This window comes from Chiloscyllium punctatum, chromosome 8 (assembly GCF_047496795.1).
Source record: "Chiloscyllium punctatum isolate Juve2018m chromosome 8, sChiPun1.3, whole genome shotgun sequence".
NCBI classification, from domain to species: Eukaryota; Metazoa; Chordata; class Chondrichthyes; order Orectolobiformes; family Hemiscylliidae; genus Chiloscyllium; species Chiloscyllium punctatum.
In genome coordinates, this window is record NC_092746.1 from 22,153,860 (window position 1) to 22,225,948 (window position 72,089).

The 72,089-nt window shown below is 41.3% G+C and overlaps 1 pseudogene; it reads right to left on the minus strand.

The window, feature by feature from the left end:
- Window positions 1-21,602: 21,602 nt before the first annotated feature.
- On the minus strand, window positions 21,603-22,165 carry LOC140480222 (NF-kappa-B inhibitor-interacting Ras-like protein 2 pseudogene; annotated as a pseudogene).
- Window positions 22,166-72,089: the final 49,924 nt, after the last annotated feature.

A 72,089-nucleotide genomic window follows, 5' to 3' on the forward strand; every position in this document is an offset into this window, starting at 1 on the left:
ATCTCAGTGTTATGTAATATCTCATGGACAATGTCTCAGCTTCCATTACAGCATGAGTAAAAGCCACCGAATGCTAAATCAGACTGATGCCATTCTGGTCATGAAATATTGTGTTCAAAGGATTATGCAGTCTCCCACAGCAGTCCAGCAATTTGCCCAACTGATGGAAGGTCACCATCATGTTAGAGTATCTAATACTAGGGGCATTAGCATGGTACTTGCGTTTATCTCTTCACAGAAACCGTATTACTTGCTAAGTATTGCTAGCATTGTTTGTTTTTATTTCATATTTCCAGTGGCCACTGGGTTTTGCTGTTTTTCTGATCCAACCAATCAGATTCCTACCCTGCTAAATTATCAAAATGGCTTTTACCATACGATGTCACATAGGGTATCATTTGTGACTGTGACATATTCACAGGCCATCTACAAACACAGTGTTATGTTTCACTTCTACATTGATGACACCAGGTCTACCTCACCATCACCTCTCTTAACTACTCCACAGTGGGTAACTTACAGATAGTTTATCCAACAACCAGTAGTAGATGAGTAGAAATTCCCTGCAAATAATTGTTTTCAATTTCACTCCAGAGCTTGTTCCTTAGGTTCATCTCCAGCCCTTCTGATAGTAAACTGAGACTAACCAAGACTATTCATAATCTGAGTTTTGCGTCTGACCCCGAGAAGATCTTCTGATCACACATCCACACCATCATTAAGACGATCACTTTATACCTCTGTAATGTCTCCTGACTCATCCATGTCTCAGCTCATTTGCTGATGAAATCCTCATTCGTGCCTTTGTTACCTCAAGGCAGCAATATAACATAGAACATAGAACTGTACAGCACAGGAAAGGGCCCTTCAACCCATGATATTGTGTCGAATATGACACCAAATTAAACTAATCCTTTCTACCTTCCCAGGGTCCATATCCCTCTATTCTTTACGTAGTCATGTACTTAGCTAAAAGTCCTTTAAAGGCCCCTATCGTATCTGCCTCGACCACCACCCCTGGTAAAGCATTCCAGACTCCTACCACTCCCTGTGTAAAAAACTTGTTCCTCACAACTCCTTTGAGCTTTCCCTGTCTCACCTTAAATGCATGCCCCTAGTATTAGATACTCTAACACTCATCTGTTTTCCTCTCTCATTCTACCCTTGAGGACATTGATCCTCATTTGCTCCCATTCAAGCATTACCTTGAACTTTGGAATGTTTATCCTTGTTTTCAAATCCCTTCCATGCCCTTGGTCTTCCCAAACTCCTCAATCACTTCCAGACCCTCCATAATCTTTTGGGTATCTGTGCTCCTCTATACAGTATCCCTAAGTTTAACTGCACTGGTGGAACAGCTGCCTAGACTTCAAACACATAGTCATAGAGATGTACAGTACGGAAACAGACCCTTTGGTCCAACATTTCCATGCTGACCAGATATTCCATCCCAAGCTAGTCCCACCTGCCAGCAACTGGCCCATATCCCATCTTTGGTAACTAACTTGTAAAGGCAAATTCTTAACATTATTTCAGTTGTATTTCCTCCTTAATTCACTCAGACTTGCTACCTCTGTTACTCCCTTTCAGGTCCTTCTTAAACCCTAATTCTTCAACCAAGCTTTTAGCCACTTTCCCCTAGTATTGCCTTGCATTCCTCAGTGTTCCATGTTGTTTTATCTTGCTCCTGGGATGTGTCAAGGGATGTTAAAGGTACCACTGCTGTTGCTGGAAAATTTCCCAACTTCTTTTCCAAAATTGGTGCAAGTATTTATTTTCTTGACACCCTCAGATGATTGCATGGCCACATTGGTGGGGCAGGAAACATTGTGGACTTGACACCATGCCATGTCAAGCATGGAGAGCACACTTAGGGCATGTGGGGAGATAATTCAGACACTAGAATAAGGTGCAGGGTTCATGGTAACTGCATTCACAGGAACTGCTTTCTGACATTCCTGCCTGTCTGATGCAAGGTAAATAGGCCATGCTTCATCACTAACTTTCTTAGTTTCCTGATAAGACAGCAATTGAAAAGCTTTATTTACAAGATACTGCTGACATTTTGCAAGGTACGTTTGGAGAGGAAATTGCTGAAAAGCCTCCCACACCTTCATTGTAATTCCAGCACCAACAGTGTCTAGACAATGGAAATAACAATTAAACACTCCACAGGCCTTCTCAGTTACATATCTGATGGCGTGTTTGACGAAGAAAATACCCTGAACTTTGCATCGATTCCAGCTGGAAAGAAGATGGCAAGGTCATGAAGGGGGATTAAGTCCAAAATTAATTTGTTATTCCCAACCACAGTAGGCACGAGAGAATCAAGCTTTTGCAGACTGAGGCATATGATGAACAATTCAAAGTTAATCTCCTCGAATCTCTTTTTTTCTTTCTTTGCCAAATGATCTCCCTTTTTGTTTTGAAGACATTGGTCATTTGCTGTGCTAAGGTTTCACAAAATGTAATCACCCTTTGATCCCTTCCCAAATTACTTTGCTCAGTAAATGTTAAAGTCTTGTATCAGTAGCAGCACAACACGGCATTATTCTTTTACATGTGAGTAGAACCAACAGACACCAGCGGTAACAGCATCAATTATATAGGAAATCTGACTGAGTGACCCTCACCCACACTTGCTCAGAGGTAAAGAGGTCAATTTTTGCACATTTATTTTTACTCAAGTGGAGAGTATTTACCACAAACCATAGACTGAAGCTAAGATGTTGAGTGCAAAAACTCACTGAGTATTTGCTTCACCCTGGTATCTGATTATGTTGGATCAACTTGTGGGTGGCACAGTGGCACAGTGGTTAGCACTGCTGCCTCACAGCGCCAGAGACCCAGGTTCAGTTCCCGTCTCAGGCGACTGACTGTGTGGAGTTTGCACGTTCTCTCCGTGTCTGCGTGGGTTTCCTCCAGATGCTCCGGTTTCCTCCCACAGTCCAAAGATGTGCAGGTCAGGCCATGCTAGATTGCCCGTAGTGTTAGGTAAGGGGTAAATGTAGGGGTATGGGTGGGTTGCACTTTGGCGGGTCAGTGTGGACTTGTTGGGCTGAAGGGCCTGTTTCCACACTGTAATGTAATCTAATCTAAATTTGCAGCACTGCTGTCACACTGTGCCATGGACCCAGGCTTGATTCCAGCTTCAGGTGACTATGTGGAATTTGCACATGCTCTCCATGTCTGCTTGGGTTTTCTGCAGGTGCTCCAGTTTCTTCCCACAGTCCAAAGATGTGCAGGTTGGGTGGATTAACCATGGGAAATGCAGAGTTACATGATTAAGATAGGGGGATAGGTCTGGCTGGGACACTTTGGAGGGTTAGTGTGGAGTCAATGTGCTGAATTGCGTGTGTCCACGTTGTAGGGATTCTATGAGCTGAGTGTAGAAATCATAACTTGATTTTGTTAACTTAGAAAAGCTATCAATAAGCCATGTCGACTGAAAGATCATACATTCAAAGAAGGAGTAAAGGCAGTACAAATGGTATCAGTGAACTGAACCTGATGTGCTAATAAGCTCAACCAGTGTTTCTTCAAAACTTGTCTGAGCATCACTCCACACTATACCTTCACTCTGTATCCCATCCCAATGCCAATATAGTATCAATCAACACCAACATTACTGGCCACTGCACCCTACCTAAAGGGATGTTGGCCTGTCCAGGTCCAACGTTCCCCAGAAATGGATCCAGTGATCTGAGAATTTAAAGCCCTTCTTCCTGCACCATATATTTCAGTCAAACATTCAGCAGCATTGGCTCTGGGAATTATTCAGAGATTACACTCTTTGAGGTCCTACTTTTTAATCTGCCAGCTATCTCCCATAACTCCTGTTACCAGACTTCACCCATCTTTGCATCTACATCATTGACACCTTTGTGATCACAGACTCTGGTTGTTCACTGTCCCCATTCAGAATGTCTGTAGACATACAGTGATGTCTCTGACTCTGGCCCAGGGAGGTCATTGCACCGCCTTAGAATCAAGTCTGTAGCTGCAGAAATATCTATCTGCACCCCTCAATGTCGAGTCTCCTACCATGGTTGCTCTTCTGTTTTATTCTCCTTCTCCCTTGTGCAGCTAGGGTCTGGCACTCCCCAAATAAACCATCACTTCTACCACTTTCCAACAAAGATAACTGTTCTTCAGTGAGGTGCCCTTTGGGGAGTTCCTGACTCTGTCCCTACTTCTGACTGATTGTCACCCATTCCGTCTCTGACTGCACTTCCTTAAGGTGACCGCATCTAAAACCATGCTATCCATGTAACTCTCAGACTGGGAAATGCATTGTTGTGTCTCCAGCTGTCATTCTCGATCTGAAACTTGTCATTCAAGCTGATGGTGGCAGAGCAGTAAACGATGTTTATTGGGATTTTAGTAAAGCCACCGACAAGATTCAGTATGGTAGACTAATTAGTAAAGTTAGGTCACATGGGATTCAGGGTGAGCTCACCAATTAGATACAGAATTAGCTTAATGGCTGGAGAGTAATGTGCAGGGTTGCTTTCCAGACTGGAAGCCTGTGATCACCGGTGTTCCACATGGATCAGTTGTGGGTCCTCCTTCGTTTGGCATTTATATAAAAGATTTGGATGAGAATATAGAAGGCATGGTTAGTAAGTTTGAGGATGACACCAAAATTGGAGGCATAGTAGACAGTGAAGAATGTTTTCTAATATTACAAAGGAATCACTGAGCTGAAAAATGGCAGATGGAGTTCAATCTGGATTATTGCGAGGTATTGCATTTTGGTGCAACAAACAAGGGTAAAGCTTATATAAGTAATGGTAGGGTCTTGGGTAGCATTGTCAAACAGAGGGTCCATGGGCTGCAGGTGCATAATTTTTTGACAGTTGTATTACATATAGACAGAGTGCTTAAAAAGGCATTTGGCACGCTTGCCTTCATTGCTTAGTTCTTTGAATAGAGGAGTTGGGCAATCATGTTGAGGATTCTGGGTAATCCAAAATAGAGGACGGGAAAAATTTCTGGCTGTAACAGCTGCTCCTTTTTTGAGGTATTTTAGGTGCTAGAGGTGATTTCCTCCAATTCCAGGAGCAGCAATTCTTGTTTCATATGCTGTTGCATTGTTTTGGAACTTTGGAAAAAAATTAAAACAACAGCAGTTTTAAAAGTGAGAAGAACATACCAGAAACTTAGCTGTTCGTGCTACATTCCCCTGAGAATCCATCACCCCCTACATTTTCCAAAACAGCATACCTGTTTGAAATGGGTATATCCATAAAAGACTCCTGCGCTAGCTGCCTAACTCTCTTACCCTTCCTGAAGTTAACCCAATAATGTGACTGCATCTGAGACTTACCCCCCCTCCCCCCTTCCTATAACTTCCATCCATCACATACTGTTGCTGTTGCAAATTCCTCTCTCCAACCAATCCATTCAATCTGATAAGCCAACAGCATTTATTGCAGATATAATCCGCAGTAACCCTTAAACTTTCTTTAAACTCCCACATCTGACAAGAAGTACATATCACTGTTAAAGGTCATTTTTTCCTCCTTCACAATCTACAGACCTAGAAATTAACACCGTCTTATTCCTCTACAAACACTGCCCCAGGTTAAATTAATAGTTATGGCTTATATTTTAAGTTTAATCAAGAGACATATTCCAAAAACATATAAGCAAGAAAGAACCCACTCTACTCACTATTACAGATTATCTGTAGACAACACTTTAAATAACGATTAATTTATAGGATTCTGTGCTGTGAGCTTCGCCCAACAGTTCCTCCAAGATCAGTTGTAAATTTCACTGTTTGTTAATTTTCCCAGATGCTCACCCTAAACCTATGCCCTCTAGTTCTGGATTCCCCAACCTCTTCAAGTTTCACAACATCTTTCCAATAGGAAGGAGACCAGAATTGCAAGCAATAATCCAACAGTGGCCTAACCAATGTCCTGTACAGCCTCAACATGACCTCCCAACTCCTGTACTCAATACTCTGACCAATAAAGGAAAGCATACCAAACGCCTTCTTCAGCTTAGATTGCTTACAGTGTGGAAACAGGCCCTTCAGCCCAACAAGTCCACACCACCCCGCCGAAGCGCAACCCACCCATACCCCTACATTTACCCCTTACCTAACACTACGGGCAATTTAATATGGCCAATTCACCTAACCTGCACATCTTTGGACTGTGGGAGGAAACCGGAGCACCCGGAGGAAACCCATGCAGACACGGAGAGAACGTGCAAACTCCACACAGTCAGTCACCTGAGGTGGGAATTGAACCCAGGTCTCTGGCGCTGTGAGGCAGCAGTGCTAACCACTGTGCCACCATGCCGCCCTATCTACCTGCCACTCCACTTTCAAGGAGCTATGAACCTGCACTCCAAGTTCTCTTTGTTCAGCAACACTCCCGAGGACCTTCCCCTTAAGTGTATAAGTCGTGTTAAGATTTGCTTTCCCAAAATGCAGCACCTCACATTTATCTGAATTAAATTCCATCTGCCACTTCTCAGCCCATTAGCCCATCTCGTCAAGATCCTGTTGTAATCTGAGGTAACCCTCTTCGTTGTCCACCAATTTTGGTATTATCAGCAAACTTACTAACTGTACCTCTTATGCTTGCATCCAAATCATTTATGTAAATGACAAAAAGTCAAGGACCCAGCACCAATCCTTGTGGCACTCCACTGGTCACAGGCCTCCAGTCTGAAAAACAACCCTCCACTACCACCCTCTGTCTTCTACCTTTGAGCCAGTTCTTTATCCAAATGGCTAGATCTCCCAGTATTCCATGAGACCTAACCTTGCTAATCAGTCTCCCATGGGGAACCTTGTTGAATGCCTTACTGAAGGCCATGTAGATTACATCTACTGCTCTGCCCTCATCAATCTTCTTTATTTAGCTTAGAGGGGAGCTTGCAGGCAGTGGTGTTCTCAATAATCCACTGTCCCTATTCTTCTAGAGGGTAGAATTCATGAGTTTGGAAGTATTGTCAAAGAAGCCTTGGAGAATTTCTGCAGTGCTTCTTATAAATTGTACTTACTGCTGTTCTTGTGCATTAGTGGTTCTGGGAGTCAATGTTGAATGTTTGTGAATGAGGTGCCAGGCAAACAAGATGCTTAGTCTTGGATGATTTTGAGCTTGTTGAGTGTTATAGGATATGTGTTCATCCAGGCAGATGGAAATTGTTCCATCACACTCCCGACATGTTCATTTTAGATGATGGACAGAGTTTGGGGAGTCAATAGGTGCATTAATGCATCAGAATTCTGAGCCTCTGAACTGTTCTTGTAGCCATAGCATTAAGCTCAGCCTTAAGCAATGGCACCCCAAGGATATTGATAGCGTGATATTTAAAGATGATAATGTCATTAATATCAAGGGGCAATAGAAGGATTCTCTCTTGTTGGCATTTGTGTGTTGCAAAAGTTACTATAGCTCATCAATCCAAGCCTGAATATTACTTTGATCAGCTGCATTTGGGCAGACTGTTTTATTATCAGAGGAATCACAAATGATACAGAGCATTGTGCAATTATCACCAAACATTCCCAACTCTGACCTTATGATGGCTGGACAGTCATTTAAACAACTGTAGGTGAGGTGAGAGTGACAGCCCTTGAAGGCTGTATTTGACCAAACATGGCATTATGGAGCCCTAGCAAAACTGGAATCTGTGGGTACCGGGGACAACTCTCTGATGGTTGGAGTCATACTTGTACAAATAGGAAGATGGTCATGGTTGTTGGAGGTCAGCCATCTCAACTCTAGGACATCTCTGCAGGAGTTCCTCAGGGTAATGTCCTTGCCCCAACCATCTTCAGCTGCTTCATCAATGGCCGTCCGTCCATCATAAGGTCAGAAGTGGGAATGTTCACTGACTTTGCTAAATGTACAGCAGCATTCACGACTCCTCAGACACTGAAGCAGTCCATAACCAAATGCAACAAGATCTGGACAATATTTTGGCTTGGGTTGAGAAGTGGCAAGTAACATTTGCACCACACAAGTACCAGGTTATGACCATCATCAATAACAGATAACCCAACCACTACCCCTTGACATTCAATGGTGTTACCATTACTGAATCCCCCATTGTCAACATCTTTGGAGTTATCATTTACCAGAAACTCAACTTGACTCACCACATAAATGCAATGGCTGCATGAGCAGGTCAAGACTAGGAAAACTGTGCTGAGTAACTCACCTCCTGACCCCCCAAAGCTTGTCCACCATCTGCAAGACCCAAGTCAGACGTGTGATAGAATACTGCCCACTCGCCTGAATAAGTACAGCCCCAATGACCCTCAAGAAGTTTGACACCATCCAGGACACAACAGCCCACTTGATTGACACTATATCCACAAACATCCACTCCCTCCACCACCAACGCTCAGTAGCAGCAGAGTGCACAATTTACAAGATGCACTGCAGAAATTCACCAAGGATCCTCAGAGAGCACCTTCCAAACCCACAACCATTTCCATCTGGAAGGACAAGGGCAGCAAATATATGGGAACACAAGTTCCCCTCCAAGCAACTCATCATCCTGACTTGGAAATGTATCGATGTTCCTTCACTGTTGCTGGGTGAAAATCCTGGAATTTCCTCCCTAATGGCATTGTGGGTCAATCCACATGAGGTGGACTGCAGCAGTTCAAGAGGCAGCTCACCACTTCCTTCTCAAGGGCAACTAGGGATGGGCAATAAATGCTGGCTAGCCAATGATGTCCATGCCCCACAAAATGAATAAATAAAAAAACAAAGTTGATCCAAGGACACTACCTAGAGGAACATCTGGAATGATGTCTTGGAGCTGAGATGATTGACATCCAACCACCATAACCATCTTCCTTTGTGCTAGTCATGAATTCAACCAGGAGTCAGTTTTCCCCTGATTCACACTGGCTCTACTCCTGCCATGATTCCTTGATTCCATCCTCAATGCATCCAACATGAGGGAGGACTGATCAGCAGATTTTTACTTGTTGGCCTGATTCCATGAGACTTCCATGGGGTCTGGAATAAACGTTGAGGACTCCCAGAGAATCATGAATGCATGACACCTTAGTGCTGGGGTGATGGTGTCTATGATTCCAAGATAATAATTGTTTCAGGCTGTTGCCTGAGAAGTCTGGGAGATGGCACTCCCAATTTTGACACAATTCCCAGACATTGGTAAGGAAGGGTCTACAGGATTGAGTGCATCCTTTTTGTTACTGGGGCTTTGGTCAATGGAGGATGGTCCATCTGATTTCATTCCTTTTCTCACACATTGTCATGGTTAGATACAACTGCATTGTTAGTTCAGCCATTTTAGAGAGGAACTGGGAGTCAACCAGGTGGATTTCTCTGACAGTCAACACTTGGTCATGCTCACTGGTTTAAATTTTCTTTTAATTCTAGATATTTCTCATTAATTAATTCAAATTTCACCATCTGCCAGGGCGGGTTTCAAACCCACATCCCCAGAGCTTTAACCTAAGTGTCTGGATTACTGGTCCAGCGACAAGACTGTGATACTACTGCTTCTGCTCCTGCCAACACGTATTTTCATGTAAAATGTAATTGTAAATCAAATGAAACAGCAGAAAGGTCACCATGGGTCCTGGTAAATAAAAGTAACCGGGCAAAAACAGTTCAATTTGTTTAATTTTGTGCTGCTTATACACTGGGCCAACTTCAGGCTGTAGCAGTAGCCTAACACTAAAAGTGCAATGTGAGACCATCACTGTGTGCTATCGTATTCATCGCATGAGGTTATCTGGAGTATGTGGTGTCACACAAATAATAACATATGTATTGGCTTGTCTTGCCAGAAAGTTCATAGCTAAAGAAAGACCTTGCTACAGTAAAACAAACTATCATAATTCAGACTGCGGCATTTGCACGCATTAATAATAATCAAGTGTTTAATTAACAAAAGCAGTATGTATCTGTGCTACACAAATTAGAAGGTTTACACACTGCAATGGTCACAGTCAGGGTAGCAACTAAAGTGCTGCCATTTGCCACACAACCCTGACAATTCAGCCTGGGCTACTCTATGTAGCCAGTGAACCAAGAACATTTGACAGGTCAGATTACATCGATGCAAAAGAACAAAAACTTAGTTAACGCTCCAAGTTTGGACAAAAACATAGTTGTGCAGACATCAGATAAGCATATTGCTGTGATCTTTTCTATAGCCAAATAGCCTCCTACTTCAACTAACTCAGCTCAGAGACAAAAGGCAATTAACAGAAAATTACCCAAGTAACAACATTTTACAGAACTCAGTCCGAATCAGAAAAGGAAAAGGTTTGAAAACATCAATACTAAAATACAGTAAGTGCTGAAAATCTGAAACTAAAACGGAAAATTTTGGTCAGAGCCAATTGGTCTGACAGCCTCTGAGGAGACAGTCATAGAGTCATACAATGTACAGCACAGAAACAGACCCCTTAGTCCAACTCATCCATCCTGAAAAGATATCCTAGATAAATCTAGTCCCATTTGCAGCATTTGGCCCAAATCCCTTTAAACCCTTCTTATTCATACACCCATTCAGATGCCTTTTAAATGTTGTAATTGTACCAGCCTCCACCACTTCCTCTGGCAGCTCATTCCATACGCACATCACCCTTGGTGTGAAAATGTTGCCCCTATGGTCCCTATTAAATCTTTCTCCTCTCACCTCAAATGTATGCCATCTAATCTCACCCACACAGGAGAAAAGACCTTGTCCATTTACCCTATCCACGCCCCTCATGATCTTATAGACCTCTATGAGGCCACCGCTCAGCCTCCAATACTCCAGGGTAAGTAGCTCCAGCCTGTTCAGCCTCTCCATATAGCTCAAACCCTCCAATGCTAGCAACATCCTTATTAATCTTTTCTGAACCCTTTCTGGTTTCACAACATCCTTCCTATAGCAGGAAGACCAGAACTGCATACAGTATTCCAAAACTAGCCTAACCAATATTCAGTACAGCTGCAACATGACCTCCCAAATCCATACTTAATGCACTGACCAATAAAGGCAAGCATACCAAACACCTTCTTCACTATCCTATCAACCTGTGACGCCACTTTCAAGGAACTATGAACCTGCACTCCAAGGTCTTTTTGTTCAGCAACACTCCCCAGAACCTTACCAATAAGTGTATAAGTTTTGCTCTGATTGCTTTTCCAAAATGCAGCATCTCACACTTATCTAATTTAAGAGGAAATGGTTTGTTTCATGTGTTCTCAGTCTTCCTGTCTCCAGATAATCAGAGGTAGAATGTAAATTGGATGATCAGGGTCAGAACTCTGCAAAAGTACTGTGGTACAGACATTCAAAGGAAATGTTCACAAAGATAAAACCTCCAAAAGGCTGATACTCTACACCCTGCCTCCCTCCATGAATGCCTCCGATCCAGACATTAGCAAGGTGTCTTTCTTAATTCAGATAAACAAGACTGATCCAGGAAAAGTGATTCAGTTTAATAGCTGGCCTAATTCAATGCTTACAAGTACAAAACCAATCAGCTCCAAAAACCTGATTATCCTCCCAATCACACAAGTTTCTCAAGTTCTGACCTCCCTAACAACCCTCTGATCTCTCCCTCGAGAATGAGGTTGGGAAATAATAATAGGGAACCAGAAAATCGTATAGGAATTGGATAAATACTTTGCATCAGTCTTTGCATTAAAAAAATTAACAGCATCACAAAATTATTAAATATTCAATCAGCAAAGGAAGAGAGGAAATAGATGTAATAGCTATGACTAAATGAAAAAGTGCAAGGTAAATTGGTAGGGATAAAGATCAAAATCTCCCCAGATCCTATTGTAGGATATTAAAGGCAGTAGCTGTAGAGATAGTGAGTGCCCTGGTAATAATCTGATAAGAATCATTAGATAGTGGAAACATTGCAGAAAATTGTAAAACTGCCAATGTAACATCTTTAGTTAAAAGAGGAAAAGGAAAGGAGGCAAAAAAAATAGGTAGCTATTGGCCAGTTAGCTCAATGTCTATTATTGAAAAATGTTAGAGTCCATTATAAAGGATGTCATACCACAGCATTTAGAAATGTGTAATATGATCAAGCAGAGTCAGCATGGCTTCATGAAGGGGAAATCATGCCTGACAAATTTTCTACAAGTTTTCGAAGAGTTAATATGAAGGATAGATAAAGGGGAAGCAGTAGATATATATGGTAGTAGATTTGGACCTGAGAAGGTGTTTGACAAGGTACTAAACATTACACTACTTAATATAAGAGCCCACGGCGTTGGAGGTAGTATGTTAGCATGGAGACAGGATTGGCTAACTGACACAAGACAGAGAGTTGGGACAAATGAGCAACTTCAGGATGGCGATCTGTAATTAGTGGAGTACCACAGGGATCAGTGCTGGTGACACAATATGTATTAATGACTTAGATGAGGAAAGTAAATGTATTTCACCAAGTTTGTGGATGACACAGAAACGGGTGGAAAGGCAGGTAGTGAAGATGACACAAAAAGCTTGCAGAGAGTTTTAGACAGATTATGCTTCTTGGTCAAAACTTGACAGATGTGAGGTTTTGTACATCGGCAGCAAGAATCGAAAAGCTGCCGCAAATGGCTCCACGTAGTTGGCCTGTGTGATGCTACCTATTCCTTGTGGAGAAGTTTAAGCAGAAAAACGTGCCTTTGACTATAAATCCTTCAAGCAGTGGTCACTATATAATGTCCTCAAGGCCCTCTAAGTTTGCAGATGACATCAAAATTCATAGTGTAGTAGTCAGTGAGGAAGGTTATCTAAGATTACAAAGGGATCTTGATCAATTGGGCCAATGGACCAAGGAGTGGCAAATCGAGTTACATTTAGATAAATGCGAGGTGTTGCATTTTAGTAAGATAAACAAGGGTCAGGACTTATACGGTAAATGGTATGATCCTGGGAAGTGTTGTAGAACAGAGAGAAAGGTACATAGTTCCTTTAAAGTTGCATCACAGGCAGACAGAGTAGCAAAGAAGGCATTTGGAATGCTTGCCTTCATTGTTCAGCCCATTGAGTTCAGGATTTGGGATGTCATGTTGCAGTTGTACAGGATGTTGATGAGGCCACTTTTAGAGTATTGTATTAAGTTCTGGTCACCCTGCTATAGGAAGGATATTATTAAATTGAAGAGGGTGCAGAAAAGTTTTACAGGGATGTACTGGGACTATAGGGTTTGAGTTATAAAGGAGAGGCTGGATAAGCTCCAACTCTTTTTCACTGGCGCATAGGAAGTTAGCACTGCTGCCTCACAGCGCCGGAGACCCGGGTTCAATTCCCGCCTCAGGCGACTGACTGTGTGGAGTTTGCACGTTCTCCCCGTGTCTGCGTGGGTTTCCTCCGGGTGCTCTGGTTTCCTCCCACAGTCCAAAGATGTGCAGGTCAGGTGAATTGGCCATGCTAAATTGCCCGTAGTGTTAGGTAAGGGGTAGATGTAGATGTAGGGGTATGGGTGGGTTACACTTCGGCGGGGCGGTGTGGACTTGTTGGGCTGAAGGGCCTGTTTCCACACTGTAAGTAATCTAATCTAAAGTTAAGGGATGACCTTATACTGGTTTATAAAATCATGAAGGGCATAGACAAGGTGAATAGCAAAGATTTCCTTTCCCCGTGGGGGGGTGGAAGGAGAGTTCAAAACTAGAGGGCATAATTTTAAGGTCAGAGGAGAAAGATTTAAAAGGGATCTGTGGGGTAACTTTTTCACACAGAGGGTGGTTCATGTACGGGAAAGAACTGCCAGAGGAAAAGATAAATGCGGATACAGTTACAACATTTAAGAGACATTTGGAAAAGTACATGAATAAGAAAGGTTTGGAAGGATAAGTGCAGGCAAATGGGACTAGCTTAGTTGGGGAAACTTGGTCAGTGTGGATAGGTTGGATCGAAATCTCTGTGCTGTATGACTCTATGACTCCTTGACTGTATGACTCTGTAACAGAAAGGAGGTGGTAGATCATGTCACATTGTTTCCCAGACAGACAGTCAAAGTAATTTGTCAAAGTCAGAATTAACAAACAAGCATTCAAGATGAAGCTTGGCTGTGGTGAGAAAGGCCCTTCCTGTCAGATGCTTCACGCAAATCCTACTCCCTCCATACATTGCCCTTGACATGGACGTGGTGGGGAAGAGATAATTGTCCAGTTCCTCGTGGAATGTATTTCTGAAAGGAAGTTCTGGTGAGAGGGGCAACAATTTTTGTCAAGCTTCATCCACAGCAGCTCCATGATGCAGTGCTCTCTGCTCCACAGAATGTTCCCAGAGACACATATCGAGGCAAACATTAACTCTACTCAGAAGACCATCGATTTGGTGAAAGGTGATCATCCATCTGCCGAAAACATGATGCAAAAACATGCAGAGCAAGGATTTATTGGTAACTGAGTGTTGCAGACTGCAATACTGCAAGGTCTAGGACAACATAATACAAGGTCAAAAGTCGCACTGGCACCTGATGAAGGAGCAGTGCTCTGAAAGCTAGTGTTTTCGAATAAATCTGTTGGTCTATAATCTGGTGTTGTGTGAGCTTCTGACCTTCTCCAACCCAGTCCAACACGGGCACCTCCACATCATACATGTTACAAGATCCACTGAAGCCTGAGGCAACTACCGTAGAGGTACAATGGGGCAAGATCACTGTCTCAGACCTTTTCGCCATGGTATAGCAAGGGGCTGGAATGTGTAGAATGTCTCAGGTTGTGCACCTTACAAAGAATGAACATTATGAATCAAGAATATTGAAAATGTATTGAGTATCTCAAATGGTACATGACGCATCAAGAAAATTTTTATACCTATTGCACTTATCTTAATTTTGAATTTGAATTGATTTTGACCTTGGGTTACGTACCTAATATGGAGTATAATTTGTAAGTATTAAGACTAATGTAATCATGTTGTATGGAACATGCTGCATAGGAACAAGTTGAATTTTATTGTAAATCCTATAACGGTCAAATTGGCTTGTAATTTCTATTTTAAAAATTTTATGATTCATATATATTTTGAGGGAAGAGTCTTTTAAAATTTCCAGCTAGTCTGGGGGTGGGGGAATTGGGGGAGGTGTGTTGTCAGGGTCGGGCTGTGGTGAGGAAAGTCAAAGAACAAGTGTGGCCATTGTTGAAGTGGAGTATATCTGATGGTTACAGGCCGAACAAATAATTTAGCTTGCTCAACCAATTACTCCAAATTCTTTATATCTGGATTTAGAACCCTAAAGTTGAACTTCTACGAAAGCAGCTGGAAGTTTTCAATTTGTCAATTGAAAGTTATTGTTGTGTAAATCTACTCCAAACGGTTTTAAAATTGCACAATCATTTGGCCGTTTCGATCGAAGTGATAATGCAAGCAGAAAGCATTGTTTATCTCGCAAAACATGCTAATATTGCTGAAATAACTGAAGCTTCACATAAATCTATCTAGCGCTGTGATGTGGCAAATTCTGATTCTTTGCGTTTTGTAATCGGTCCAAAAAAAAACTGGATCAAAAGAGAAGGAAAGCACACTGCTCATTCAATCACAGCGAACAGACCCCCACAAAGACACACTGAGTTCAGGTACTTGTGTTGTAATTATCACATCTACTGCCTGAGGCCTATTAGTATATTCAGTAATAATGAGAGGCCAATTTCAATACACAACACATTAGGAGCAGCAGCCTGCAAAGTCTTCTCACCTCTGATGGAGGGGAAATAACACAGGCAGCTGGTATTAAACATCTGCTTCAGAGGGGACTTGCAGACTGCAGTCTGTTGTCTGAGGGAAGTCAAGAGTGGATTAAGATCACCTTGATCCAAATTCACTGCTGTAGTCCCAGTACTCGGCTCTGTGTCCAGTATTAAGGATTATGTACTGCACTGTGTTTCCTATTTCAAGGGGTTGGAATCAAGACTGGGTTTTGAAACTCTAGTTCCTTGTTCCTACAGAAATCTTGATTAATAGTCCAAGCTCTCAAATCTGACTGATGGTTACAGTGATATTGCTGAATGAACTCAAACAATACTCAAGAAGAAAATGATAGAGAGTGACTAGTTAGAGATGTAAGCAAAATACTGTGTAAAGGATACAGAAACAGAATGTTTTTTCAAAGTTTAGTCAGCATCCTATTTCTGGGGGTTTTACGTCTGCGGGATTGCTATGACCAAGATAAGGTTTGCTGTGGATCATTACAGCCTTGTTATTTTCCCTTCCAAAATTAAGCTGATGAGTCACTTATCTCAATGTTTGATGCACAGGAGATTTATTTTTACGTTATTTTGGTTTGATCTTCTGGTGCCATCACAGGCTGAGAGAACAAGGCGTTGTTCAACTCCCAGGCTCATGCCTCGTTTCAATCAGATGTTTATGATTATTTGATCGTTAATACCCTGCAGTCCTGCTCACGTGCAATTGGCATCCAAAAGACAATAAGACCATGAGAAATAAGACTGTGTAAAGGATACAGAAATAAGACCAAGTGTCCCCTCAAACCTGCTCTGCCATGCAATACGATCATGGCTTGACAGCTTTGTTGCAACAGGGGCAAAAAGATTAATTTTCCCCACAATTTAAACCAAGCGTGCTCTAACACAGGGCTTCACAAAGTTAAATGCTGCGATCCCTGAGAGGGTGGACAAGCTGAAAATTTAGGGTTGCTGTAGAGGTCTGAGTTATAACAGGAGCTCCTTCTGGAACAGAAGCACTTCTTCAACTCTTTCATCCACATTAGAACACCTAAGGCCTGTGGAAAAGTATAGATTAGATTCCCCATAGTGTGGAAACAGACCCTTCGGCCCAACCAGTCCACACTGACGCTCCAAAGAGAAACCCACCCTCCTACATTTACCCCTGACTAATCCACCTAACACTACAGGCAATTTAGCATGGCCAATTCACCTGACCTGCACATCTTTGGACTGTGGGAGGAAACTAGAGCACCCAGAGGAAACCCACGCAGACACGGGGAGAATGTACAAACTCCACACAGTCAGTCGCCCGAGGCGGGAATTGAACCCAGGTCTCTGGCGCTGTGAGGCAGCAGTGCTAACCACTGTGCCACCATGCCGCCCCCTGAGGGTACAAATGACAGCGGATAAAAGTGAAGGAGAGCCCAAGGAGTGGCTACTAGGAGTTAGATGACAGCAGTTAAAGTGCCTATTTTTTTTAAAGATGGTGTCAAGCAGAGGTTCATGGATTTATGTTTTGCCTTTCTGTCCTGTGGCTTGATTCCAGCAGCCTGTAATGGGCCTACAGAATGTGCTCACAATTTGGATGAATATAAAAAGGATACATGGAGATTTAAAAAGTACAGGTTCAGTACTTGAATCTAAATATTAGTAAATTGCTCACAGTACATGACGAACAAAAGCATCCAGTTGTTATCTTCTGTTCATTACCATTTAACTGGAGACTCAAAACCCTGACTGAATCTTTGAGTTGTAAAGGTGTCAGCCTGAGTTTAGTGATAGAATTCTCACCTCTGAGTCAGAAGGTTGTGGGTTGAAGCCACATTTCAAGTATTTGAGCACATCACCCTTGCTAACACTTCAGTTCATGCCTGAGGGTGCAGATGAGATGTTAAACCATCGCTCAACCTCATTGGATTTTTAAAAGATTCCATATCTCTATGCAAAACAGGGTGATTCACTTGGGTCCTGGCCAACATTTATTTCATAATCTATGTCACTAAACTATTATTTGGGTATCCATCTCATTGTGAGACTGTGTTGTTGACAGCATAAGCTGCATTTTCACAGTTGCGCTTGTACTTTAACGGCAATGGAGCATTTTTGAATGGAATGAGAAATGTCAAGAAACACCATAAAATTCAACGTTGATGCCATTTGAAAAACAGAAACTAAGGACTGAATTTGATGGAAAATTGGTGAAGTGTTATTTAAGGTGAGTTTCATTGAGGGTTTCTCTCCGTGAGACCTATCAAGTTTTTTTCACACTGTCTTCCTGAACTCAACTCATTCCCAAGCACCAAGTCTCTGTGGTGCCCCAGTTTTCATATTGCTGTCATGTATAAGATGAAAATACTTGTCACTAGTGGGGCATCATGGGATTCTTGGCATCAGCACTATCTTTAAAACATAGTTGTGCAACAGCTTTGAATGCTGGTAGTCTGGAGCTACTCTGCACATTTTGCAAAATTTAACATAAAAGAGAATTGGTTCCCAGCTTTGGACACAGAAACCTTGAGGTCCTGATGGATGGGGTAACACAAAGAAAGGCCATCCTGTTTCCCCAGGACCAACAGAGGAGGCCTGAACACCAGACACTCACAGCCTGACCTGAGATTGCCATTCAGGTCAGTACTGTTACCACAGTCTGGAGGAATGCCCAGCAATGCCATAAAAAAGCCAATGACCTTGGCCAATCAACCAGTGTGTAGGCAGTGCACACTACCTACAAGATGCACTGTAGAATTTCACCAAAGATCCTTAGACAGCACCTTTCAAACCCAAAGCCACTACCATCTAGAAAACAAGGGCAGCAGATAAGTGTGAACATCACCACTTGCAAGTGTCCCTCTAAACCACCCACCATACTGACATGGAAATATATCACCGTTGCTCACTCTCATTGGGTCAAAGTTCAAGCAGGTACAAAGTAATAAGGGAGTAAAAATAGAGCGAGCAAGGAACTTTGAGAAACACCCTGGTTGAATCCAAATGGGTGCCAATGCCCAAATACAAAGTGTCCTGGCAGCAGTATTCCAATTAGAGGGTGCTGGTGTGCTGCAAAATGTAGCATTGAAGTGTAAAAGCATCTTGCAAATGAATCAGAGATGTACCACGATGGTTTAGTGAGGTTGGTATGTGTCCGATGCTAGTGCCCGTGGGTGTCTCCATGTCTCCAGGTAGTCACTGCGTATGAGGCATGCCCTGAGATATTGGTGATCAGTGTTCAAGATGGAGGTACTGTAGAGCAAGCAGCAAGTTGGAGCCATTAGGTAACTGCTTTGATTTATTGGCATCTAGTTTCTATCTGGTGGGTGGTGGAATGGGAAATTGCATATATGTGGGGAGAGATCAACTAATATGTGTGGGGAGAGTCATACAGCATGGAAACAGACCATTCGGTCCAACCAGTCCAAACTAAACTAGTCCCACCTCCCTGCTCCTAGCCCATATCCCTCCAAACCTTTTCTATTCATATACTTATTCAAATGTCTTTTAAACATGGTAATTGTACCCACGTCCACCACTTTCTCAGGAAGGTCATTGCACACACGAACCAACCTTTGTGTAAAAGAATTGTCTTTTATGTTTTTTTTAAATGCCTCTCCTCTCACCTTAAAAATGTATCCCCCAGTCTTGAAACCCCCCCATCCTTGGGAAAATACAACTACTATTAACTCTATCTATACTTATTATTTTACAAATTTCTCTAAGGTTGCCTCTCAACCTTCTATGCTCCAATGTAAAAGGTCCCAGCCTCTCCAGCCTTTCTTTATAACTCAAACCTTCACACCTGGCAACATCCTGGTAAATCTGTCCTGAACTGTCTCCAGCTTAATAATTGTCATTGATAACTGCCAATTTCACAAAACTTTCCCAACTTTCTTGACAATGTCCACATTCAGCGTTTGAGAATTTGCACCCTAAACTTTTTCTACTTGTGTTGCCATGTTTTCAGCTAAGACAGTTGACAAAACAATACAACAAAGGCATATAGTAGTTGCTGAGTTAGGTCATCTCACTTGTAATTATAGTTTCAGTGCTGCATTACTTTTAGTCTCCAAGATAACAGAGTGGATTAATTAGGCAAAAGTCTTGTACCAGATTTTGACTCAATGACCACAACTAGAAAATAAATGCATGCTCATTTTGAGAACTGTTTTTTTTTGGCTGTGTTTCATAAGCTCGTGTAGGTTGCCAACATTTAATGCCAGATTTTGCCATGGAGGCAGATAGTTGGGTTACTGGATTCAGCAGATCTGTTTTTTATTGGGAACGACCATCATATTTGTGATGTTTACTCCAATGCAAAGGGAGACATTGAGTCATACAAACATGTCGCATTACAACATGGAAAGAGGCCCTTCAGCCCATCATGTTCATGCCAGACATCAAGCTCCTATCTACACTAATTGTATTTCCCAGCACTTTGCCAGAGCCTTGTAATGTTATAGCATTTCAAAAGTTCATCCAAATGCTTCTTAAGTGCTGTAATGCTTCCTGCTTCTACCACCATTTCAAGCAGGGAAAATACACATTACCCTCTAGGTGAAAACAAATTCTCCTTAAATAGCCTCCAAATCTCCTGCCCTGACCTCAGATCTATGCCTCCAGGAAACTGACCCCTCTCCAAAGGGGAAAAGTCTATCCCCATCTTACTTATACCCATCATAATTTTGTAGACATCAATAAGGTTCCTCAGCAGTCTTTCTGCTCCAAGAAAAGCTACCCTGGCCTACGTTGTTTCTCTTCAGTACTGAAACTCTTCAAACCATGCTGCATCCTGATCAGTCTCCTTTGCATCCTTTCCAGTGCAGTCCCACTCTTCCTATTCTGTGGCAACCAGTACTGCACACATATAATCCAGCTGTGGTCTAAATAACATCCTATACAGTTTCATCATAATCTCCCGACTCTTCTATTCTATACCTTGACTAATAAAGGCAAGCATCCCAATGGCCTTCTTAATCAATATATCCACCTGTCCTGTGGCTTTCAAGGACCCATGAACATGCACACCAAAGTCTCTCTGATCATCAAAAATACACAAGATCCTATCATTATGGACTTACTTGCTTTGTTAGTCCTCCCAAAATACATTATGTTATACTTTTAATGATTAAATGACATTTGCCATTGTTCAGCTCATCTGATCAACCTGTCTGTATCATTCCATGCTCTAGACTTACCTCCTGACTATTTACTACACCCCATTAGCCAATAGAAAATAGGACCTGTTCCGCTTGGTCCGCTATCCAATGGAATCATTTCTGATCATTCAAACCAATAACTTTTTCCTGCATTTCCTCCATATTCTTTGATCCCTTTATCCCCAAAAGCTGTATCCAATTACTTCTTGAAGTCATACAATATTTCGGTCTCGACTATTTTCGATGGTGACAAATTCTACAGGCTCACCACTCTCTGGGTGAAGAAATTTCTTCTCACCTCAGTCCTAAATTGTTTACCTTGTACCTTTAGACTTTGACTCCTGGTTCTGCACTTCTCTGCCGTTGGGAACATCATTCCTGCATCTAACCTATCTAGTCCTTATGAAATTTTATAGGTTTCTGTGAGAACCCCCTCATTCTTTTGAACTCTGCTATAATAATCTTAATTGGTTTGACTTCTCATATATCAGTCCGAACTTCCCAGGAATCAGTCCTTCCTGATGAACAACTATTCCTTGATCGTCGATTCTCCTACGCCTTGGATGCTGCCTGATCTGCAGTGCTTTTCCAGCACTACTCTCTCGGCATCCCAGGAATCAGTCTGGTAAAACCTTCACTGCACTCATACTGTAGCAAGAATATCCTTTTGAATCGAAGTTCTGTCATAAGGATGAATAAAAACAACATAAGCATCATAAATAAGGTCAGGAGTTATTCATGAGATATAGGAATGGAATAAGCTTTTGTACTTAAATAGATTCTTTGAATTCCAGCTATTGCATTAGCTGTTGATTGAGCTGTTCCCCTTTTCCTGGCTGAGTGAGACTGTGGATTTGATTCAAGGTTGGCTCATTTTACTGGCCAGGTAAACAAATGGATATTGCATTCTGCCACAAGCACACCTTTACAATTTAACCTCCTCCAACTGCGAGGTGTTGAATTCCATCGAGGTCTACCCATCACCCCTCCTGCAGGTCACACTTGTTCAACAGAGTTACAACCGTCACCTCCTTCTTATCATGGGACTTGCAAAGTTCTTTCTTGAGGGCTTTGACCCACTTGAAAGATTCCCAGCCGCCTATGCTGTACACCAACACAAACCCATCAGCAAAGGAATCGCAATTGCTTGGCAAGTTCAATGTCTTTCCTCAGACCTTTTGAATCATGAAAGTGTACCTGCTCCTGGGCACCATTGTCTGTCTCTATGGAAATGACAGAAATATCTTCCAAAGTTTCTTTTGTCTTGGAATAAACAGCCTGGTTTCCATAGAGAAGCTGTTCCAAAACAACAGTTTCTCCAAATGATATCAAGCCACAAAAGACTACTTTACATCTCTTTCTCATCTCACTCTTCTGGAATTACTAGCACTACCCAGAAGAGGTGGGCTCTGCAAATAATAAATGAGAGATTTGAAGCATGCAACATTAGGATCACCTCTCTCTGAATAGACATCATTTCCACCAGGTACAGGTTAATAGTTAATATTGGCTTGAACCAATTTGTCTCTTAGGCCAGAACTAGAGTACTTTGTGCAGTTCTGAAATCCACATTTCAGAAGCAACATTATAGCAGTGGAAAAGGGCAGAGGAAATTTACCTGGATGTTGCCTGGACTGGAGAGTTTTAGCAATGAAGCGAGATTGGCCAGACTAGGATTACTTTCCTTGGAGCAGGGAGATTGAAAGGGGACATAACTGAGCTGTATGAAACTATGAGGGGCATAGCCAAAGTAGACAGGAAGGGACCTTTCCCCTTGGTGGAGCAATCAATGGCCAGAGGGTGTAGGTTTAAGGTATGGGCAGGAAGTTTAGAGTGGATATGAGGGCAATGTTTTTTCACCCAGAGGATGGTGGGATTCTGGAAATCACTGCTTGTAAGGGCGGTAGGGGAAGAAAGCCTTGTAATTTTTAACATTCTAAGGCCTACAAGATTATGGGCCAAGTAATGGAAAATCAGATTATAATAATTAGATGGTTGTTTATGACCAACACAGACTTGATGGGCCAAAGGTCTTTTTCCTATGCTGTAGGCTTCAAGGAGTCCATGACTTTATGGACTATCCTTCCTTAGGTAAGGACACCAAAATTGCACACAATATTCCATGTGTAGTATCACCAATGCCCTATACAATTGTAGCAAGCTATCCCTGCTTCTGTCCTCAAATCCTCTCACTATGAAGGTCAGCACACCATTTGCCTTCTTTATTGTCTGCTGCATCTGCATACTTACCTTCAACAACTGGTGTATGAGGCCACTCAGGTTGCACATTCTCTACTCTTAATTTAATACCTTTCAGATACTAATCTACCTTCCCATTTTTGCCATCAAAGTGGTTAATCTCACATTTATCCACATTATATTGCATCTGCCATGCATTTGCCCACTCATCCAACTTGTCCAAATCACATGAAAGCCTCTCTGCATCCTCCCATCCAGTTTTGTGTCATCTGCAAACTTAAAGGTACAGCATTTAGTTCCCTCATCCAAAGCATTAATAAATATTGTGAATAGCTGTGGACCTAGCACAGATCACTGCTGTACCCCACTACTTACAGTCTGCCATTTGGAAAAAGGCCCATGTATTCCTGTTCATTTGTTTCCTGTTTGCTAACCAATTTTCTACCCATCTCAATACACTACCTCAATCCCATGTGCTTTAAATAATCTCAAATTTCTTATGTGAGACTTTGTTGAAAGCCCTCCAAAAATCCAAAAAAAATCACATCCACTGACTACTTTAATTAATTCTACTCGTTACATTCTCAAAGAATTCTCGTAGATTTGTCACGCATGATTTTCCCTTTTGTAAATCCATGCTGACTCTGTCCAACCCTAATACTGTTTTCTCAATTTTTTATTAGAAACCTCTTTTACAACAGAATCTAATATTTTTCCCACTACTGATGTCAGGCTGACTGGTATATAATTCCTGGTTTTCTCTCTGCCTCCCTTCTTAAATAGAGGGTAACATTAGTTACCCTCTGAACTGTAGGAACTATTCTAGAGGCACTTGAATGATGACCACCAATGCATCCACAAATTCTAGGGACACTTCCTTAAGCAGTCTGGGTTGTAGATTGGCAGGGTGTGGGGATCTATTGTATTTTAAGCCCATCAATTTCCCCTACATCATTTCTCTATAAGCACCGATTGCCTTCCTCCCTCTTACTATACCACATACTCCCCAAAGTTTCTGGTATGTTATTTGTGTCTTCCTTTGTGAACATGGACAGGGTGTGATTCTGTACTGTATGGCTGTATGACTCTATAACACAGAACCAATGTATATATTCAGTTGGTCAGCCATTTCTTTGTTCCCCATTATAAATTTCCTTGTTTTTGACTGTAAGAAACCTACATTACCATTTTTTTCTTCACATAACTTTAGAAACTTTAACAGTCAGATTTATGCTCCCCACAAGCTTACTCTTGTATTCTGCTTCTCTTTCTTACTCATCCCTTTGTCCTCCTTTGCTGAATTCGAAATTGCTTCTGCTCCTCACGTCTGTTGTTTTCTTTTTCTGGCCAATTTGTATGCCTCCTCCTTGAATCCTATACTCTCTCTAAGGTCCTTTGTAAGCCATGGTTCAGCCATCTTTCCTGTTTTACTTTTCCACCAGACAGGAATGAATAATTATAGAGTCAAAGAGTCATAGAAATGTACAGCATGGAAACAGACCCTTTGCTGATCAGACATCCCATTTGTCAGCACTTGGCCCATGTCCTTCTAAAGCCTTCCTATTCAGATACCCATATAGATGCCTTTTAAATGTTGTAATTGTATCAGCTTCCACCACTTCCTCTGGCAGCTCTTTACATACATGCACCACTTTTTGCGTGAAAACGTTACTCCTGAGGTCTCTTTTATATCTTTTCCCTCTCACCCTAAACCTATGCCCTCTAGTTCTGGACTCCCCCAACCTGGGGAAAAGACTTTGTCTATTTATCCTATCCATGCCCCTCGTGATTTTATAAGCCTCTATAAGGTCACTCCTCAGCCTCTGACGCTCTGGGGAAAACAGCCCCAGTCTATTCAGCATGTCCCAATAGCTCAAACCTTCCAACCCTGGCAACATCTTTGTAAATCTTTTCTGAACCCTTTCAAGTTTCACAACATCCTTCCTATTAGAGAAAGATCAAAATTGCACACTAAATTCCAAAAGTGGCCTAACCAGTGTTCTGTACAGCCGCAACATAACCTCCTCAATACTCTGACCAATAAAAGAAAGCATTCCAAATACTATCTTATCTACCTGCAACTTTACTTTCAAGGAACTATGAACCTGCACTCCAAGGTCTCTTTGTTCAGCAACACTCCCTGTTGCAGTTCACCAAGTGCTGCTTGAATCTTTTGCCTTTGCACCATCCCTTTAAACAATGATCCCGATGTATCATAGTAAGCCTGTGCCACATACTGTCTTAGTTCCCTCAATTTAGATTCAAGACTATAGACATGGGACCACCTATGTCATTCTATCATATAATGACTGTTCATCCCTAAGAGCCCTCGCATAACGAGGTTGCCAACTATTCCTTTCTCATTACACAAACACAGGTTAGGATGGCCTGTTCTCCATTTGATTCCACAATGTATTGGTCCAGAAAACCATCCAGTGTAAAATCCAGGAATTCCTTCTCTATAGTACTTGTACTAATTTCATTTTAACTAATATGTATGCAGATTAAAGTCACCCATAATTATAAACATTCCTTTGTTGCATATGTCTCTAATTTTTGCATCTTCATAGAATCCTACAGTGTGGAAACAGGCTCTTTGGCCCAACAAATCCACTCCAATTAGTAACCCACCCAGACTCACTCCCCTATATTTACCCCTGACTAATGCACCTAACCTGCACATGTCTGAACACCATGGGACAATTTAGCATGGCATATTCACCTAACCTACATACCTTTGGACTGTTGTAGGAAACTGGACCACCGGGGAAAACCCATGCACACATGGAGAGAATGTACTAATTCCACACAGACAGTCACCCAAGGCTGGAATCGAACCCAATTCCCTGGCACTGTGAGGCAGCAGTGCTAACCATTGAGCCATCATGCTGAAAACTTACTGATGTTAGTTCCTACATTATGATCTAACTCATTACTGTACACTACAAATAGCAAGGGATCCAATACCAAATCTTGCAGAATCCACATGACACAGGCTTCCAGTCACAAAAACAATCTTCAACCAGTCCCCTCTGCCTCCTGCAATTAAGCCACATTTGGATCCTATTTGCCAAATAGCCCTAGATCCCATGGGATTTCACCTTCTTGACCAGTCTCCCATGAAACACCTTTCCAAAGGAGAGGATAATGGAATAATTACATTATGCCTACTCCCTCTGAAAGCAGTTCATCAACATCCACAGAGGTGAGGATGTGCCAAGGAGAGCTGGTTAAAAGACCAGAATTGGTTCTCTGAGACTTAAGCCCAGTTTTATAAATGACTGTTTGTCTCTTTGCCTTTCATCACATCTGTCTATTGTTCCTAATACCTCTCCATGCCATTTACATTGCCATCTTATACCTTCATGCCACATTCATGGCAACTTATAATTCCTATGCTATTTCAAGCCTATATTAACCTCATTCTTTCTCCATGACTCTTATATTCCCCATACCACTTTCATAACTGTCTGCCTATATCAATAATGGTCAGACCTCAGGAGCCATGAGGAAAAGGAAAAACAAAATTATACATCTAACAATCTAAGTTCTCACCCATAGATGCTTGATATTGTGATAAACGTTCAGTTATGAGATTCATTCAAAGATTTTAATTCTTTAAATAATTTTACGAGAGAATATAATCTTGATTTCAAGTAGAGCTTTGAAAAATAAGTACGCCAATGCTCAAATCAATCAGTGATTTTAAAATTGTTTGGAGGGCTGCTTTATCAGATTGCAATTATGAGATAGCTCATTGATACATTATATTTATGTGTGCTTCTTTCGTCAGTACACAAGCTTTTGAGGTTTGAAAGGTTGGTTACCCTTGCCTTCGGAAAATCAGCTTTAAAAAGATGGAGGGATTCTGGATAACTGAGGGAAGAGTTGAATGGAAAAGCAGGACTGACCTTGGTGATAATTGAACACCTGGGAAAGGTCATAGGTGAATGAGAACAGCAAATATTCAGTTTCCAGGAAATTGCATTTAACAATAATAATTTGAAGATGTTCTCCTTGAATTTAAAGCGTATCAATAACTCATTGCAAACTGCACTTTTGTGATGTGACTGCAGTGAAGTTTTACTTTTCAATAAAATCTGTCTGAGTCAACCAATATTCTTACCAAATACTATGTTACATAGAGCTGTCATAAGTCACAGTTTGTCTTACTAAAATCAGCAGAAAAGGTGTTTGCAGCTAATCAGCTTCCTGAGTCCCAAGCTTGATCAACATATTTGATTTGTCTGAAGAAAAGATTGCACATTTCCTTAGATGTTATTGCTGAACGTCACCTGTGAAACAATGGATAGAAACTGGTGGCTGTACATCACAGAGACATAGAATCATAGAATTCTTTCAATACTGAAAGACGCCATTCAATTCAACATGTCTGCACTGGCTCTCCAAAGGAAAGATTTTTCTAGTATCCCCACAGTCCTGTTCAATTTTCCTTTTCAGGTAATAATCCTATTTCCTCTTAAATGCTTTTACAACACCTGCCTCTTCCAAACTCTCAGTCCTTTCCAGATCCTAATGACTCACTGAGTGAAAACATTCCTTTCATGTCTCTATTGCTACTTTAGACAATTATTTTAAATCTGTACGCCTTTGTTCTCAATTTTTCACCCATTCTTCCATAGCCAATCTTTTTTCGCAATCTCTCTTCTCCAAGGGAAATAGTCCCCACTTCTCTAATCCATCGACATAACTGAAGCCCTTCATCCCCAGAGCTATTCTCGTGAATCTTTTCTGGGTCCTCTCCATTGGTTTCATGCCCTTGACAGTAGTATTACAGCAAATGTCACAGGAAGAGCAGGATATCAATGCTTTCTGTGAATGAGAGGATATGAAGTTAGAAGTTCACTTTGAGAATTGGTGGATGGCAGGATTGCAGATCATCCACTTAAATCAAGATGGATGCAGAGGTGAGAAAATGGAGCCTGTGAAAAGGATCATAAACAATTGCTTCAATCTGATTGGATGAACAGAAATTTCCCTAAATTAAATATCAGGAAGACCAAACAGTGTAAGCCTTTCTGTTGTACCCATTTTCTGCCATAATCTATCTGATCTGAGACCTTCATCCATGACTTTCTATTAGTTCACCGGATTAATTATGGAGATAAAAGGCTTGTTTTATGATGAGAGATTACGTAGCTTAGGCCCATACGTTTTAGAGTTTGGAAGGATAGGAGGAGATGTAATTGAAGTATATAAGATGTTAAAGGGATTGACAAATTAGACAAAGAATGGATATTAATCTTGTGGGACAACCCAGAATGAGAGGTCACAATTTTCAGCTAAGGAATGGCAAAGGGTCATGGCTCTATGGAATCCACTACTCCAAAATGTGGTGGATGCTGGGGTACTGAATAAATTTAAGGAGGAGAGAGACAGATTTTTAATGAGCAATAGGTTGACGGTTTATGGCGAGCAGGCCGGAAAGTGGAGTTGAGGCTGAGATGAGATCAATCATGATCATATCAAATGGCAGAGCAGGCTGGAAGGGCTGAATTGCCTTCTCCTGTTCCTATCTCTTATACTCTTTTGTCTTGTGAACCCCCCTCCCCCCCCACCCCCCAACCCACCTACCAGTGCTACTCGATCCACATTCTTCTGTTCGACCTCTGAAATACCAATATCCGTAAATTTAAACTGCTTCAAAATTGTGCTACCTATATTCTAGCTTACATAGCTCAACTCACCTATTGCACAATGCTCATTGACTTACGTTAGTTAGATTAGATTCCCTACAGTGTGGAAACAGGCCCTTCGGCCCAACCAGTCCACACTGACCCTCCGAAGAGTAACCCACCCAGACCCATTTCCCTCTGACTAATGCACCTAACACTATGGGCAATTTAGCATGGCCAATTCACCTGACCTGCACATCTTTGGCCTGTGGGAGGAAACTGGAGCACCCGGAGGAAGCCCACGCAACACCTGGGAGAATGTGCAAACTCCATACAGACAGTTGCCTGAGTCTGGAATTGAACCTGGGGCCCTGGTGCTGTGAGGCAGCAGTGCTAACCACTGAGCCATTGTGCCACCCAGTTCTTAGACTAAATGCCTCAATTTTAAAATTTACATAATTGCATTCAAATTCCTCTATGGCCTTGCCTCTCTCTATCTCTACAACCTCTTCCAGCCACATAAATATCTGTGTGCTCTTTCAATTCTGGACTCATGCATTTCCTGATTTTATTTGCTCTACCTTTAGGAACCAAGCCTTCAGTTGGCTGGGTTCTGAAATCCTTTCCCTTAGCTGTTCCTCTTCATTCCCTGTCTTAAAGTTGCTCCTTATAACCTATCTCTTTGACAAATCTTTTGATACCTGTTCCAGCATATCTGTACATACTCAGTATTAAAATTGAGCTGATGAAATTCCTGTGAAGAGTTTAAAATTCTATAACTAAGCAAAAAGGTGCTATATAAATGCAAGTTATCAATATTGCAGCTGATCAAGTAATGGATTCCAGACAAATATTGTGACATCTCGGAAGAAACAGAGGAATTAAAGGACATGCTGGTGATAGACAGATGGTTATTACTCTTTCTTTTGTACAATCAAGCTGATACTAAAGTCTGCTTGATTATACAATTAAAGACTTAACAACAATCTAGGTTTGTTAAATATATCATTTTATTTGCATGACACTGTAATCTTTTGCTATACATTCTGTGTCTTATGGCCCTGCTTCACAACCACCTGATGAAGGAGCAGTGCTCCGAAAGCTAGTGCTTCGAAATAAACCTGTTGGACTATAACCTGGTGTTGTGTGATTTCTAACATCTTCCTATGAGCCAGTTCTGTATCCAAATGTGTAACTGCAGAACTGTTTTTATTGAAGGAGGTCCTGGAATCAGAAGTGACCAAAATCTCACAATGCCAACTTCCATTCAAAGTCAAATGAAATTTGACTTGTAGATTTGTCTAGTGGTGGTGTAATGCCAGAATCTACAATATAGAATATATAACATTGACCGCTGGAAGTAGGTGAAACATTATTGACATTTGCTCAATAACCATTAGTGTAATTTCTATTTTGTATGCTAAGTTCAGCTTTTAGATCTTGAGAAATCTGTGGAAGAGAATAAAATTCCACAATGAAATTGATGTTGGAAAAGCCTGATGTGACACAAGATCTTATCGACAAGAATATTCCCTACTTGAAGACAGTCTCTGTTCAAACAGTGAATTGAATAAAATAGTCAATGGGAAGCTGCAATTGGCTTCAATGCTCATGGACTAGGATGTGAATGTTGGCTGGTGAACAGACCCTCAGCCATCTCTGCTGGAAATTGTGCATAGGTATGGACATCAGATAAGGACAGAATCCAACTCTGCCCTGCAGATCCCTGTGGTAAAATAGCATGCCACCACTCACTGTTTAATCTTATGAAGTGAAGGCGCCGGTGTTGGACTGGGGAGGACAAAATTAAACATCTGACTGAGATGATTTTTATAAAATCTTAAGTTATCTTGAGAATGTGACTTGGAAAGAAGTTCTGGCATTTGCATATTAATGAACTGAAATCTGCCACCCATTCGAAAAGGTGAAAGACTTAACAGCAATCTATGTTTGTTCAATATATTGCTTCAGTTGCATGACACTGAGATCTTTTGCTATAAATTCTCTGTCTTATGATCCTGCTTCACAGCTCCAAAAGCTAGGGCTTCCAAATAAACCTGTTGGACTATAACCTGATGTTGTGTGATTTTTAACTTAATGTCCTGAATGTAGAGTAATCACTGGATCGAATAGGGCACAGGAGGAGGCCATTTGGCCCATCATGCTTGCACTAGTTTCTTAGGTGCCTAGCATCAACCTTCTCTTTTATTTCCATACCTTTGCACTTTTTTTTATCCAAATAATCATCCAATGTCCTTTTGAATACCTTACCTTGCCTCCATCTCATTTCCATGCCCTAACTAGTTGCTAAGTGAAAAATATTTTCCTCACTTCACCCTTGTTTCTTTTGCAGATCACTTCAAATAGTCATAGAGTCATAGAGATGTACAGCACAAAAACAGACCCTTCAGTACATCTCCTCCATCCTGTGCCCTCTTGAGCTTGTTCCTTTTGATGAGCAGAAGCTGTTTCTCCCTATCTATTCTACAGAGCCTGTTCATCATTTTGAAAACCTCTAACAAATCTCCTTAGTATTCTTCTCTCTAACAATCTCAAGCTCTTTCATTTGTCCCCAAAAACCAAGTTCCTCATCTCTGGAATCATTCTTGTAAATCACTTCGGCACTTTCTCTAATGAACTACCGAAGATCTATTGGTATCCATGGAATCATGCTCCAACAAGGGCTGCCTACTGGCAGGAGAAATTGGGATCGGACAAATTATTCTGCTTTCTGTGAAATAAAATGAAATATAGCTTTGTGAGTTTTTTTTTAAAATAGTAATTTTAATGCTCTTAACTCAGAAATAATACAGCTCAGACACAAAACATCCCTAGAAACCATCAAAGACAATATAATCACAACACTACTTGGGGGTAGGGAAATGTGAAAATCCTCTGGAAGTGACGCCTGTACAAAGAAAATTTTAATTTCCCAGCAATTCTCCCTCTCTAGGGTGCTTTGGGTGCTGGAAGTTACTAATGAGACAATGCTATTAATCTTAGCCAAAGGAGATAGTAATTCCCCTGAAGCGAGAGCTTTCCAAAGCCTGTCTGGCTCATAAAACCCGGGGCAGTTCACTTTCATGTGCTTTGGTGCTTATCTACATTGACAACAATATGGTGACACTTCCCTTCCCCTGATGTGCTAGCCCCAGCTAAGGGCCATGTGAGGTCAATGTTAACACACTGAGAATTTTACGAGTGGTCAAGAGACATGCTGAAAGGGTCAGATTACATTAGCAAAAGCACTGTTCACCTTCCATTACCAATCTGCATTTCAGTCGGAAGAGTGAGCAAAATATTGCCGCCAAGATTTTGACAGTCACATTGACTTACAAGAAACTAAAGCACAAGTGCTGTTGTCCCCCACTGTATTTTGGTGGGTCTCAGATAAATCCGGCACAGAGGAGTTGAAGACCCCAATCTGTCAACTCAGCTGTTGTCATTCGCTTACCTAGTCATGAACAGCAAGGGGTCAAGAGCAGGGGCAAACTCTCCGGAAGCTGCTCTCTTTTAGACGTTATGTCCACGCAGAACAAAGCTACTGACTTGAGGTGAGCTAGAGACCAACTGCCTCCTGTTTCCCAACAGGGATCTCCCCTGAAGCAGGTGGAATCATTTTTGTACGATTTTCAATCCAATTTAATTATTTAAGTTACATATTTGTGTTCCATGTATATTACCATTTATTTTGGATCTTGTAATTAGTATTTCTGAAAAGACTTTGTGGATTTTCCTCTGCCTCTCCCATTATAACTGCTGTATCCATATAAATGCCTTGTTGACATTTTGTTCACTTACTGAATGTCCTGATAACTCTGAGTAATTTTTCTAACCATTTCACTGTCAAGATTGAATTGATTTAGATCCATAATCTATCCATTTACTATACTCATTGTCTACTCTGATGGGTGGTGCGATGGCTCAGTGGTTAGCACTGCTGCCTCACAGCAGCAGGGACCCAGGTTCAATCCCAGCCTCAGGCGACTGTCTGTGTGGAGTTTGCACATTCTCCCCCTGTCTGTGTGGGTTTCCTCCCACAGTCCAAAGATGTTCTGGTTAGGTGAATTGGCCATGCTAATTTATCCATAATGTTGGATGTGTTATTCAGAGGGAAATGGGTCTGGGTGGGTTACCCTTTGGAGGGTTGGTGTGGACTTGTTGGGCTGAAAGGCCTGTTTCCACACTGTAGGAAATCTAATCAGTATAAACTCTGAAGCAATCTTTCCCTTTTCTACAAATCACAAATGAAGCGTCTGCCAAGTGCTGTGATATAATCTATAAAACACTGCTTTACATTTTCTTAGAGGGGAAAGTGATTCCCCTAAAGCGAGAGTTCACCATTCCTGAAGAAGGGCTGATGCCCGAAACGTCGATTCTCCTGCTCCTTGGATGCTGCCTGACCTGCTGCACTTTTCCAGCAACACATTTTCAGCTTTACATTTTCTTAGACTCCTACTGTCCTCTCCGTTACAGTTTTTAATATAAATGTTGTATTTCCTTTTCTTTCATATCAAGTCTACTAATTACTAGTTCTGCTCCTTGCAATTATAATTCTTAGAATGATTTTGATTTTGTGATTCGTGAAGGTGGTCATTGCAACAGTTCACATTCTGTCGCACCTGATTGTTTAAGCACAGTAGTTCTATAACCTGAGATAAACAGATGACACAGTCGTGATGGCGAATACAAAGGAAAACCTACAGATTCCCATGAAGACCATGGTTATAAACAGCCACGTATGTGGATTATCATTTTAACCTGCAGCAAACCATTGTGCATGGGTAATGTCAAAGAAGGGAATTCAACCTGGATGCAGAATAACGGTGAGGTGCAGATTAACAGTGGAATGGTTAAAACATAAATAGGTAGATTCATTTTCTTCTTTGTTAGTTTAGCAGAATAATTTCTGCAAGCAAAAGTGATGAAGATATTAGGAAATGCTTAAAACTTGCAAAAAGACTTCATAAAAATGCCAGCTCTCTTTAGAAGTAACAACGTTGCAATTGAAATGAGATTACAAAAACGTTACACTCCATCGATGTTACCTACAGATGTGAAAGCTGGAATATGAGCAAGACAATGTAGGATAAATTAAACAAAACAGGCCTGTGGGTTCTGAGATGCATGATGAGAATTAGTTAAACATCACACACAACTAATGAGGAAGTTTTGAGGAAAGCAAGCATGCAGCAGGTTTTCTGGATGATCACCAAAAGATAACTACAATTTTTTTACGTATGTTCTTAAGAGAGAAAAACCTGATGGCTGACTCCGACAAGACTCTAGGATATGGTGAGAAATCTGGGAGAATTACATGAAAAGTCTGGTGAGGCATTTCTCAACATGGAGAGCAACTCATTGCATTTTTAAACAAAGTTCAAAGAATTGATACAGAGTGGAAGCAACCTACCAAATCCACACTGACCCTCTGAAGAACATCCCACCCAATCCCTGTGTTTCCCATAGCCAATCTACCTGGCCTGTGAGAGGAAACCAGAGCATCCAGAAGAAACCCACACAGACATGGGGAGAATATGCAAACTCCTTACAGGCAGTCACCCAAGGGTGAGATTGAACACAGGTCCTGAGCGCTGTGAGGCAGCAGTGCTAACCACTGAGCCACCACGCCACCTGGCATCAAGTACTGGGCATCAAGCAGTGATTCTCATTAGGAAGCAGTGAAATGCCTACTGATGGAGGTTATTGCTTGTTAATGGCACCATTAACTGCAAATCTTACCAGCAACCATCATTGCAATGCTGCTGCTACAAAACTTTATGTGTCATAGACACATTTAAACACCCAACTCAGGGACTGTAGCAGGCTGCATCTCAGGGCTGCTCACTTGCTCTCTTAGCACTTAGTCACTTTGAGTTACCTACCTTGTCCAGTTTTGGCCTGCACTTTCATGCAAAGTCCCCTCGGCAGAGACAACAGACTCACAGTAATTCTCTTACTGCCTTTCCGTTTAGTGCAGTCACCAAGTCAACAAGCTTGTCATTGTTTCCAGAAGTCCTCCGACAGGTCAAGGGAGACAGCCTTCAGTCAAGGTGTCCTGGCACAGTATGGAATTTTACCATATGAAATAAGGCCATTCAGTCCATCAAGTCCATACTGACGGGAAGACTATGCAAACTCCAAACAGACAGTTGCCCGAGGGTGGAGTCAAACTCGCATCACTGCCACTGTGAGTCAGCTGTGTAACCACTGAGCCACCATTCCACCCAATAACTCAAGGCCAACATCTGATGCTAGTCCAGGATCAGTTACCCATTCCGAGTTTTCAGGTTCGGGATCTTCTAGACAGTCCACCATACGCCTTGACCCTTTCTGCCCTATTGTGGGCTGTGTTCTCCTCAAATGAAAGAAAGGCAGATATTATTGAAAGTGAAAGTTGCTGACACAGCTGTGAGTGCTGGTGCAGGTGGGAGAAAGGTGGTGAGGTTATCCATGTGAGTGAGCAGGCAACACAGTGTTAGTAGCCCTGAGGGGTATTGGGTGAGTGAGATTGAGGGAGGGAAGATGCAACATTCAACAGTGTGAGTGATAGTGCATCAGCCTTGGTGGAAGGTGAGTGCAGTAGCAGAGACAGACTAAGTGAGAGGTAGCAAAAAGAAAGTGGTGGCGCTAATGCTGGAGGAATGGGGGAGTGAAGTTTAGTGACCTTCCTTTATCACTGGGTGTGGTATCCTCTGAGAACATCCCTGATCTGCCCTATCCCATGCAACAGGACCCCCAACTGCCTTTTGCAAAGCTGGTGCCCCAAACAGATCAGAAGGAGGGTAATTAGCAATCTGGAAGTCCTGCTAGTCAGGGATGCATGTGGTCAAAGCCTATGGAGCATGTCCTGAGTTTTTGGTGACTGAAGGAGGCTAAAGGAGCAAGCAGTCAGCTCGAGTCACCAAGGACTGCTCTAACTTTTATGTGGGCATTTAAAATCACCTCTATCTGGCAGGTGGGTGAATGAGAAACTGCATATTAATAAGATGAGGTGACGTAGCAATGAGATGTTAATGCATGCATAAAGGAATCTTGCTACTCACTAGTGAGAATTTTGTCTCCTCATTCAACACATGGGCCTGAATCTTACAACTTTTCGGCTAAGGACAAGTTGTTTCAGGTTTTTTGGATGGTGTTTGCTGTGAAGCCTCACAAATTTTCTCACTAACCTGTTAAAATTGCTGGACTAGCTACATTCCCCACTCCCATTGTGTTTCTCACATCTGAATCCAGCCCCATCTTACCATGCTCCATTCCTGAAACAACTCATCACTGCTGGGATATGTATCACAGAATTAACCAGCATTCCCGGTGCCAATGTTTCCTGGAAAATCTTGTTGCTTACCCAGATAAGCACTGTCAGTCTGCAGCTGCCCTCCTTATTCCTAATGTTTGCCTCAGACATGGGTAATCACAGGAGATGGACGGCCTACATTGTGGGTAGGGACCTGGAGTAGTGCTGGATGGGAGTTACCCTTCCCCCAGGACTAGAGTGGAGGCCATGACATCACACCATGCCTGGCCCAAGGTTGTCATCCAGGTCAGTACAGCCTCAGCTATCTAGAGGAACACAGAGCACTGTAGTAAGAAGGTCAAAGTTCAGCGTAAATACCACCAAAGTCTCTCTCCTGTTTCACACTCACCCTATCTCTGTTACTGCACCCACTAATCACCAAGGTTTCTGCTCTATTGCTTCTATTATTACCTGCAACATCATCCTTCAGCTCCACATTTTGTCAACAGACAATGTCAAATACTGCGCTCAGTTGTGCACTCAGTTATCTACAATACTTCTGATTAAACAATTCCTGTTGCTTTCAAATTCCTGTTGGACTCATGCCTTTCCATCTCTGTAAGTGCCTTTGGCCCCAAAACCCTCTGAGATAACTCTAATTCTGGCTTTTTGTGCAACCCCCATGAAACAGTGATGGTCATGCTTTCAACTGCCAAGGCATTAAGCTCTGTAATTCTCTTCCCAAACCTTGCCAACTCTCTACTTCTCTTTTCTATTCAAAGAAGCTCCTTCAAACTCTGCCTCTCTGATAGCTTGCAGGTTGCCAGCCTGAATATTGTCTCACGTGGTTCAATGTCAGATTTTGCATTGTGGTGCAGCACATTAGGACATTTTATTTCTTGAATGATGTGATATAAATAGAAGTTTTGCTATTTTACTTATTTTCTGGGATCCATTCAGATACATAATGGGTCTAAATGCTCTTATATTTTAATATCTTCTGCAGATATTTATGCACAAAACAGGGCGAAGTTGTAACCAACCATTTCCAGTACCCACTTTTATTAAATTGGATCCTGAAAAATCGAATAAGCAACTCTGTGCGCTGCCTTTTTCACAACAGTTCTTTCTCTTTGTTAGTTCTATGGTGTGACAGAAGGTATGAATAATCAGAATGGTGCCAGTGGAGAGTTCATTAACAATCAGTTCATCTTTCCCAGAATTTGTGGCTTTTTCCCTCACTGCAGACAATAAATGCACAAAGAAAGTCAATTAATAAAAGATTTCAGAGAAGTTCATAAATAATATTACATTTTTCTCACCAAGGAAGAATATTTCACTTACACTTGACATCCAGACACTTCTAAATAAAAATTATTTTTGGGTATGAATAATGTGGTAAGGCAAAGTTTATTACCCATTTGTACTTGTAGTTGCTACAAATCTGCATGTGGGGTGAGATTAGAGTCCCATGTGGACTGAGTAGGTAGGACTAGCAGGCACATGCCCTGAAGGAGATTGGTGAACTGCTTTAGCTTCTTATAGATATCTGGCAGCTTTCACAGTCATATTATAGTATTAGGTACACATTTAATTAATTAAATGTCATAACTTGCTTGCATTTGAACTGACAACCTCTGCACTAATAGCTGAAATACCATAATCAGTGGGTAACCATATACATACAAATGAACCAGTTTGATTGTTTATCTATCTAGTCATCCTTATTTATATTGGCTCTGACATCGTGCTGCGTGATACTGACAACTGAAAACTTAAGGACGAATTTTCAAACGCATGATTCTGAATGAAACAATCACAGATCACAGCAATTAATATGAATGTGTGACCTCCACATTAGGAGCACACATTCACGAAATTTGGCTGCTGAACTCAGTTGTCTGAAATTCTTCTCTCTGCTTTTTTAGCAAAGGTGATAGCTCATTTAAACAAATTGGTTCAACACTTCCATCAAAATAGTAGAGAATGAAAATGCAAGAAAATATTTTATATGTTTATGCATTAGCAACTCACAGTGTAATTTCAAGCCTATGTTGAAAATAATGGCACTTAACAAATGCTTTTACAATTTTGTTTTCTGTTAATTTTTCCAAACTAGATTAACAAGTGTCACAAGTATCTGATTAAGGTATGACTGCATTATTTCTGTCTGCACAATGCAACATGCAGACCACACTGACAGCCAAATTAGCTTTTTTGTCATGCTTGTTATTAATGCAACATTTTTGCAAAGGATAGGAAATGCTGCAATACAACCTCTGCTTTAGTGAATAGACAATGGAATACAGACTCTTATTGCTGTACACCATCACAGACTCCCTACAGTGTGGAAGCAGACTATTCAGCCCATCCAGTCTGCACCTACTCTCCGAAGAGCATCCATCCCAGACCTATCCACCTACCCAATCCCTGCATTTCGCAAAACTAATTCACCTAATTGCATCTGTTTGGACTGTGGGAGGAAATCAAAGCATCCGGAGGAAACCCACAGCAGGGTAATGGGCAAACTCCACATAGAGGCTGGAATAATAGCCAGCTCCCTGATGCTGTGAGGCACTAGTGTTAAGCACTAAGCCACCATTCCACTTTATCGCTGGCAACCTTCTATCGTAGTTTGTGTCTTGATGGTCAAATCTGGTCAATCGGGTTGAATTCCACTCTTAGCATGGCAGTGTCTGCTGCACTTGCTGCTAATTATGACGGTGAGATAAGATTCACTGTTTTCTCTGGTCTGCTTCACTGTCAGCTGGACGTTCCATTTCTCCTCACCTCTTGCCATACCTTTCCAAACAGTTAGCCTCCTGAGGTCCCAGCCATCAGCAGCTCACAGTTTTTTGGGTCAATCTCCACCATCTCCATATCCTACTCACAACTCAATTTTCATGTCTTGCTTGTGAAAGTCCTTGTAGTGCAAGCTTGAATAACCAGCAGGTTATGACCAGTGGCCAGTTTACCATACAGAAAGTTTTTATATGAACAGCTACCAACTAATGAACATGGCTAAGCCAATGCAGATCTTGTTCAATTAACATTGAGTCGATACTGATGGAAATAGAATGGTTCAGGGGGATGGGTTAGCATTGTCCCACCAAGTAATACTGAGCAGACATTTAATACAGTTAATATGGGTACAATTTGGCCTTTTCTCCTGCGAAACGTATTTTGCCCAGTTATCACTGCTGTTAAGGTGTACACTAATGGCACAGGTTTGGCAGACTTTCATTTTTGTATGTGCTTTTATATGAGCTGGATAGAAAAGAGAGAGGCTGTGAGTCCACCGATGTGAGCTTGCACTTTTTAATTCAGGCAAGATGTCAGGAAGGCACCACACTAATAATATTAGTAGTTGGGTTTGACAGTGCATCACTGCTGAACCTCAGACCTTTTCACCTAATGTTACAAGCCAGTCAGCTCCAATGATCATATACCCACTTTTGTATGGTTTATGCCTTGGAAAGCTATGTAGTGATAATTAAGCTGCATTAAAATAAATTGATAATGACATCTTGTGACATAAACAACCATGATTTGTTTAATTAAGCAACATTCTCTCTTAGTCTGTGGACTTAGGTCTTCCAAGTTATTGAGGAGCATGTTTATGCAAATAAAAGTGTGGCCAAATGCCATAGATTATTTTTTATGGGTTTATAAAAGTAAGGTTATCTTTGGCTTGTAATCTACTTTTCATTTCCTGTGAATTCTATCAGAACATTCAGTTGCTATGCAATATTCAGGTGGAAGTACTTGTTGATAACCTGCATGAAAAACTGCACTGATGCATCATCAATATTATCTAGTGACTTACAGATCATGAAACTCTGAAACTCAATCTTTACCAAGCTAATTGAGGTTTACCCAAGTTACATCAACAAATACATCAACCAGAGGATGAAATCAACGTGACTTTCTGATGAGCATCGAGAAACTGTGAGAATGGAACAATGTATGATGTAGGAGAGGACAGGATCTTGTTTAGTTACGTTACTGTTGGTCTATGGAAGATCTTAGAAAGATTTGAATGAGTACAAATAAATAACAACTTCACCTTGAGGAGCATTTGCAGCCTTGAACAGTGAGGAGGGAAGAAGTAAAAGGGAAAGTGTTACATCTCCTGCAGTTGAATGGGAAGGTGCTATGGATAGAAGGGGTTGAGGTGTTGCAGATGATACAAGAATGTACCAGGATGATAAACAGGGAATAGCCCCTATTCAATATTGATAGGATACAGTAGAGGAAGATGTGTTCAGTGGTGGTGTCATAGTGGAGGTAACAGAAATGACAGAGGGCAATCCCTTGAATACAGTAGCTCAGTGGTTAGTACTGCTGCCACACAGTGCCGGGAACCCGGGTTTGATTCCAGCCTTGGGCAAATGTCTGTGTAGAGTTTGCACATTCTCCCCGTGTCTGTGTGGGTTTCCTCTGGGTGCTCCGATTTCCTTACATAGTTAAAAGATGTGTAGGTTAGGTGGATTAGTCATGCTAAATTGCCCATAGTGTCCAGAGATATGCAAATTAAGTGGATTAACCATGGGAAATGCAGGATTACAGGGATAGGGTAGGGGGGTGAGTCTGGGTCAGATGCTCTTTGGAGAGTCAGTGTGGACTTGTTGGGCCGAATGATCTGTTTCCACACTATGGGGATTCTGATAGTGTAGAAAAACAAGGTGAATAGTATCTGGGAGAGAGTAAAGTGGTGAGGGCAGAAGTATGGAAAATGGGTGAAACACCATTGAAGCCTCTGTCAACTATAGTGGAAGGGAATTCATGTCTAACAGTAGTCAGAAGTACCATTGTGCAAGGTAACATCATCAGAACAGCTGCCCCAGATAGACAGAAACTGTAAGAATGGAATGGCAGCTTTGCAGGAAGCTCTATATCAGGAAAGGTAGTTGAGGTAGCTGTGGTGGATTTGTAATAATTATTAGAATTCAACTCAGCCCCAGAAATGGAGGCAGGGAAGTCAGGGAAGGGAAGATAAGATGAGCTAAGTAAAAGGAAGGGAAACTAGACATAAAATTCATGAACTTGTCCAGTTCCAGATTAGAGCAGCAAGCAACACTGATGCAGACATTAGGTACCAGAGAAAGAGTTGTATGAGAGAGGGCTCTAATTTTTTTTAATTTCAAAAATATTCTTTATCCATAAAAATCATCAATAAGTACAAACATAGGTTCTAAAGCGTACATGCACATCTTTGCAGAGAAAAACAAACATTGGAACTTTGACATTTATCAGAGCTTCTCTACTGTTGCAAAAGGCAAAGGCATTTCCTAATTATGCAGGGAACTATTTATAATGTCATAGATTCATACAGCATGGAAACAGAGCCTGTGGTCTGAATATTCTGCAACGACCATGTTCCCAAACTAAACTAGTCCCACTTGCCTGTGTTTGGCTCTTATCCCTCCAAATCTTTCGTATTCGTGTACTTATCCAAATGTCTTTGAAATGTTGTAACTGTATCTGTGTCCGCCATTTACTTTGGTAGTCCACTCCACACAAGAACCACTCCATGTAAAAACATTGCCCTCGTGTCCTTTTTAAAACTTTCTCCCCTCACCTTAAAAACATGCCCTCTGGTTTTGAACTCTCCCACCCTAGGGAAAAGATCCTTGCTATTCACCTTATCTATGCCCCTCATGATTTTATAAACCTCCATAATGTCACCCCTCAACTCCCAATGCTTCAATGAAAAAGGTCCTAGCCTTTCCAGCCTATTTTTATAACTCAAACCCTCCATTCCCAGCCACATCCTGGTAAATTTTTTTCTGAACTCTCTCTAAATTAATAATACCTGTGCATAGTGACCAGAGCTGCACACAGTACTCCAGGAGAGGCCTCATCAAAATCCTGTACAACTTCAACATGACCTCCCAACTCCTACACTCAAAGGTCTGATTAATGAAGGCAAACATGCCAAATGCCTTCTAATCACCCTGTCTACCTGTAACTATGTTCATTTTGAGGCACTGAAAGGGTCTGACAACTGAACGGACCCTCGTCATACTTTGGCAAAAAAGCTTTAGATGCCAATCTTTCCCCACTTCGCCTTAGCAGCAGCTGTCTCAAACTTTAATGTGTCCCTCAGAATCCTGCATCACAAGTTGCCTGCGATAAGCCTCAACAAAAACTACTGTATCTTTCTCTAGAACTGACTGCAAAGGCACATGCCAGTAGGAGATCTGTGACTCTCCTCCTCTTCCCGAAGCCACTTCAAAGGCCCACCCTTTCCGCTTGTAGATGAGAGGTGATGATACCACTCCTCATGGATGTGCATGTACCTACCCCCAAAAGGATATGTTTTGTACACCTCCAGTTGGTCCTGGCCAATCAAGTCCTGTGGTACTGAATACAAATTGACCGGTAAGCCGTCACTTCTGGGAGATTTACACTTTCTATGTTCACATCCAAATCATTTATATAAATGACAAAAAGCAGTGGACCCAGCACTTATCCTTGTGGCACACCGCTAGTCCCAGACCTCCACTCTGAAGGACTCAAAGGGTCTAACTTATCAAGGCCTCTCCTGCATGCTGTCATCAAATACCTCCATGATAGAGACAGGAATGACTGGGAAGGCTTGCTGTCTGCAGGCTTCGATTAATACGGTCTGGCATAAAAGGATTTTCTGATCCTCAGGCTGTCAGACTGAGATGATGTTGCCAAGCCATCTTCTTCCTTCAGGCTGCTGACCACAGAGCTCTCCAGGTGCATCTTCTGGAAGAAGAAACATGAGCATGTCTCATCCTGCTCTACAGAGTGAACCTTGGACCGGGAAATTATCTTGGACGTCTCTGAGGCAAGGACCGAGGCCCTCTGGCTCTTCATCTCCTTGACATCGACCCCCATTGTCTGCAACAGGAGAAGGATCTGCATGTTTTTCTGGAATTTTGACAATTTTCCCCAACTCTCTCTCTCTCTCACCTTCTGAACACTTTTGAGGATGAAGAACCTCTTCATGTTCCTCTTCACTTTCCCACTAATCTACTGGAGATTCAAAGAGGAGCTTCACAGTTGTCCAACCTTTAGAGTCATACAGTCATGGAGCTGTACAGCATGGAAACAGACCCTTCAGTCCAACTTGTCCATGCTGACCAGCCATCCTAAATTAATCTAGTCCCATTTGCCAGCACTTGGCTCATATCCCTCTAAACCCTTCCTATTCATATACCCATCCAGATCCCTTTTAAATGTTGTACTTGTACCACTTCCTCTGGCAGCTCATTCCATATACACACCACCCTCTGTGTGAGAAAGCTGCACATTAGGTACCTTTTAAATCAATTACCTTAAACCTGTACCCTCTCGTTCTGGACTCCTCCAACCCAGAGAAAAGGCCTTGGCTATCCACTGTATCCACGTCCTCATGATTTTATAAATCTCCATGAGATCACCTCTTAACCTCCAACGCTGCAGGAAAAACAGCCCCAGCCTATTCAGCCTCTCCTTGTATCTCAAACTCTCCCACCCTTTACAAAGTGTCCTTGTAAATCTTTTCTGAACCTTTTCAAGTTTCACAACATCCTTCCCATAGAAGGAAGGCCAGAATTGCACACAATATTCAAAAAGTGGCCTAACCAACTTCCTGTAGAGCTGCAACATGACCTCCCAACTCCTATATTAATGCACTGACCAATAAAGGTGAACATACCAAACACCTTCTTCACCATCTGATCTACCTGTGACTCTACTTTCAAGGAACTTTGAACTGCACTCCATGGTCTGTTAATTCGGTAATACTCCCCAGGGCCTTACCATTAAGTATATAAGTCCTGCCATGATTTGCTTTTCCAAAATGCAACACCTCACATTTGTCTAAATTAAACTCCATCTGCCATTCCTCAGGCCCATCAGCCCATCTGATCAAGATCTCATTGCATTCTGAGGTAACCTTCTTGGCTGGCCTCCAATTTTAGTGTCATCTACAAACTTACTAACTGTACCTCCTATGTTCACATCTAAGTCATTAATATAAATGACAAAAAGCAGCAGACCCAGCACTGATCCTTGTGATACACTGCTGATACCAGACCTCCAGTCTGAAAAGCAACTTTGTAGTCCCTTTTAAGCTCTTTGATGTTTTCTTGAGTCAAAGGTTTCAAATTCAGCTTCCATGTTCCCTTGCCAGCCTGCTGGTTTTCCTACAGGTGACAGTCGTCCAGCAGGAAGCTTGACCTCAGTGGATCTGACCAAGAATGTGTGGGAAACAAACAGGAAATCTACCCTGGATCAGATAGACCCATGTGGCTGTGATCAGGTGTCCCTATGCTGCGCTCCATCTGCAGGGCTGCCGTAGATGTCAAGCAGTTTAGTGTCTTTAAACATTTCCATTAAGATTCTGGACAAGGCAGATTTGCTGTCAGCTCCTCCACGATGATACAGTTGAACTCTCTGATCAGAACGTCCAGCCTGGACGTTGCCAGATCCCAGTGGGAGCTGCTGCAGGATGGCCAGCCATTCACTCTTTACCGCCAGGACATACATGTTAATCCGTTTCACAGAAGCATTTCTGTACTTAACATCTGCTACAAGGAGGCACCTACCCACCACCTTCTTAACTTCAGAGATGGTGACGTTGTACCTTCACAGCAGAATACCCAGGCAGGCCAACGGGCAATCATTGACTCACCATCCACATTGATGACCCATGGCCCACGACCTCAACCATTTTTGCTGCTGATGTGTGGTGTCCTGCAGAAACAGGGGGTCCATGTGCATGTTGGCCAGGTTAGCCAACATGGAAACACATCTAGTAGTGACTTCTACACCATGCTGTTTACGCAGGCAATTTTCAAAACAGTTTTAAGGTTTTTAGACCACCGTACTGTCCAATAAGGGTTTTTGCCTGGATGAGTGCAGCTTAAACAACATGAAACACAGTTTGACATCATCCAGGATAAAACAGTATGTTTAATTGACACCTACTGTTTTAAATGAGAAGTAAATGGAAAGTAAAGTCCTCTCGACACCAATTCCATCAAACACTCCCGGGACAGGGGCAACCAGAGGTTAAAATACAGAGTAAAGCTCCTTTGATTCTTCCGGGGAGTCTGACAACAATAACAGTGGAACAGTCCCTTGCAGTGCTACAGTATTGAAATCAAACACAATTGAGCAAATCGAACAGAAACTTACTCAATTAAAATGATGTCAACTGGTCCAATGATAGGCCCAAGCCCCTATAGTTTCCACCGGTCTCAAACAGTCAGAACAGGGTCAGTGAGCAGAGCATACTCCATTTTCAGAGACACCTGAGTGCAGATATAGCAGTAAAAGTAAGGTAGACAGTCAGAAATAATGAACCTCTCTGTGGCTAACTCCTGGGCCGATGGAATTCCATAGACTAACAAACCTCCGGGTGAAAAGGTTCCTTCTCAATTCAGTCCTAAATCTGCTCCCTCTAATCTTCAGGCTTGTCCTAGCTTCATCCACCAGTGGAAACATCCTACCTACTTCTATTTTATTGATTCTCTTCATAATTTTATATGTTTCCATAAGATCCCTCATTCTTCTGAATTCCAATGAATATAATCCCAGCCTACTCAGTATCGCCCATAAGCCAATCCCCTCAATTCCGGAATCAACCTAGTGAACCTCCTCTGCTCCCCCTCCTGTGCCAGTACATCCTTTCTCAAGTAAGGAGACCAAATCTGCACACAGTACTCCAGGTGTGGCCTCACCAGCACCTTGTACAGCTGTAACAATACCACTCTGCTTTTAAACTCAACTCCGTTAGCAATGAAGGACAAAATTCCATTTGCCTTCCTAATTACTTGTTGTAGCTGCAGACCAACTTTCTGTGATTCATATACAAGGACACCCAGGTCTCTCTGCAAATCAGCATGCTGCCACTTTTTATCATTCAAGTAATAATCCTTTTTACTATTACTCCTACCAAAATGGATGACTTCACATTTATTAACATTGTATTCCAACTGCCAGGCCTTTGCCCACTCAATGTATCTATGTCCCTCTGCAAAGTTTCACAGTCCTCTGCATGCTTTGCTCTGCCACTCATCTTAGTATCATGTGCAAACTTTGACATCCTACCCGTGGTCTCCAACTCCAAATCACCTATATAAATTGTAAATAATTGTTGTCCCAACACCGATCACTGAGGCACACCACTAGTCACTGATTGCCAACCAGAATAGCACTCATTTATCCCCACTCTTTGCTTCCTGTCAGTCAATCAATCCTCTATCCACGCTAAGACTTTACCCCTAACGCCATGCATCATTATCTTATGCATTAGCCTGATTTGTGGCACCTTATCGAAGGAAATCTTTTGGAAATCTAGGTACACCACATCCACTGGGTCCCCATTGTCCACTATGCTCGTAATGTTCTCATAGAATTCCAAAAGATTTGTCAAGCATGACTTTCCCTTCACGAACCCATGCTGCGTCTACCCAACGGGACAACTTCTATCGAGATGCCTTGCTATTTCTTCCTTGATAATATACTCAATCATCTTCCCCAATTCAGAGGTTAAGCTAACCAGTCTATAAGTCCCCATCTGTTATCTACTTCCTTTTTTAAACAGTGGTGTCACATTTGCTGTTTTCCCATCTGCTGGGACTGCCCCAAAGTCCAGCGAATTTTGGAAAATTATCACCAATCCACCTGCTATTTCTCCCACCATCTCTTTTAGTACCCTGGGTCGCATTCCATCAGGGCCAGGAGACTTATCAATCCTTAGCTCCATTTGCTTACCCAACACTAACTGTTCCATAATAATAATTGTTTCCAAGTCCTCACCTACCTCAGTCTCTTCGGCACTTACTGGCATGTTATTAGTATCCCCCACTGTGAACACTGATGCAAGTACCTGTTCAATGCCTCAGCCATTTCACCATATCCCATAACTAAATTCCCCTTCTCAATCTCTAAAGGACCAACATTTACTTAACTACTCTTTTTCATTTTATATGTTTATTGAAACTTTTGCTATCTGTCTTTATATTCCGTGCTAATTTTGTTCTCATGTTCTATCTTACTTCTCTGTATAGCTCTTTTTGTGGCTTTCTTTTGACCTTTAAGGTTTTCCCAATCTTCAAGTTTCATGCTGTTTTTGGCCATTTTGTATGCTTTCTCTTTCAACTTGATAACCTCCCTTATTTCCTTAGACACCCATGGCAGATGACCCATTTTCTTACAGTCCTTCCTTTTCACTGGATATACTTTTGCTGAGCACTTTGAAAAATTGCTTTGAAAGCCCTCCACTGTTCATCAATTGTCCCACCATAAAGTCTTTGTTTCCAGTCAACTCTAGCCAAGTCTTCCCTCATTTTATTATAGTCCCTTTTGTTCAACTATAGGACCCTGGTATTGGATTTTATCTTCACACTCGCCATCTGTATTTTAAATTCAACCATACTGTGATCACTCTTTCCAAAAGGATCCATAACTATGAGGTCATTAATTATACTCTCTCCCACACACTCTCTCCTACACACACACTCTCTCTTCCTCTCATGCACACACATATATAAGTCTATGGGGTGAACTTGCAATTGCAGAAACATTCTATTTTGTTCAAAAAATGCACAATCTTCAGGCAATCTATTCATGTGGGACATTTCCTAATTTGGAAACAGAACCAGTCTGACTCAAGATTGGAATATAGACAGACTCTAACCTCACACGTTTAATGCATTGTCTGACCTGAGGTGTCATTTTTTTTTAAAACCTTAAGTTATCTTGGGAATGTGACTTGAAAGAAGTTCTGGGATTTACATATTAATGAATTGATACCTAAAAGATGTAAGATTTAACAGAAATCTAGCTGTGTTCACTATGTCGGAACAGTTACATGACATTATGATCTTTTTCTATAAATTCTGTTTCCTATGATCCTGCCCCACTAGTTACCTGATGAAGGATCAGTGCTCCGAAAGCTAGTACTTCCAAATAAACCTGTTGGATTATAATCTGGTGTTGTGTGATTTTTAACTTTGCTCCCCCCCGAGTCCAACACCGGCACCTCCATATCATAGTTGCAGTAGTCAGAACAAGGGCTAGAAAATTAATTTGTACTGAGGCCACAGTATTAGAAAAGTTGCAAACTTTATTTAAGGGTGCTAAAAGGCAGTTTGAAAGATTTTGAACACAGAGTCTAATGGAAGAGTCAAGGAAAATCTAAAGATTGGGACACAATTAGGACATTCATGATTTAAATCACAATTTTGGAAGACTGATCAGGGCCCTAGCCACAGGTGTTCATTTTAAATTTGTACAAGAGAACATGCACAGTGTTTTAGACCTTGAAAGGCAGGAAAACATCCATTTTGCTTGTGAAGAAACAGGAAGTCTGCAACTTGGCTGCTAAAGGTAGGAAAACTTCAAGAAGACAGGAAACCACTATTCTGATCAGAAAAAAAAATGCATGTAAATCCACGTTAAGCAACATGAAGATACAATATTGTAATAATACAGGGGTTAATGTTTTGTTGGAAGAAGCTATGCAGCACTATTATGGTAACGTTCAGAATATTTGCAGACAAACAAAATAATGTTACATTATTTTGCCTAAAATTTTGAAGATACTTTAAGATTAGAAAATTAAAACAAAAATGATTTATGTGAGATCACAAATTTAAATCTTTCAGTACTTATGTATTGTAGAATTGTGAAATCTTTAAGCTAAACAGAACAAACAGCATTCAGATACCACAGATTTACAAGTTTTAAAATTATAAGTATTAATTAGGAATGAGAGAAAAATAATAATTCTCTCAAAATTTAATGCCAGACATGTGCCAACAGAGTGCAGGAATGGATATCTTGAAAATAAAATTGCACACAACAAAACTGCTTCAAAGCTAAGTACTAAATCTCAAGCTGAACAAGTAAATGCATCATTGCACAGCGGATAAAATATAAAATAAGGCATAATTAACTTAGAAACAGTTCTAAAAGCTTTTGATAATTCCTTCCCTTGGACAACAAATAAACTTCTTGAAAGAGAAAGATTTAACAGTAGGGCTAGGTATCCAGGGGAATCTACAAATAATTTCATGAATGATCTCTCCGGAAAAGTGTAGAGCTGTGACTATGGAGCTTTGAAAACAGAATTCATAAGAGATAGAATTGCTGCTGTCAGTACTGATGAGCTTTTGTCACATTACAAGCAAGAAAGGTTTGACTTTGGAGTAACTATTTAAATTCTGGTGTGAGCAGAAATCAGAAAGACTCACAGGCAAATCTTGAGAGAAGATGAACCAAGGGGCCCAACCCATTTTATAAACGTACAGTCTACAGACACACTTGACATGCCCACGCTGCAGAGAGACCAAACGGCAGAACAAACAAGCTGCGGAAGTACAACTCCTGCCCACCTATTACAAAAGAATGCTCCATCTATAAATCTGTAGGTCACTTCCAGAAAATGAGCAAACGTAGGTCACAGTTTCAGACCAACAAAAAGCCAAATGCTTTCACTTACAAACAGGCCAATGTGATGGCACCCCTTCATTTAGAAAGAAAATAACTACATTAGATAATGTTCTTCCGATAAAAAGATTCGAGAAATCCCTAGGGGAAAGTGGTGATCCAACTCATTTACCTTTGTCAGACCTTGTGTATGTCAATGGACATTCTGTTGATTTGAACTTGATACAAGGAAAAGAGTCACAGTCCTGTCAGATCAAATACCATGGCTGAAGATACATAAATCATAGCCCACAGTGATTAAACTACCTGCTGTAGATGGAATAACTCTCAAGAGTGAAGGGATGCTACAAGTAAACCTGCAACACAAAGAGCATAAGAGAGTTGAAGATGTGTGCACAACTTACAATAAACATTTCTTACTTCTGACCCTTGATGCCTGGCTTGACCTTGAAATCCTTAAATTTACAGACGGAATTCAATTAGTTCCAAGTAAACAATTGGTTCAGAAGCAAGCTGTTGATGATGAACTGGTCAAAGCGAAACCAGTAGAAAGCTTTATTGGACTTCCTAAGCTCATTGGAGAACTCAAGAAAGTGAAAGAGTGTCTTGACATTGTCTGCATTGGCCAAGAGAATTATATCATTATAGCAATAGAATGCTTTGCAGACTTTACAGGGCAAATGGGACTAGATTAGGCTAGGGTATTTGTTTGGCCTAGACAACTTGGACCGAAGGGTCTGTTTCTGTGCTCTATAATTCAATGATTAGTGGGAATGCTTCTATTTCTTATTATCACAACAGGACCTATGATCACAAAAATCAACAACTTTAGTAGAAAAATCAAATACCAAGAACCAAAATGAGCAGCACAACTCACTTGGGCTCATTAACATACCTTAAGACAGAAAAACATGCCCTGTTCACAAGGAAGGCATCAACTGAGGGTGAATGAAGATAGCCAATGTCCTTAAAGTTCAAGTTAAGAGCTTACAAACATCAACATAGCTGGTTTGACTGGATTGACAATAAAGAGTTGCTTGAACAAAATAAAAATAAGCTGTACATAATTGCACGAAAGCTGAATGATCATCCACAGAATGAAGATATGGTTCATAAGAAATCCCTTTGTCTGAAAATCCAGGATTCTACAAGGAAAAAAGCATTTATTTTAGCAGATCAGCCATCTTCCACAATGACAGCCACAAGATTAAAGGAAAATGTTATGTGGTAAATATCTCAATTAGCAGGGAAGAATTACTTCGTGAAAGGAATTCGAGGGTTTAAGGGCAAGTTGTTTGAACTGGGATTGTCTCTGTATGGCAAAACAAAAAACACAAGACATTTGTAGTTTTATACCTCCCCTCCAAACCTGGTTTCAGTTGGGAGTTCTGTTGAGCAATGGCCATAATTCTTGTCTGTGTGGTTTGCAGAAGCAACAGCTATTTAAATGACCAGTCGCCTCTGTTCAAATCGGATTTTGGATTCCCGGTGTCTGGAGGGGGTTCAGGTGTATAAATCATTCAGAACTACGTAACTTGCCTAAACCTGTCAAAAAAGTTTCAAGAGATTTTGATTCATCAAGAAGCGTTGCTGTGACAGAGACATCATGAAGTATCAAGAGCTATCAAAACTTGCTAGGAGGTATCACAAAATGTCAATAGCTATTAAAAAATGATGACATTTTAGGCAATGTCAAAGCAGTCAGGTCTTAGCAAAATACGTTTTATTATGAATGAGTATGCTTTTCTCAATAGTGCTGAGACTGTAATATATATGTTTAAGCAATACATCATTGCTTTTTTCTCATGTATGCAACGATATTTCTGATGCATTACTAGGCAAGTTGACTTGGTAGGTGAAGGGAAAAGGATTATGGGTGAAAGTAGCATGAAGTTGACTTTGGGGTTATGGGCGATCATGGTGTTTGAACAGAGGGACATAAGGTGGCATAAGAGGTATCAGAGACCATTAACAATGAGTTAAAAACATTAAGCAGCAAAGATGGAATTTGGGAAGTATGTCGGGGTAAGACAGAATGATGGAGTTTGAAGTGTGAATGGGGAAAGAATGCCTTATATCTTTTGTTGTTTTGTTTTGATTTCTGGACACGGCAATTTGCTACCTCCTCTGCTCCATCCGGATAACCCATCCAAATCCCAATCCAACCCATACTCCAAACTGAGAAATGGGGACTAGAGGTGGACATTTTTAAAGATTAGGTTTATGGAAATGAGATTCTGTCACCTCTGCACACTGTATTCAGGAGCGAGCAATCACCTTCAGGTTTCTCTCAAGGCAGAAATGACATCCTCTGCAAAGGATATCTAAGTGATAAAAGATTCTCCAGCAGAGAATTGATTTACCGATGTCCAGAATCAAAGGTAACAGTGATCAAGACAAGAGCTAGTAACCTTACAAATCAGAGACAACCCGCTCTGAAAAAACATGAAATTACCAGACCAACTGAATTTATGAAATCAAAGACTTGAGAGGAGGTGGGGTAGTGGTAAATGTAACCATATATCTGAATGTATATACATTGACAATTGCAAAAGAAAGCTTGGTGGGCAAGATGCTATATCACCTAGCTTAATGTTGAGCTACCTTTGAATGGAGAAGAAGCAGTCTCATGAAAGGGCCTCATGTAGACAGATGGTTTTTGTAGTTGAATAATGAATGATTTTATTGTTACATATATCTAGGAAAATACAGTGAAAAATATTTTGTTGCCATTATCCATTGCCACTTTAAGTTGCAAAAATAATAAAAAAGAAAGCACTTAAGTAGAGTTCATCTTCATTGACCAGTGTCCCAAATATGGCTCCGGGACTTCTGCAATGTCTCTACAAATTTGGCCTCAAGGTATCCCTGCTCCAGGTACAGCAATGATGACACTGATGTGCCAGGGGACCCCAGCTCCTCATCCTGCTGCTGTATCGACATTTCCAAGAGTCCCCGCTCCAGGCCTACCAAAATCAGAAGTCCCCACTCCCAGGCACTTACACTGCTGCAGTCAATGACCTGACACTAGTCCCTGCTCTGCCAGCGGTGCAGCTGATGCCTCTCTGCCACAGCCAAGAGTCCAGACTACGGGCGCCAAGCTCCCTGCAGTATCAGGAAGATGAAAAGGAACAAAAAGAGAAGAAAAAAGAAGAAAAGGAGGGACGGAAAAGATGCAGCTGGCCTGGAGTGAATGGGCTGAGCTGCCCAAACACCATCTGGCTTCCCAGCGCCACCATCTTGATCATTGCTAGTTTGTCATGATCATTGTCTACTGGTTAATGCAATTTGCACCTTTTGGTGTTTTTTTTAAATTACATTTTGTTGTTAAAACAAGTTCCTACTCTCTTTAAGATTCCATAGTGGCTTCTCCTCTATCACTGCTAATTAGAAAATACTTAGACTCAGTGTAGAAAGGAGGATTGCTGGCATATTCATCAGATGCTTCTGAATCTCTTAGGTAGACCACCAAACAAAACAATTTGTACTTTCATGAGTAGAACATGTCTCATGGTGGCAGCAATAGAAAATTAGGGAGCGTCTTTGTTGTATAGCTATGTTATTTTAGACCATAAGACCACGAGGTATAGGAGCAGAATTAGGCCATTTAGCACAACAGGTCTGCTCCACCATTTGATCATGGCTGAGATGTTTCTTAACCACGGCCTTCTCCCCATAACGTTTAAGCCCCTTACTGATTCAGAACCTACCTACCTCTGTTTTAAATACACTTAATAACTTGGCCCCCACAGCCTTCTGTAGCAATGAATTTCACTGATTAACCACCCTCTGGCTGAATAAATTCCTCCTCATCTCAGTTCCAAAGAGTCATCTTTTCACTGAGGCTGTGTCTTCGGGTTCTAGTCTGTCTTACGAGTGGAAGAATTTTCTCCACATCCTCTCTACCCAGGCCTTGCAGTATTCTAAACATTTCAATGAGATCACGTTTCCCCATCCTTCTAAACTCCATCGAGTACAGACCCAGAGTCCTCAACCACTCCTCATATGATAAATTGTTCCTCTCTGGAATTATACTTCCAAACTTCTTCTACACCCTTCCAGGGCCTTCCTTGGATACCGTTCCTTCCTTTGATATGGGGCCAAAACTGCTCACAATATTCCAAACACAGTCTGATCACAGCCTATACAACCTTAGCAGTATATCTCTGCTCTTGTATTCTAGCCCTTTTGAAATAAATGCTAATATTTCATTTGCCTTTCAACTTACAACTGATTAATTTTCAACTGAACTGCCATGCTAACCCTAAGAGAATCCTGAACTAGAACTCCCAAGCCCCTTTGGGTTTCAGATTTATGAAGCCTTTCCCCATTTAGAAAATAGCCTGTGCCTCTATTCTTCCGAGCTAAGTGCATAACCTCATGGTTTCTGACATTGAGTTCCATCTGCCCACTCACCTTGCCTATCCAAAACCTTCTGCAGCCTCCCGGTTTTGTCAACACTACCTGCCTCACCACCAATCTTGTGTCATCTTCAAACTTAACAACAATGCCCTCAGTTCCTTCATGCAGATTGTTACTGTTTAATGTGAATAATTTCGGTCTCAACACAGACCCCCGTGGAACTCCACTAATCACCAGCTTTCACCCTGAAAATAATCCCCTTTATCCTCACTCTCTGTCTTCTACCAGTCAGCTAATCCTCTATCCATTCATTTCCTTGCCCCTAACACCATGGGCTCTTACATTATTTAGCAGCCTCCTGTGTAGCATCTTGTCAAAGGCCTTCTGAAAATCCAAATAGATCAGGTCCACTGGCTCTCCTTTTTTAATTTACTCATTACCTCCTCAAAGAATTCTAACAACTTGGCAACAAGACCTCCCCTTGATAAAGCCATGCTGACTCAGCTATATTTAACCATGCACTTCCAAGTACTCTGCAATCTCACTGTTAATAATGGACTCTAAAATCTTACCAATGACTGAGGACTCATGCTAACCAGCCTATAGTTTCCTGTCTACTGATTTCCTCCCTTCTTAAACAGAGATGTCATATTAGTCATTCTCCAGTCCTCTGGGGCCTTCCATGACTCCAGTGATTCTTGAAAGATCACCACCAATGCCTCTACAATCTCCACAGCCATCTCCTTTAGAACTCGAGGGTGTACTCCATCTGGTCCAGGTAATCAATCCACCTTCAGACCTTTCAGCTTCCCCAGCACCATCTCCTTCATGATGATCACTACACTAAAGGTCTGGAGTCTCATACAGCCCATACCAAGTAAGGATGGTGGTTTCAGACCCTGGTGAACATTAGTAAACCAGTTAGGTTTTTCCAACAATTGACAATGGTTTGTTTGTCATCATTAGACTCTTAATTCCAGATCCTCTTTCATTGTATTCAAATTCCATTATCTGCCATGACAGGATCCAAACCCAGGTCCTAGGGTGCGCCATCGAGAGCATTCTGTCTGAATGTATCACTACCTGGTATGGAAACTGTACCATTCAAGATCGGAGAGGGTTACAGAGAGTGGTGAACTTGGCCTGGACAATCACAAAAACCAACCTCCTATTTATAGAATCCATTTACTAGGCCTGCTGTCACGGAAAGGTCACCAGCATTCTGAAAGATCCATCTCTCCCTGGCAATGCTTTTCTACCATCGGGGAGAAGGTACAGAAGCCTGAACACACGCACCAGCTGGTTTCGTAACAGTTTCTACCTTACTGTTGTTAGATTACTGAATGGACTCACAAACTGTTAACATTCACCTGTACTTGTGTTTTGTTTTTACTGCTGTTTACCTATTATTTATTATCTATGTTACTTAACTCTGTGATCTGCCTGTATTACTCACAAGACAAAACTTTTCACTGTACCTCGATACACGTGACAATAAATTCAATTCAAGTCAATTCAAGAACATTACCTGGGTCCCTGGATTAATAGTGTAGCAGTAATACTACAAGACCATCACCAGAATTCCCTATTTTAAGAATGAATGGAAACAGCATGTTAAGTTATGGTGGTCAATGCTCTGAGGGTTGATAGAGCTGGGAGACTGAGGAAAAGGGTTCGATAAAAGAAGTTAATCTCCAAGAATTTACTTTGGATCTTTCCTGATTGTCCACACTAACTTCAGCAGAATGTTGGTCACAGACTCCATTTGCATAGTTTATCTAGTGTTTCTCCTGACCTTTTGCCAAAATTGCATTGTCCAAATGAGAGGCACTTCTTGGTAGCTAGATTTTCCGGCATTTAACTTACATATCCTCAGTCCAAATGGCAAGAAAAAGATTCAATACAGATATGACTTGGATGTTTACACAGGTTGAAACAAAACTGAAACACTTCCATTATGAATCAGATTGAAGGATATATGATTAAGAATAGAAATAAAGAAATCTAAAAATAAATAAAAAGAAACAAATACTATGATAGTTATTCTGTAAGTACAATCACAGAACTGTCACTTGTGCATTCTGGCTGGTCAGAGCTACAAATGATGTTAGATTGATATCCTGGAGTTTTGCTTGATTACTTCAGTGGGTCGGGGAGAAATTTCACAGTTTTATCTTGTAAATATTACCTCTGGTTAGTTCAGTCCCTGAGGAGTTTAAATAAGCTGAGTAGAAAATGCGATAGCACCCTTTGTAGTTGGACTGGTAGAAGAAATGGGCTTGATAAACTGAGTGGCCTTTCCTCATGTATGACATACCTATGATTTGTGACCAAATGTATTTGTCATCTTGCCTTTCTCCAGAAAACTCCATGTAGTCGTTTGCTGGAAAATGCTTTTGAAAACTGATTTTCAGCCATCTTGTTTTCAGTTTTTAACTATCTTTAAAACAGAGAACCAACAGGAATACAATGTTATGTTATCTGCATATTGTATATATTTCTATGTATATCTGAAAGCGTTATTTTTGTCAGATACAATAGTGGAGCTGTTTTAGTTCCACTATCCAGAAGGTTTATCTAAAGTACGTCTTGTTGGCGTGCCTGTATTAATACTGGTCCCTGGTCATTTTCCTGTGGATATGAGTGGTGTTGAATAGATTGGGTTTGGAAGTGTGAGAGTCAGCTCTGGTTAGAAATGCCCAGTGCTTGGTGTGGGATGTAATTTTGCTGTCACATCTCATATGACTGAAGCTTTATGATGTGACAGGTTGGGATCTAGACAGGAGCTGGCAGGCTGTGCAACCCTTTGCTTTTCAAATTTTTTTTAGCTTATTGGCAGTACAGTCTAATTAAAAACTTTGTATCATCAATCAGGGTATTATAAAGCACACTCTCTTCCCTCAAGCTCTCGAAAGGGTAGGAATAAGATGCAGCTGTAGTTAGAACATGTTCACTAAAATGACATTTTGATGTTACTTACTTGCAGAACCTTTTAATTAAAGGATGGATTTTTGAACAGTCAGGGATTGTGTTGGAAAGTCAATTCTGATTGTGTCCTATCTAAAATGCTAAATGTTCTTTCTCTATAAATGATTTATTAGGTAGTATCAGCTGGAGCTCAATTGATAGCACTTTTGCTCCTACGTTAGAAGGTTGTGGGTTCAGGTCTCACTCTAGGGACTTGAGTACAAAATCAAGCCTGTCATTCAGAGGGCATGCTGCATGGTCAGAAGTGTTGTCTTTTGGATGAGTTGTCAAACCGAGACACTATCTGCCCTTTTATCTGGATGTAAAAGATCCCATGGCACCAGTAGTTATTTGCCCACTTTAACATACTGCCTAAAAAGAGATGATTGGTCATTAGCATGCTACCATTTGTAGGATCGTACATTACAATAATGATTGTACTTGAAAACTTTTTTATTGTGTGCAATACTTTGAGACATCCTGATGTTGTGGGAAGTACTTTATAAATAAGAATTCTTCTGTTGCACATTTTAAAATTTAATTCAGACTTCCACACATAAAATTCAGTTTAGATTAATCTAGACACTCCCATTCAGTTAAGGGTCCAGTCTTCTGCATCATTCATTGCAAAATCCTCCAGCCTGCCAATGCTCCATGAGTATGGTACAGCTTCAAATCTTGTATCTAGTGCATTCCCCATGACCCCAGTGTTGGAAATCGTATTAGGGTCATGAACTCACATCATGTCAGGAAGAGTTGCCAACAATGATGTTTGCAAACTTGCCCAACTGTGGGTGTCATCCACAGTTAAATTAAAGATGAGGCCAACCACTACTGACAAAGCTACGACATGCTGTAGCAGGTAAAGAAAAGTGAGGGCATTATGATCATGTCTTAGTAAACAGAAGCGAAAAAGGACCATAGTTGTGGAACAATGGAGGAGAAGACCATTCTGTGACCAAACCGGTAAGCAGCTAAGTATAGCAGCAATGGTTTTGGGTCCCAAAGTCTTCCAAGAAGCCATCTTCAAGTATCTGCTCAGCTTCATGGTTCAAGGCCTGGAAGCCACCTATGTTATCCACACACTCTCCATGGCCCTTTAGATCTCCAACGCAATGTGCCCCTCCAGCAGACCAGGATGTCAATGGAATTCCTGAGCACCAACCTGAAATGTACCAAGGGTAACACTGCAGAAATCCCTCCTGATGAAAGGAGATACGCTATCTGGCAAAATGCAATGAGACCAGGGTAGTTGCATAGGAATTATATGCATGAAATCTACTTGCTGCAAGATTGATAGTTGGCTGAATTACCTTATCTTTGGCACTCTCTGGCTGGCAATGAGACAATTTTCACACCTCCACCACGTTGTTTGCTGAAAATGCTTGAGGGCGATCTCCTCATTGGATACTAAGTGATTCTAACACTGAGGCAGAAGTATCTTGACAAAAGGAGCTTGATGCAGTGATTAGCAAAACAAAACACTTCAGTACAATTTTTAAATGAACAGATACTGGGCTGAATTCTACTGGAACTCAACTGAAGTCATTTTGTCACATTTCGTGGAGGATTTTGGTCATGAAATTTCCTGCACAATCATTCCAGACTCATGACCTACTTACTAATGGTTAACTATACCCCAATGGTATCGCTCTGAGCTGGCGCTAGCCCAATTCTTCTACTCAATGTAATGGAAGTGCCCAAAGCTGCTGGAATATCCCAGAATCTGAGGCATTGACACCATCTCGCTTCTTAAGCCATACAACAATTGGTCAATTGGTGGCAGACTGGTGTTGCCCTTCACCATCAATAAGACAGCACAGTTGCCATAAACCAATGCTTCTCACAGCACAGAGGTGGTACAGCTGACACTTCCTTGCACATTCTTACCCCACCAGACACATGCCTTACCTATCTGTAACCACATCAGGTCTCTATGTCACTGCTTTTCTTTCCCCAATGCTTACCATCGAACAGTATCGTATCATTCTTCAGGCAGCATGGTGGCTAACAGTGGCTAGCACTGCTGCCTTACAGTACCAGGGAACCAGGATCGACACCACCTTCAGGCAATTCTCCCCATGTCTGTGTGGGTTTCCTCCCTCAGTCCAAAGATGTGCAGATAAGGTGAATTGGCCATGTTAAAATGCCAATGGTGTGCAGACTAGATGGATTAGCCATAGGAAATGCAGGGTTATAGGGTAGGCGGCCGGATCAGGGTGGGATGCTCTCCGGAGGATCAAGTGTGGAGGTGATGGGTCAAATGGCCTGCTTTCTCACTGTAGGGATTCTATGATTCTAACATGAGACCATCACATACAGGATAGTGGTGAATCACTTCAAAACATTCACCTTTATTCACCAACACCAAAGTGAACAGAAATCAAACAAACTGAAGCCATATTTGCCTCTCAGAACAGAAATAACCTGTTTGCCTTTCCAGCACCTGAAATGTTATAGTCAATGAGTGGTCACTGCATCTAGCTCTCATCAACTAGAACCAGGTATCAATGGAGTCATGTATGGACTCTTGAATCTAACACTGCACCGTTCTGTCATGCACAATGTGATATTCCTCCTGCTCAACCTCCTCATTGCTCTCAGAAGAAGACGGGTTCCACCCCCTAGCTCATCAACCTTCATGGTGTTGCCTATTTGATTAATCTAGATATGCAGAGCACAACGTGCTAGGATTATGCAGCACGCTCCAGGGTATACTGCATTCCCATTCACACCACCATCTCAGTAATGCAAGCAGTCAGCATTCGCACCACTCACAGAGCATGAATTTTGTATGTTTTCTCTCCAGAGATACTGCCAGACCTGATGAGTTCTTCCAACAATTTCTGGAATTGTTTATTTCATAATTCCAGCATCTACAGTTCTATTTTTGTTTTATTATGGTTTTGTATGCTCTTTATTATCGTGGAATATGAGCACTCCAACAAGGAGAGACATACCATATCTATACATGGGATCTACACTGGACCTTATTCCAATGTATGCAGCACTAGTTATGGCTCTGCAGGAGGTTGTTCATGCTATAGGAGCACTGAACCCATCCAATCCCAGCTCCACAACACCCACGAAAGGCATCAACAATGGATGCTGCCTGAACTGCTGTGCTCTTCCAGCACCACGAACCCAGAATCTGGTTTCCAGCATCTGCAGTCATTGTTTTTACCTCATATATGAGATCATGTTGAGTTATGCTTACAGTTCAACTTAAAAGGGAAGCAATTCTGCTCCTCCCTCTGCAACCTTTGATGTCCTGCATTTGCTTTGCACTTTGTAACCCTTGGGTGCCACTATTAAGATTGCCTGGGTAACTTCTGCTTCACAGAGATGTCTACCTTCAATCTGCAAGGACCAATGGCATGACCAACATTACTTGTGACCAACATCTGCTCCCCACACAGTTGGACACTGCATGTATTTCATACCCGTGATGATGTGATTACAAGTGACTTAAACCTGCCCTCTATAAATGTATTATTGATGCAATAGCCCCTTTAAGGGCTTTCTGGCATTCAAAAGTAGAGTCCACTCTTCTGGTCAGCAAAACGCCACAAACACTCCACTCACAGCTGTTTCCATTTGTGGGTCATATTTAGGAATCAAGAGAGTATAGAAGGCAATGCTCATACACAACACCATGAATCCCAGATTCTCTTGTCATCAGGTTCCCTTATCTGCCCCTTCCCAATCCTCCATCCCTTTCTACCTGGTACTCCCTGGACAGGTCATCTCTTCTGAGCTGCCACACGTTCCCATTCACCCCTCAAACTACCCAACACGCATCCTTACTTTGTGAGCCTGTCTAACTACAGTTAGTCCTGCCAACATTATAATACATATGGTCCCCATTGAGGCCATGGTGGTGGTGATTGCCTGTAGCCCCCATTCCCACAGAATCCCATGTCCTCCCTTTCATTGCCACTTCTTCCCCTTATAGGTCAAATTTCTCTCCTTCACCATCCTGTTCCTCTGTTTCTCGAGTTGTTGTTGCTAGTCCCCACATTGTGTTCTCCCACCACCCTATCGCAACAGTGTCCCCTAGTCCTGCCAACTCGGAATATCCATTCTGCTGATGGTAGGGTTAATCACGGCCTACAATGCTGACTGATATGGATGGACAGAAGCAAATAATGACTGACCAGACCCCTGACTGATCTCTGTGCAGTTCTCTGAACTGGCAATCCACGAATCTCCTGACTCCTTGCACTGAACCTGCAGGTCTGACTGTGGCCGACTCCCTGGGCTGCAATGAGATGGATCTCCTGACCACCACAATGGGACATCTGACTGTGAACCAAGTCCTTGGACTGTAACTGGATGTTGCCTTGACTATCTGCATTCGGGTCCCTTCCTAACTGGTGCTGTCTTGATTTGATTGAGGACTACTCACCTTAAACTTTGAGGCACGGTAATTTGGTTGATGAACACGCAGTGTGTTTGTCCCGTAGACTTCTGGCATATACTGAAGATGTGACATTGACCTATCATGGTCCTGAACAGTAGCATGTCTACTCCCGGACCAATAGCTGCTGATAAGCTGCCTGGCTTTGTGTCTGTGCTAGACACATGGCAAGACAGAAGTACTGTCAGCTTGTAAACTGTAGCCAAAGCACAAAATAGCCAGGCTATTTTATATGCAATGTAGTCCAATCCATAAATTTGATTCCTGTCCTTATGTGCAAACTATACTCACAGTGACAATCCAATGAGAGGTGCCAGAGTGCCCCACTGTGCAGCACTGAGGTGCCAAATCATAGTGTGAGTGGATCAGAAATGTGTCATGAAAATGCAGAAATGCTGGGACGTGTCAGATGCCAAGGTCGAAGGATTGGGCAGCGAATGGTAACCATAGAGTTTGCCCTGAGACATTGAAGCCAGGCATTCAAGACGGAGGCCCAGAGGAGCAAGCAGCAAGCTGGAATCACCAAGTACCTGGTCTGATCATCATGTTGGGAATTCTCAGTGTCCAGTATTTACTAAGCAAGTGGTAGAATAGGAGACTGCACATTATTGAGGTGAGACTAAGGAAGAATGAGAGTAATATTGAGCAATAGTCCATGATAAGAAGCCTTTTCGCCAGTTACTAGCGAAAATTGCATCTCAATGTTCAGATGCAATGTTCGATGTTTGTTGACACATCGACCTGGACCCAATATACCGGCCACTACAGCGGACAGCTCGAACTGACAACCGGAAGCGGCAGAGACAGGCCACTATAAATGCCAGAGGAAACAGCACAGAAGCGCTTCACAGGAGGATCCCAAGCACTGAGGATGTCACCTAGACAGGGGATGAAACGTTTGCAAGACAAATTCCCAGCTCGGCGGGCAGAACCACAACAATGTGACATTTTGGTTTTGACATTGAGAGGGGGTTCATTTGACATCTCACCACATTTTTCCCAAATTTCCTGCCATTGCCCACATCATTCAGGGTCTGGGAAGATTCGACTGGCAGAGGTAAGCAATTCATTTAAATCTTTAATCCGTTTAACAGTTATTTATTCAACAGGAATAACTATAACTAAAAAAGATACAATCAATATTTCTCCAGAGATTTTGTTTCCTTACACCTCTATTCTTTCGTCAGTTTTTACAATTCAAAGTTAAATAGCTATTTATTTGTATTTCTTTCAATTTAGCATACTGTAATGCTTTAAGGAGGAAGTTTTTGCCCTTCATAGTTTTATGTGAGATCAGGTGCAGCAAACTTCAGCTGGCTATTGTCATTTCCATGTGCAGTGAGTATATAGGTCCTCCAATAATTTGACTGCTCCCCTCTACAATGTAACAGCAGACCTTGTTTTAATGATGAAGCTCTGCCAACACCTCCTGCCTCCTGGAAGAGCTTGGCACCACGGATGGGCACACAATTCACCACCAGCACCCAGTGAGGGAACTTATATTTGAAGACTGTACATGATCTGGGTCAGGACCTGGATTTACAATGACAGTAGGTTTCCAACCTGAAGGCAAAAATTGTGCCCATCACCTCTGTTTCTCACTTGACACAGATTGCCAGCATTGCTGAGTTTTATCCAGTATTTTCTCTTTTATTGAAATGGAATGGGTTTGACCACGCTATCTAACAGTTGAGCCTTAGTTGTTAGTCCATGCAGAATGTCTCAGTCAGAACATTGTAGGTTCCACTTTAGCAGCTTTAACATGCAGATGTTTTCAATTGAAGGAGTGCAGTACTATTGCAGTTGTAATATTGCAGGTGAAATGTTAAAATAGGCCCTATCTGTTCTTTAAGGTGAATGTTAAAAAAAATCTGGAAACCATTTTAAATCAGTATGGGAATGATCTTCAGTATCCCTCGATGAATATCACTGAACAGATACCTGGACATTCATCTCATCACTTTTGCAGAGTCTGGCACTGTTTTACGTTGGCTGTCATATTTCTCTAGGAGGAAGTGAGGACTGTAGATGCTGGAGATCAGAGTCAAAAAATGTGGTGCTGGAAATACGCAGCTGATCAGGCAGCATCTGAGGAGCAGGAGAGTCGACATCTCGAGGGTAAGTTTCTCATCAGGAATGTGGGCCCACACGAAGTGTTTATGCTCGAAACGTCAACTCTCCTGCTCTTCGGATGCTGCCTGACCTGCTTGTGCTTTTCCAGCACCACATTTTTGACTGTTCTATTTCTCTGCAAGTCCAAATTGTCTGTAAGAAACATGGGAAAATTGATAGCGTATTTCTGTCCATCAATGCAGCATTCTTGCATGTGCACATGGATTTATTTCAATAAGTAAAATCCAAACAGCAGAAACAGTTTTGAGGATATGTGAGCTACTTACATAAGGGTGAAAGTGGAAAAATAGAGTGTAGGCCATAAGTATACTTATCACTGAGTAAATCCCTAACTTGTCCTAACCCTTAGACCAAGGTCTGATAGGCATTTCAGATAATTCTGAAGTTCTTTTAGAGTAGTCAAGTTTGGATGATAGCTCGGATTGCCTCAATTAACCTGTAATTCAGTTGTCTGTTTGATCTATTAGACAGGATGGTAGTAACATCACATTCCCTTTGTGGATTCTATCGCAGTCACCCAGCCAAGAACTGAGCACCTTCCTCACAAAAACAAGAAATTTTGTTCAAGAAGCCAGCAATTTTGTTACCATGGTTATGTTGCATTTAGAAAATCATTTCAGACCAGAAGCCATGACAGGACCTCCAAACTGTAGTATATTTCATGACTGCAAAATTGCTAACGAAACTACAAAAGCTATGTCCTTGTTTGGTTTTATGCTGTTATAATCTGAATGTCAATTTAACACATATGTTGTAGTGCAAATCATTAGCTAAAGCTAGTGCTTCATTTGTAAAAGTACTTCCCAATGATACACAATACAACAACCCACTCCACTAGCTGATATTTGATGTTTTACTTTTAATTATTTTTATTTCATAAAAATTGCTTTACACTTGTTGAAAAGATTTCAGTAGTGCTATCCCACTGTGTAACCATTCAATCCACTCTCACGGATTTAAAATACTGTGTGTGGATAATGCCTACAGGTCTTTGCATAATCACAACATTACTCACAAGCATCAATTTGGGAGGCAAGCATTCTGCTGTTTATGCTGCTGGGTACATCAATTGCAGGTTAAATAGGTTAACTTTGAAAGCATCATCAGTGAGGGTAACTTTGCTCATGCAAACACTGAGTAACTTTGACAAGCATGTTAAAGAGATTAAATTGTGAAAGGCTCTGTTCATTTTGGAATATGGGTTCTGCTATGTGCTTATAAATAAATAAGGCAGCTTTGTGGATCACTTGTTCCAAATGTGAGACTTGTTCTTTCTTGTGAAGGTTACTTGCTGCTCAGCTGGTGAGATTTTGTTTTTCTCTAGATCAACTAAATGAACATTTTGCTCACCAATATCTGCTGCTTGATCTTTGACCTAAGGAAATAGCCCAAAAAGTGAATAAAAGGCACCCTACGATTCTGGAATAAACTAGCTAGCCTACTAGTAGCCTTGGATAGGAAATTAAACCTTAAAAAAGAAATAGTAATGATGGGAGCAAAATACTATTACCATTTGATGCCCATTCCTTTGTTCTATGCACTCGTTCCTTGCTAAGCTGACATTTCCAGCCCTATTTTATACACTGCTCCCTGGTTATAAAGCTCTGAATTTAGGTAAATGGCAGGTGGCAGTGGGGTTCCGGATTTAGACAAAATGCCTGCTGCTATCCCTGACAAGTGGAGGTTTTGTAGAATTGTGGCAGAGCATAACCTGGACATTAACATACTGAGATAGTACTCTGTTAATCAATTGGGATTGATTAAACACTATTTTCTTTGCCTACTGCTGCAGGGACTGTTAATACTTTTATTGCCTTTTAATGTGAAAATTCAAACAGGAATAGAAACTCATATCTTCAGTAAGAGTTCAAATGTTATACTTGACTGTTAAAGTCCACCTCTTCCATCCACTCCTCCACCCTCCCCATCTTGTCCTAATTATCCAGTTAGTTTCCTACTGTGGCAAATAATGACATCCTGGAGAATACCTTTGTTATTAAGTAAGAATCTGGTGTAGATCTCAGCTTATTGAATCCAATGGCATGAGGTGAATTGCAGCTGTCTTTAAACAATAATAATGACCTGCCATGTTACTGCAAATTATGATGCAGTCAATTGAGCCCATTTGATCAAAACAAAGCTACATGTGAACTTTTCTTACAATTATCTGCTTCTTACTTCATAATAGGCAAGCAATGGTCTTACCCTCATGATTGTGAAGTAGATTCAATCAACAAATAATTTCTCTGGCTATTCCCACACTGACTAAGCTTAGCTGACATACAGAACTTTAATTTTCAGCAAGCATTGACTCGTACTTTACAATATTGCTAAGTATAAAGAGGAAAGTTTTTATGTCATATTTCAAACAAAGTTCTTTTTGCAGTGAATAATGTGTTTGAAGCTGTAAAGAGCACACGCCATCGACACGGTGGGTTTACAAGTTACACACGTGCAGTTCTTTTGAATGGATCCAAGAGTCATACACTAACAGCCTGCCAAAACAAACCTGGGCAGAGTAGTCGGGTTAGCCAACAGCAACAGCCCCCTTCAAGAAAGCATTTCTGCAAAGTACAGCAACATGGCAGTGTTTTTAAAAATCTGGGCTGTCACTGCTACAAGCTTCATGAGCATTGCCGAGCCCACTTGAAAACATGATGTGGAGGTCCCGGCGTTGCACTGGGATGGACAAAGTTAAAAATCACGCAACGTCAGGTTATCATCAACTAGGAGAAAGTGAGGACTGCAGATGCTGGAGATCAGAGCTGAAAAATGTGTTGCTGGAAAAGCGCAGCAGGTCAGGCAGCATCCAAGGAGAAGGAGAATCAACGTTTCGGGCATAAGCCCTTCTTCAGGAATCCTGAAGAAGGGCTTATGCCTGAAACGTCGATTCTCCTGCTCCTTGGATGCTGCCTGACCTGCTGTGCTTTTCCAGCAACACATTTTTCAACATCAGGTTATCGTCCAACTGTTGGACTATAATCTGGTTTTGTGTGATTTTTATTTGAAAACAGACACATCGGCCAGCAGATTAAACAGAGCAAGACTTTCATTAATTCACAAGTTGCCCCATCCTACTCCCTGACACTCCCAGGTCAGTTGGTGCTTTTCCCAGATACCAGTCCCTATTTATTTTCAGCCACCAGATGGCAATAATCCTTACTTCCTTTTACATGTAATACATTACATCAAGTTCCACTGTGATGTTAAAACTTAGGTACCAGATGCTGACACCCAAGTATTGCAGACAAGTTGGAAAAAGGTACATCTTCCAAAGTAACCTCTTATCCTGCTTTAATATAATCACTATGTTAGTAGGCAACAACAGCCATTTCACTCACCGAGTTATGATACAATTTGGAGATGTCGGTGTTGGACTGGGGTGTACAAAATTAAAAATCACACAACACCAGGTTATGGTCCAACAGGTTTAATTGGAAGCACTAGCTTTCAGAGCACTGCTCCTTCATCAGCATAACACTAATGAAGGAGCAGCGCTCCGAAAGCTAGTGCTTCCAACTAAACCTGTTGGACTATCACCTGGTGTTGTGTGATTTTTAATCAAGTTATGATAATCCAAGTAAGAGCAAAATACTGCAATGCTGGAAATCTGAAATAAGAACAAAAGAAAAAAATGCTGGAAGTTCTCAGCTCGTCGGGAAGCATTCTTGAAGTGAGGCAGAGTTAATCTTTCAGGTCTTTCATCTTTCATCAGAAGAGAAATAGAAATATTAAAGAATTTGAAGAGAAAGGAGGAGGTCTGAGATAGAATTAAGGCCACTGGAGATTATGTAACACAAGATTTCATAAAGCAACAGCTAAGAAGAGTGTTACAGGTAGTTCATCTATAATGTGGTGATTATATTCTTGTGCAACCCTGTGTTATCGAAAAATCGTACTTTAGCAACAGCATTTACAATATTGGTGATGTAATCACGTTACAATCAACACATGTTTTACAAGTTTGTGTTTTAAAAACAATGTCCCAATTTGCCAATGACATTATATTGAATTTATGTTAACGAAACACGCGATAAAACAGAACGAAGGTTGTGTTCAAACGATGAGCAAATTGCTACAAGTAAACAGATAAATGCATTATGAAAGGAGAAAGAAATAAGATGAAGATGAACACAGGAAAATAAAAATAGGGAAAGATTAAACATAAAACAAGGTAGTGTTTTACTTTTTTACTTTTACTTTTTACTTTTACTAGGTTTCTCTGACACAAAATACTGGTTACTTTGCCAAAACATTCAATTTTTGTAATTTCTAATTTCCTATTGAAGATTGTGAACATCTTGTTCTCTAATAGATCCTTACTTCCGAAGATTGCTGAGGCTGATCATTCCTCTGAGGTGTATCAGCAGAGCCAAATACATTGGCAGCTTGACTGTGCAGGCTGGAGGAAGAAGGCTTGGAAAGCCATTGGGATACTGGCTTCTCATATAAAGGAAACAGATGGGTATTCATATGGTCATAGATGTTTACAGATTCAAGGTTGAGCACTCTGGGGAAAAATTGTGATTAACCAGTGGTCATGATTTAGATTGATACCAATGTCAGAGAATTTTACTAACACCGCCAGGATAGTTTTAGGCTAAGATATGACAGCGGCTAGCCCATTGCACACCCAACATCCTGACCCACTATACAATGCATGGATAAGATTTCCACTAACATCCCCACCCTTGGGTTTAAAGAGACCGTTCACAACCCAATTCCTCATCTACTGTCATAATACACTGAGAGAGGAGGGCAGGTAGTCTGGCGGAAGAAGATCCAAATGTGGCTTTGAGTATGGGAATTGAATATGCAGCAGAAGATAATAAAAGTGTACATTTACAGAGGAAAGGGTCAGGAAGTTCCCTCCTGAAATAACAAATGAGAGATTGCAGGAGAAAACTCAGCAGGTCTGGTGATGTCTGTGGAGAGAGAAACCAAGTTAACATTTTGCATCTGACACAGCTCTTCTATGGATTCTAGCTGAATTGTTCTTTCAAAAAAAACATGTAGAGACTCAACAGATCAAAAGGCCTCATCCTGTGCTCCAACAATTCTCTGATTTGATCCCTTCTTGCTCAGAATGCTGGACAGATTTGAACTCTCAATGTTTAAACAAATAAAGACAAAATTAAAAGTATAATGTGACTAGCAGCATATGGGGAAAGGATCCATTTGACATTTCTAGATGACTGGGTAGTTCCTTACAAATTCCATTCATTTCTGAAACTTAGCTCAAATCTAGCCCAGACTGAATAAATGAAAACTCCAAGTATCTGCAGGATTCCACATGCAGATGACTTCTAGTGAGTAGCAATCAATGGAATGGCAGAATTTTCCACTTTTTGGCTAAGTCTGAGTTCTGTTAAGTTTTTTTTATTGCTGAGAGATCAAGTTAGTTTTCTCACCACATCTCCCATGTTGATCTTAATGTTCATGAGTTTCTCCCCACCTGCCATTCCCTGATTTGCAGCTTTTTATGACATGTTACCTCTATCCTCTATATGAACAGTAATGCAAAATACCTGTCGAATTTGTCTGTAATCTCCTTATTTTTCATTTGAATTCCCCAAATTCATTTTCCATTATAGCCACTGTCACTTTATTAACCTTTTTTCTTTTCAAATCTTTATGAGTCTGGTCAACAGCAACTCCCGATTCAAAGCATCAGACTCTTAAGAAAGTTTTTGGTTTCATATTTCTATGTTTGCTCAATACTCTTGCAGGCAAAGACTTTTCACAGGAAGTGTAGACCTTCGCAATTATGACTCAAGTTCTGTTCCCGAGTGTTTATCTTGAAGTTCTGCAGGTTGAAGAAATGTATACAGCTGCTGAATTTGCACCAATGGATGTTGAGATGATTGCTTCTGTACTTCAATATTTAGACCGTATGTGTTGTTTTCCTGTAGACACTGGTTTGAAGTTACCCATTGGCTGTTCGCTCGACTGTGACATCTAGGAATGGCAGTTTGTTGTTGTTTTCCTCCTCTTTAGTGAATTTTATGCCAGTAAGGGTATTATTGATGGTCTTGAAGGTTTCCTCTATTTTGTTTCGTTTAGTGATGACAAAGGTGTCATCCAAGTCGCAGACCCAAGGTTTGGGTACGATGGTTGGCAGAGCTCTTTGTTTGAGTAGGAGTTGGGAGGTTATGTTGCGACTGTACAGGACATTGGTTAGGCCACTGTTGGAATATTGTGTGCAATTCTGGTCTCCTTCCGATTGGAAAGATATTGTGAAACTTGAAAAGGTCCAGAAAAGATTTACAAAGATGTTGCCAGGGTTGGAGGATTTGAGCTATAGGGAGAGGCTGAACAGGCTGGGACTGTTTTCCCTGGAGCGTCGGAGGCTGAGAGGTGACCTTATAGAGGTTTACAAAATTATGAGGGGCATGGATAGGATAAACAGACAAAGTCTTTTCCCTGGGGTGGGGGAGTCCAGAACTACAGGGCATAGGTTTAAGGTGAGAGAGGAAAGATATAAAAGAGACCTAAGGGACAACTTTTTCACGCAGAGTGTGGTACGTGTATAGAATAAGCTGCCAGAGGAAGTGGTAGAGGCTGGTTCAATTGCAACATTTAAAAGGCATTTGGATGGGTATTTGAATAGGAAGGGTTTGGAGGGATATGGGCCGGGTATTGGCAGGTGGGACTAGATGGAATTGGGATATTTGGTCGGCATGGACGGGTTGGACCGAAGGGTCTGTTTCCATGCTATACCTCTCTATGACTCTATACAACTCAACTGTATTCGCAGCATTGGGATTTGTACTTTAGCTGAGTTTGACATCATCCAAAAGAAGGAGGACCATTTCCTTGTGACACTTATAGCCAGTCTTTCCCCTTTATCTTTGATATTGCTGGGTAGTTACATATTTGCACTTTTCTTCAGGCATGCCAACGTCTTGGTAGGACTTCCAGATTCTGCGAGTATTGTTCAGAGTGAAACCAGAACTTGGTGGTTAAATAATGAGAACGCAAAAGTTCAACTTGTATTTATCTTAATGGAGAGAACTGAGAAGAAATCTGGTCAAGCTATTTAAAATATTAAAAAGGTTGAATAGGCTTGATGGGGCAATCAAGGACAAGGGAAAATTTTTTTTAAAAATGAGAGCCTGGTTATTCAGGGGTGAAATTAGAATGCGTTTCTCTACACAAAGAGTAGCACAATATGTAAGCTTCTCCAAGATTTCAATAAGGATATGGAGCAAAACAGAACATGCTGAAAATAGTCAAAAGATCACGCTACATCTATGGAGAGAGAAACAGTTACCATTTCGGGTCAGCAACCTTCCATCATAAGTGCAAAAATATCTGCAGGAATAGGTTTTGTGCAAATATAGAGCTAAGGCAATGTGAGGAGAAGAAATAACAGAGAGAAAAATCTTAATGGGGTGCAAGGCAGGGGAGATTTAAATGATAATAGGAACGATGGTGCAAGACAAAGAGGGTTAAGATAATGGGATCAGTAAAGAAACAAAAGATGGAAAGAGTGTGTGTCTCTGTGTCTGTGTTTACATGTCTGTGTGGTAGCCCCCTCAGAACACAGATGACACTTTTCTTACATCAAGAACCTGTGCATGGGGCCATTTAACAAGAGGAGGTTATTGCACTGCAGCTACCCCATAGATCTGGCTGGCCAGAAACATCTGCTGCTCTTCCCATCTGCCATAGATGTGTCAGAAGAATTTGAAGATTGACAATCAACTTGTTTAGTCACATTATGACGCACTTTCTGTGTGTATCTGGTCCAGAGGTTGGACTTAAACCCAGAACATCCAGACCAGAAACATGGTTATAACTGCCACCTTCTGACATTCATTGGTTATGAGTTCAAGTTGTTCAATATTGAGTTTGAATGCTGTGAAGTGTCTAACTAAAAGATGATATGCTGTAACTTAAGCCTATTTTGAGCTTCATTGGAATGGCATAAAAAGGTGAGGACAGAGAGGTTAAAGTGTAAGTTAGTTGGAAAACAAAAATAATAAACAACCAGAAATTCAAGGCTCTGTTTTTTCAGAATGAAGGAAAATCACCCATTCTATATTTGGATTTCCGAATATATAAGAGACTGTACTGTGAAAACTGATGCAAAATACTAAATTATAAGAACAAAACCAAATTTAGATGGTTGGTTGTAGAATTAGAAGGGGTATGCTTGGATGGGAAGGGGCCACAGGAAGGGAAGATGGTGTAAGAGGTAGTGTTGAGGATGTTGGATAATGAATCGGTTCTGAAAGGATCTGTCTCTCTGCAATGCTGAAAGGAGATGAAGGACAATGTGTTCGGTGATGGCATTGCACTGGGTGTAGTGGAAAAATCAGAGAATGATTCTTCTCTATTTAAATTCCACCAGCTTTAGTGAACTCCCAACAGGAAACCTGATCCATGATGTCTTAAACATATAATTCACAAAGTCTGATGCTCAAAATCCCCAGTCGAACATCTGGAGAAACAATAGAAAAAGACCCTTAAATGGTGGGACTAGATTAGTTTGGGAGATCTGGTCAGTCTGGACGGGTTGGATCAAAGGGTCTGTTTCCGTGCTGTATATCTCTATGACTAAATTCCCAATGTCCTTCATGGAGCCATAGGATGGCCAGGGCAAGAAAGGCAAATTATTCCATTAATGCAGTCAGGATTTACTTCAGAGGTTAAGACTAAGACATTTTTGTTGACTAACAGGAGAATTTAATTGCGTTATGCTTCATTGATTTTTGACAATCCTGGAGGTGTTTAATACTAATGCTGAGTTCTCTCAAAAAGAGAAATGTGTTCAGTTCCCAATCACTTCATCCAGGGTAGCAAGTTATACACAGGAGTTTTGAGTTCAAAATGTTCACTTTGTCACTTTCACTTGGAAATTATTCATTGGAATATGTTCAACATATATTAACGTTGGGCTTCTAGTGGTATAAC